Source organism: Equus przewalskii, chromosome 9, assembly GCF_037783145.1.
Source record: "Equus przewalskii isolate Varuska chromosome 9, EquPr2, whole genome shotgun sequence".
In the NCBI taxonomy this organism is placed as follows: Eukaryota; Metazoa; Chordata; class Mammalia; order Perissodactyla; family Equidae; genus Equus; species Equus przewalskii.
This window is the reverse complement of record NC_091839.1, coordinates 24,268,638-24,340,726: the sequence shown is the minus strand read 5'-3', so window position 1 is coordinate 24,340,726 and position 72,089 is coordinate 24,268,638. Positions and strand designations below refer to the sequence as shown.

Below are 72,089 nucleotides of genomic sequence, written 5' to 3'. Positions count from 1 at the left end.
GCAGATACCGAAGGTCAAATCCTGTATGATTCCACTTATATGAAGTAGCAAGATCAGACAAATTTACAGAGGCAGAAAGTAGAATAGAGGATGTTTGGGCTTGGAGGAGAGAGGAAGGGGGACTCTTTTACGGGGCACCAAGTTTTTGTTGGGGATGATGAAAAAGTCTTGGGTGAAGATAGAGGTGATCATTCCACAACATTGAATGTGCTTAATGCCGCTGGATTGTACACTGACAAATGGTTAACATCATAGATGATGTTCTGTATATCTTATAACAAAAAGCTTTATGAAAATGCATAACTAGTAAATGATTACTAAATATTATAATCCTGGATGGTATAAAAGCTGATTTCTATATATTTACCCTTTCAACAGTGATTTCAATAATTCAAGAGCAGAAACTGGGAGCTCTAGAATCCCCAAAGATCAGCAGTAATGGGCTTAAAGTGAGGAAACATAAAGCCAAAATATAAGAAATCCACATCAACCATATAAAAGGTAATCATGTATAAAGAAAAAAGGGAATGCAGCATGTAAGGGATGACAAAAGTGACCACCAGCATCAGGATGGTGTGGGCAGCTCTCAGCTCTGGTAGGAATTTGTGGCAGCCACTGGGGGTGTGCATATGCTGCACTCTCTGCTGGTGTCTGTGCAGGAAAAACACCACAGAACCACTGGCCCAGCCCATGAGGCCAATAAACATGGCATCGGAGATAGACAACAAGGTGAACATGCGTGAAGTGAGATTTGAGGATGGACAGAACCACTTCCCTTGGAAGTCAGTTTCATTTTCCATGTTCTGTGAACTAGTGACTTTCACAGGAATGAAGATATGCATGAAGAAACTGAATATCCGGCAGCTACAACAGGAAAAACCAATGACCTTGAGTGCTCTTGCTCTGAGCATCCATTCTCCCAGCGATCAAAGTGAAGAACTGATAGGTGCTCAGGACGCATGTGCATCACAGGCTGCCGTGGCAAGCCACTCTGTGTATATAATAAGAAAATTTACACCCGAGAGTGGACAGGGGTTTCCTCAAAGCAAAAGCTACCATTGTGTGAGGAATCCCACTTGAGAGAAGAATCAAGACATTGGTGACAGACATATGGGTGAGAATCATGTGTGTGGGCCTCTGCCTCTGGTCAAGCAAGATTGTAGAGACATTATAGAAGAAGAGAATGACATTGACCAGAGTCCCAACCCAAATTTGTAAAAGAAAGGTGATTTTCACAGTCACTTCCCACGTGGTTCTTAGGACATCTTTCTGAAAAAACATGGAGATGGCTTCAGAGTGGCCTGGAGCAACAGGTGGTTATGCAGATAATGACAGCAGCCTTCTTACATACTCAATGTTACAAAGAGTTCTCACACTTTCTTCTTAGAAGGGAAACACTGCCCTACTCAGTGGGAGGGGCTCAACCTAGAGAACATATGCCTGATACCAGTTACACTTTTCACGTTTATTATTTTGTGTTTCTTGCCTTTGACTTTTATATTCTGATTCTCCACCAGAACATAAGGCCAATGAACTTAGGAACCATGTCTGTCTTCTTCCAAAATAAGTTTGAACAGAATCACAGAATAAGCGATAAATAATACATACTGAATATACGAGTAAGTGACAGGAGACAAAGATAGGAAAGCAATGTCTCCCCCTTAGAATTCATCGCCCTCCTGTCTATTATAAGAAAGTGTTAACTTAAGAAAATGAAATGGAAAATGCAAAAATACTGTTCCGGTTATAATTTTATTTAACTAATTTTAATAGAGTTTCAAGATAATAAACTGTCCACCTTTGAAGACTCATAATTCATCAGAGATACAGGTTTAAAAATCCAGCTTTGGATTTCTGGTTTCTGAGTTTTCAAGTAAGGGGCTTGGAAGTCACCACTCCATCCTGACAACAAGAAAAACCGAATATACTGAAAATTCTTGGATTTGTAATGGAGGTGAGGCCACAGGCGACATTGCTGCCTCTGAGGCTGGAGAGAGTGACAGATGAGTAGAGTGAGTCCAGGCTTACTGGAGCAGAAAATCGTGAGCTGAAATCAGGTGGGAATGAGGCCTGAGGTGGGAAACCTGCCCTATAGTTGACAGATTGCTGGAGGTCAGTGTGGACAAGCCTGAGAGTCAGAAACTCCAGGTAAACCAAGTGATAGGGTGATCCCCAAATGCTTGTGAGTTTTACGTCTAGGAGCTCCACCAGATCCTCTCAGTACATATCAGAGAAATACCTTGTGCTTGTGGCAGAGGAAGAGGAAAAGAAACCATTTTGAAACCCACCAGAGCTTCTTCTTAACAAGGTCACCACTCAGGAGAAAGGAGTTAACTGGAGCCTCCCCTGCTGGGTTATTATCAGAACCTAACTGACCTGGGGAAGGGAAATGCCCAACTCCAGCCCACTCCAGTCACCCTGTCCCACATAGGGGAGGATGAAAAAACCTGAGAAACACTTTCAAAGTTCGAAGTCCAGAGGCACAGGTTCAGAAAAAGACTCAACTCTAATCCTAGGACCGTAGAAAGCTTACCTCTCCCCAAACCTCACCACCACATTACTAAAGGCCTATTTATAGCAATTCCTTTTACCCAGTATACAATCTTAGGTAGTTGATAAAAAAATACAAGACATACTAAAAGGCAAAAAATTCAATTTGAAGAGACAGAGCAAGTATCAGAACCGGACATGGCAGGGATGTTGGAATTATCAAACTGGAAATTTAAAATGACTATGATTAATCTGCTCATGGCTCTAATGGGCAAGTCAGACAGCATGCAAGAACAGATGGCAATGTGAGCAGAGAGGTGGAAACCCTAAAAAGAACCAAAAGGGAATGCTAGAGATGAAAATCACTGTAAAGAAATGAGTAAGGCCTTTGATGAGCTTGTCAGTAGATTGGACATGGCTGAGGAAAGGATCTCTGACCTTGAGGATCCATCATTAGAAACCTCCAGAAACAGAAGAGCAAACAGAAAAAAGACTGAAAAAACAGAACAGGGTAGACGAGGACTGTGGGACACCACAAACTCTGTAACTTACGGATAAGGGGAATAAGAGAAGGAGAAAGGAACCAAAGACACAGAGGAAACAACTGAGAATTTTCCCAAATTAATTCAGACGCCCAGCCACAGATCCAGGAAACTCAGAGAACACCAAGCAGGATAAATGCCAAAAAACTATAATAAAAAAATGGCATGTAATTTTCAAACCACAGATAATCAAATATAAAGAAAAAATCCTGAAAGAAAGCCACTTTCCTTATGGAGGAATAAATTTCAGAATCACTTGCAAATACTCCTCAGAATCCAGACAAGCAAGATGAGAGTGGAGAAAAATAAAATGTTGAGATGAAAAGCTAACCGACCTAGAATTACATAGCCTGTGAAATTATCCTTCAAAAGTGAAGGAGAAATAAAGATTTTCTGAAACAATGAAAAATTGAGAGAATCTATTTCCAGTAAACCTGCCTTGCAAGAAAAGTTAAAAGAAATTCTTTGAAGAGAAGGAAAAATGGTGTACATCATACACTTGGATTTAAGAAGAGAAGGGAAGAGCTTCAAAGCAGAAAAAAATGAAGCTAAAACAATAACATTTATTTTTCTTATTTTTAATCTTAGAGATAAGTTTTTCAAGCTAATGGTAGAAACCATGTATTTTTATGTATATATATGTATGTTTTTGTATGCTTGTATATATGCCCCACACTACCCTTGATTGACTCCACACAGCTATCCCTGTCTGTAGTTCCTGTGATAAACGTGTGCTATACAAGTCTCTAATCAGAAATTGTCATTATCCAGATATGTCCTTCGAGCTACAATTACCTATACAAGTCCATGGTTCTCCTGTGTGTTTAATTTTACTCTACTCCAGTGAATCCCACAGAACTTTGTTTATTGGCAAAAGAACTGACCTGACTCTCATGCCTGTCAATCCTCATATGATGCCCCTGGAGCCCCACTCAGTGCTCCCTAAATCACACCTGCAGTGGCTCCAAGAGCAGATAGGTCCCCTCATCCCCATGCACCACTCCTCCCACAAACATAGCCCATGGCCTCCTTCAAACGGGGCGGAGGGGCTATTCAGGTGGGTGATGTGGGCAGACCTGCTGGTCGTACATTCTGAGGGGCACACAGAGATTTACCCCATAAGTGATGCCTCTCCCTTATACCAACAATCACCAGGCAGAATTCAGAAGGACACAATTGTCCCCACACAGAGGATGGCCACCAGCCCCCTACAGTCACACATCAGGGGACCACCACAGCCAGAGTCGGAAATCAAACCACAGAGGGTACCCAGTGCTTTCACAGGTACACACATCCCAGTGCCTGCCTCCGCGCAGGAAACTATCCCCACCCACAGGCATGGAGGGACCAGCAAGGACAGGTCACTTTCTATGCATTTGGATAAGCTGGTGCAAACCATTCTAGGAAAAAACTCGAGAGGAGACCCTGAAGCCCTGTTTTCCAACTAGTCCTGATGACCCAGCTCTGCTTTCATTAAACAAAACTGACAGGCATTGTGTCTCTCTCGTGCCTGAACTGTTTTTGCTCCACCTGCTTCCTAAGACCTTCCAGAGTTTTGTAAGTGCTGTGATGGAGAATGCAAAAGTTTCATGGGAAGAAGCTAGAATTAATTCTGCTGCTGAATCAGCAGAGGAATGTGTCACTCAGCACAGGGGAGCACAGACTTCAGAGCTAGTTTGTACACGTCCTAGGAGTGAAGGAGAAAGCTCATCTAACAGAGTTCATCCTGTTCCAAGGGCAAAGGACAAAGGAGTGGGGAATAGGCCCTGGATGCAGGGGGACAGTAGGAGTTGGGGAAGGTGGAAGGACTTTGCTTCCAGTGTAGAATCACTAACACTTTTTGCAGAAATTGCCTCTGATGGCATCTTGGTCTTAGCCATCAGTACCACTTTTGCAGTCTGTCTCCGTATTGGCTTGTCTTAGCCTGTCATGACTGCTATAAAAATATCACCAGTATAGCTTAGAAACAGAAGAAGTTTATTGTTCACTGTTCTGGAGGTTCAGAAGTCCAAGACTAAGGCTGCAGCGTGGCCACCTTCTGGGGAGGGCCCTTTTCCTGGCTCAACGCTGTTGGCATCTGACTCTCTCCTCCCCTGGTGAAAGAGGCCAGGGATCTCTCTGAGGTCTCCTTTTTACAGACTAATCCCATTCAGGGAGGCTCCACCTCATGACCTCAACACCTTCCAAAAGGCCACTTTCTAATACTATTATCTTTGGGCTTATAATTTCAACATACAAGTTTTGGAGGGACACAAACTTTTAGACCATAGCATGGCCCAAGGTACATTGCACCACACCTCCAGATATAAAATGCGCTTTTGAATACCACAGAGAGTATTGTTCTAATTCCTTACTTCCCAACATTCGCATAATTTTGGCAGACTTGAAATTTACCTGGACTTCATCTCACTGCCAATTCTTTTTTTTCTCTCCTCTGCGGCCTCAAGTTAAGGAAGGACAGAGGGGTGTGTTCCCATTCAATTATGGAGACAAGAATCTGAGCCACTTACAAGCACAACACAAATAACACACAGAAGAGTGACACAGAACATCCTGGCAGAAATTGCTGAGGTGACTGCATCCTACTGAAGTGGGATTTGAGAAATTAAAGACGTGCGTGTAATTCGAGGGCAGACTATTTCTCTGTGTGTGTTTCTATTTGTACGTGTGTGTGTGTGCCATTGGATCTTATTTCCTGTTTCAGGATTTTTAAGTCATAACCCAAACTCTGCACACCAATTTGTCCTCCAATATTCACACCCAACCCCAATCTGTTAGGTTTGAGAAAATGAGTAGACTCTTCTCCACATGGTTGAGGAGTTTAGTGGCTCTTGGCCATACAAGCTGTGGCACAGACTCCCGGAGGAACTGTCCCTCTTTCTCTCATTCTTGGGGACTCCAGGGCACAGGGATTTGCAGTGAGCCTCATGACTCTGATCCCACTCTGAAACACACTCCAATAGATTCCCATCTTCTACCTGCCAACCAGGGCATGAGTGGGGCAGCTCTGGACCAGGCCGGGTTAGCACCTTTCCTGCGCAATATTAGCGCACAACCACAGCTCTGAGTTCCTCTCCTGCTAGAGACCCCTCCCCTCCTCTTTTCTATCCTGAAATTGAACAGGAAGAAGTGCTCACCTTCCTACTCTTTGTTCCAGAGCTCTGTGCAGGGAAGTGTCAATCAAGATGGGCTATTGTTATAGGAAGAAGCTTCTGGACTTGACCTCCCCACAGAGGTGCCCTTTTCATACCGTTTGCAGTATCAGTGATGCTGCCTTCATGGAGAGACTGGGGCAGCTCAAATGAGGAGCTAATCTTATCTCCTATGCAAATCACCCTCAGCCACTTCTGGTGATTAGTGACAACTCTGCAATTATTGAGAAGATCTACACAAGCAGCTAAGCAGAAGGCAGGGCAAGTTTTCTATGTTCCCTGTGGGAGAATAAGTTGAGAATGGAAGTCTTGCTTGGAGGTAGAAGAGATGCTCCAAAGAGCATCAGGAGCTGCCTTCACTCTGTTCCCATTGGGCGTTTTCCTTCACGCGCTTTCACTTTTCCAAAACCATCCCAAAGTTTGTTCACACTCAGCAGCAGCATGTTATCTGAAGGCTGATCAGTCACACAAGTTTAAGTTCCACAACACTTGCCATTTATGGACTCAGGTCCGTTTAACCTGGAAAATACCCCATTTGAAGCCAGTGTTTCCCCATCAGAACCTTGGGGTCATCCTCATGTCCATGTGACTCTGCAAGGAGATTGTAATTTGATCACAGTCACCCATGGAGTCCTGCTCCTTGTGTTTCTCATTTAACTGCCACCCTGTCCCTGGGTTCTGGATGATGAGCACCAAAAAGAAGCACTTCTGGTACCTCAAAAAGGGATTAGGAAAAAATATTCATTAGGAAATATAAAGATATACTATTTAATTCTTTAAAACTGATCATTTGATTTATCAATAATAGTTGGAAATTATTATTGATAATTGGATCTTGGAAACAAATGCCCTCTGCTGGCCAGTGGGCCTGATGTTTCCATTCTGAGAGACCGTGGAGCAGAAGGGGCACAATCAACCCTCTCCATGAGGCTCCTTATGCAGTGAACTGATGCGCTGGAGGCAGCAGACACATCCATGTTTCAGGCATACCAGGTGCTCAAGATGAGGCAGCAGATGGGATGTCCACTGCTTCTTTAAAGGGTCCAACGATGGCCCTGGCCCCTGTCTGGGCAACAAAGTGCATGATAATGGTTTTAATGTGTATAGTGGTTATTCATCTCAGGGATTTGTCATCTGTAAACACATAGAGATACTGTGGACCTACTATGTGCCATCACTATGTCAAGGAAATGAAGATCCAAGCAGAAATACTCATGGTTCTGGTTCTGATATTTGAAATGCTGGTTGGAATGAAAGACAGGATTCATCCTAAGCTTTCAGCTGAGGTGCTGCAAGGGTGTAGGTCTGGGCTGTCCAATGTGGTAGCCCCCAGTCACATGTGGCTGCTGAGCACCTGGCATGGGCTTATCTGAAATGAGAGGAGCTGTGGGTGTAAAATGCACACCATATTTCAAACATGTAATAAGATAGAGGGAATGTAAACTATATTGCCAAAACATTGCAGAATTGATTACAGCTTGAAATGACAATATTTAGGGTTTTAAAATGTTTCTTTTCACTTTAATGCAGCTACTAGAAAATTTATGAAATTATAATTAGATCTGTGGGTCATGATCTTTTTCCATTGGACATTGCTGCTCTAGACTCAGAAACCCTTCAGTCTCCACAGCTGAGCCCATCTAGCTTTGGCAAAATGCCTAGGAGAACCTGAGAGCTTGAATAAATCAGTGGCACAATCACAATTCACCATCGTATGGAGTTTGTCAAGCTATGATAACTAAAGAAAAGGAAGAACTCTCACTTCTTTAGCCTGTATATAAAAATTGAAGTCTGCCTACTGCTCCTCGGTAAGAGTATTCAGTCCAGGGTCCATAAGTGCACACACTGTGCCTGACATTGAGTTGACCTCAGCAGGATTTGCTGAATTAATAAATTATTCTATTCCTAGGACCTTACTGTGTCATATCTGTTGTTAGTAGAACTCTGAGAAGTGAACAAGAAATTCCATCAGATTGGACTCAGAGTCCCACGGCCTCCACTTGCTTCCACTGGCAGCTCAGTTCTGGATGAGAAGCCAGCGCTACGGGTTTTATTGGACATGGTCCCTCCTCCCTCTCTATTCACATCCCTCTTCTGCTCTTTAATCCAAACAGATTTTGATGCAATTCTGTCATATGAGATTTTTCCTGAGGACCTCAAGCATTTGCCACTTAAAAAGGAGAACAATTCATCTTCAGAATTCCTTTATTTTTCTTAATATGAATGAAACATTGCTTTATTATCATTCCAAATTAGATCCGGAACCTTATGATTCTTGATGACTGTTGATTGGAATAAGGGCAGAAATTCTTAAAACCAAATTTTGGGCATCCATTTTAATCCTCATTAAATGAACGCAGCTTGTCTCAAATTCTTCTTGCTCACAAATGTAGAAGTTCCCGATATTTAGGTCAGGAAATTAGTAAACCTACATGGAAGCATTTCCTCATATAACTCTCACTGGATCACAATTGCGTCTTCCAAATGGCATTTTACCCATGGCTGTAAGTCCTTGTTAGAAGTTTGGCAAATAAGCCCCCAAAACCACTTTCCACCATTTGCAATCCCCATGTGATCTCTTGCTCTCACACACACCGTCCCTCTCACATACCACTTCTAGAGTGTTCTCTCACATGCAGCTGCACACACGTGTGCCTTCTCATGTGCGTGTATGCAACTGTAGCTCACTGTCCCTAGCCGCACATGCTCACAGGATTTCACTCTCACCGTCTCTCCATTGTTCTCACACAGAAATTCTACCTCAGACACACACATCCTCAGCCAGCGCCAACTCTGCTTCACATTTCCCTTAAAGCAGAAATGCTTTCTTTCCTTCAAACGCATCTGCTCTCTCTTTGCGGATGCCTATCATCTCCTGGTGGGTCCCTAGCACTATCCTTACTCCCAAGTGGCACCAGGCACCCCCTTCATGCCAGTTTGTGTAACATGCCCTTTGCTGTGTGGAAGGGACACCCACCCACACATCACTTGATGTCCCAATTCAGGGGTCTGCTAACAAAGGCCCCAGGTTTGCTGCTTGTTTTTGTAAATGCAGTTTTATTGGAAATCAGCCACTCTCATTTTATACTTTCTAAGGCAGCTTCCACCTACAAAGGCTTAAATAGCCCTGACAGAGACTATATGCCCTGTGAGCCTAGAATATTTCCTTTCTGACCCTTTAAGAAACAGTTTGTTCCCTGAAACTCCTTGTACTTTCCAGGACTTCTAGTATCTACCCCCCACGTCTGCAAGCCCGTAGTGCCCCCAACCCCTGGGAAACCCACACACTCCCTGTGGGCTTCCAACAGGCTTTTCACTGAAAAATTATTCTTTTTACTGTCTTTTGTTTCCTATTGAGTACGTCTTCATGTTTTTACTCTAATTTTAGGGCTAATTCTTTAACTTTATGATTCATCCATATAATGTCAATTCAGTTTGCATATTTATAATTTCAAAGAGACTATTTAACATATGCCCCTTAAAATACAACTCTAATGGAGATTTTCAATCACACCAAATTATAGTATAGTACCATCACCCCACTCCCACACTCAAGAACAACCTTGTCTACTTTCAACCATCATTTACCTTGAGCAGATCTAGTTTTGTCTACGCTCGCTCACAGTCCCTTCCCCTGGAGAACCTTAAAGCGATCGTTACACTCTGGCTAGGAACAGTGGAGTGTTACTGTTACGAGATATACTATGATGCATTTCTGGGGGAAAATCCTTGTAGTAATTAACCCAATGCCTTCAAAGGGGAATGAAAAATAGAAGCGGAGCTCATGGTATGACTACTGCAGAATTGCTTCTGTGTTGCCTTAAAGAATGTTCCAACCGACCATTTCAAATTTCCTCCCTCCAATTGCACACCTCAACTTAATGAAGCATCATAAACTCCCAGCATTATAAAGAAAATAGTGATCATTTGATAGTATGAACAAAACAGGAATGTTAAAAACGGCACTGTGGTGGATGTGGTTGGACCTCCACTCAGATTCCCTACACCCGGGTGAGGTTCTCAGATCCATCTGCAGTGATAAGCTCACCAGTTTCTAAAGAACTGCCCCAGTCTGACAGCAACATTCTGACAAACTACGGAATGGCAGAAGATCTTTGTGAATCTTATACTGATGAAAGATAAATATCCAGAATGTATAAAGTACTCCTAAGCCTAACAAAAAAAGACAACTCAATACAAAATTGGACAAATGACTTGAATAGGCATTTTCCCAAAGATATATAAACTGCCAATAAGTGTATGAAAAGATGCTAAACATTATAGGTCATTTGAAAAATGAAGTCACACCACAATGAGATCCCACTTCACACCTGCTAAGATGGATATAAAGTAATCCAAAAATGGAAATGAACAAGTGTTGGCAAGGATATGGAGAATTCGGAACCCTTTTGCATTTCTGGTGGGAAAGTAAAAGAATGCAGCCGCTGTGGAAAACTTTTGGTGATTTCTCAAAATGCTGAACATAGAACTAACCTATGGCACAGCAATGAACTCGTAGGCAAATATCCACAAGAATTGGAAGCAGGGACTTGAAAGATATTTGTATATCCATGAACATAGCAGTGTTATTCACAAAAGCCGAAAAGTAGCAACAACCCAAGTGTCCATGAACAGATGAATGAAGAAATAAAACGTTGTATATATAAAGAATAGAACGGATTTCAGTCATAAAAATGAATTAAATTTTTATATAAGCTACAACATGGAATGACCTTGAAAACATGCTTAGTGAGATGAGGCAGACATAGAAGGACAAATACTAAATGGCTTCACATGTAAGAGGTACTGAGAACAGGCAAATCCACAGAGACAGAAAGTAGATTAGAGAATCTCTTGGACTGGGAGGAGAGAGGAAAGGGGTTTATGTATTTATTGGCCACTGAGCGTTTGTTGGGTATGATGAAAAAGTCTTGATACAGATAGTGGTGATGGTTACACAACATTATGAATGTTTTTGATGCCACTGTATTGAACACTTACCAATGGTTAAAATAATTGATGATGTTATGTATATGTATAACAATAAAAAAGGTTATGAAAATGGGTAACGTAAATGATTACTAAATATAGTAATCATGGATGTTATAGAAACTAACTTCTAAATATTTACATTTTCAACAGTGATTTCAACAATTCAACAGCAGAAATTAGGAGCTCTAGGATCCCTAAGGATCAGCAGTAAAGGGCTAAAAGTAGGGAAAAATAAAACCAAAATATGAGAGATCAGCAGCAACCATAGACGAGTATCTAAAAAGGCAGTGATGTAAAAAGTAAAAATGGAATTCAGCATGTAAGGGATGATAAAGGTGACCATCAGCATCAGGATGGAGTGGGCAGCTCTGATCTCTGGGGGGCGCTCATAGTTATCATTGGAGGTGTGAATATGCGGCACTCTCTTGTGGTGTCTGTGCAGGAGAAGGACCATGGAACCACTGGACCAGATGATGAGGCCAATAAACATGGCATCAGAGATGGACCACAAGATGACAATCGTGCAGTGGAACTTGAGGATGGACAGAGCCACTTCCCTTGGAAGTCAGTATAATTTTCTGTGTCTTGTGGACCAGTGACTATCACAGGAGCATAGATATGCATTAAGAAACTGAACATCCAGCAAGTACAACAGAGTGGACCAATGACCTTGAGAGCTCTTCCTCTGGGCATCATCCACGCCACTCTCCCTGGGTTGAAAGTACAGACCTGATAGGTGCTTAGCACACAGGTGAAGCACACATTGGTGTTCCAAGCCACTCTGCATAGATAATATGCAAATTTACACCCAAGGCTGGACAGAGGGTTTCTGAAAAGAAAAACTGCCATTGTGTGGGGAACCCCACTGGAGAGAACAGTCAAGATATTGGCCACTGCCATGTGGGTAAGAACTGCATGTGTGGGCTTCTGCCTTTGGCCAAGCAAGATTGAAGAAGAATTATGGAGGCATCACACTTCCAGATTTCAAATTATATTACAAAGCTATAGTAACCAAAACACTGTGGTATTGGCATAAAACCAGACACGTACTCTAATGAAACAGAAAAGAGAACATATAAATACACCCACACATCTAGGGTCAATTAATTTTTGATCAAGTCACCAAGAATACACAATGGGGAAAGAATAGTCTCTGCAACAAACAGTGTTTGGAGAACTGTATATCCACATGCAAATAAACAAAATTGAATCTCTATCTTACATCATACACACAAATAAACTCAAACAGATAGAGACTTGAATGTAAGACCTGAAACTGTAAAATTCTTAGAAGAGGGCCAGCCCAGTGTCATAGTAGTTAAGTTTGCATGCTCTGCTTCAGCAGCCCGGGGTTCATGGGTTCAGATCCTGTGCACAGACCAACACACAGTTTGTCAAGCCATGCTGTGGTAGCATCCCACATACAAAAAATAGAGGAACATTGGCATGGATGTTAGCTCAGGCACAATCTTCCTCATCAAAAAAAAAAATTCTTAGAAGAAAATGTAGGTAGTAAGCTCCTTGACATAAATTTGCAACGATTTTTTGGATATGGTACCAAAAACAAGCTAGACTTCTGGTGGTGATCATTTCATAATGTATATAAATATTGAATCACTATTATGCAAAACTCATGCGAATAAGATATTGTATGTAAATTATATTTCAATTTTAAAAAGCAACAAAAATAAAAATAAATATGTGGGACTACATCAAATTAAAAGGCTCTGTTCAGCAAAGGAAACCATCAACAAAATGAAAATGCAAACTATGGAATAGGAGAAATATTTGAAAACCATATATCTGATAAGGGAATAATATCCAAAATATCTAAGGAACTCATACAATTCAATAGCAAAATAACAAATAACTCAATTTTAAAATGGGCTGAGGACCTGAACAGACATTTTTCCAAAGAAGACATAGAAATAGCCAAGAGGTACATGAAAAAGGGGCTCAACATCACCAATCATCATGGAAATGCAAATCAACACCACAGTGAGATATCACCTCATGCCCGTTCGAATGGCTATGACCAAAAAGGCAGGAGCTAGCAAGTGCTGGAGAGAATGGGAAGAAAGGGAACTCTTGGGCATTATTGGTGCAATGCAGACAGGTATGGCCACTATGGAAAACGGTATGGATGCTCCTTGAGAGATTAAAAATAAAACTACCCTATGACCCAGCAATCTCAGTTTTGTCTCCCTCCATAAGACATGAAATCATGAACTTGAGGAGATACCTGAACTCCTGTGTTCATTGCTGTATCATTCACAGTCGCCAAGGTACTGAAAACAAACTAAGTGTCTGTGGACAGATGAATGGATCAAGTAAATGTGTTGTATATATACACTGGAATATTATTCAGCAGTAGAAATAAAGGAAATTCTGCCATATGTAACAACATGGATGAACTTGGAGGGAATTAGGCTAGGTGAAATTAGCCAGACAGAAAAAGTTAAATACTGCATGGTATCACTTATATGTGGAATCTTACAAAGAAATTCAGTCTCACTGAAACAGATGGTAGAATGGTGGTTGCCTGAGGATTGGGCAAAGGGCACAAATTTCTTGTTATGTGATCAATAAGGTCTGAAGATCTAATGCAGAGCATGGTGACTACGGTTGATAACCCTGTACTGACTCATTGAAATTTGATAAGAGGGTAGAACTTAAGTGTTCTTGCCACAAAAAAAAATAATGGTAAATATGTGAGTTTATGGAGGTGTTAATTAAGTCAGTTATGGGAATCCTTTCACAATATATACATAAATGAAATCATCATGTTCTACACTTTAAATATATTCAAATTTTGGCAGTCAACTATACGTCAATAAAGCTGAAGAAAAGAGTGTATTAACTTAAGAAAATTAAAAAGAAAATGTAAAAATACTGTTGAAATTATAACCTCCTAACTAATTTTAGATAATTAAAGTTGACAGAGAATCAGTTGTCCAAGTGAAGAACTTGTAATTCATCAGAGTTGTTGGATACAAAAAAAAAAAAAAATCAGCCACACTCTGAATACATAAGTTGAATGTAAAATGCACTGTCTTCTACTCTTTACAGAAAAGATCCTCTGTGGGCAATGTAATCTAATTCTCAATAATTCCCTAGATCCTAACTCATAAGTCTTTGAGGTCAGGCCCTGGACAGCTTCTCCTGAGTGGGCTCCCACCCTCAGTCAACACCAAAAATTAAACATCTGCATCGTTAGACTGAATGCTCAGACAGATTGTTTTCATTCCTCATTATTTCTGAGAGCCTACATTTGTCTGCCTCTTTTCTTCTTTCTGAATTTTACAAAAGAGCACCATACTAGTTCCCCCAGCTCAAAATAACCCATAGTCCGTGTGGGGGTCCCATCACAATAAAATGTGATCAGGCCCTTAAGAGTGAAGAAGGTTTTGTGGAAGACAAGCAAATATCGACTTAATCTAGTGAAAAGTCTGAATTTGTTCCAGAAGAAATAATTCTTAATTAAATCATAGAGTGCGGAAGTCATTGTTGGGTAAAAAAGAGAGAAAGGCGTTGGAAACCAAAGTGCAAAGTTACAAACACAACCAATTCTTCAGGATTAATAGTACCCAGCTTTTGAAAATACTAAGTGAAAAACACAGGAGGCAGTACAGTGAAGTGCTTAATAGCTTTGGGCCCCCATGTCTGCACCCTGGTCCCACTCTCCACTTCTGGTGCTGAGATATGAGAATCCACCCATGACCTCTCACCACCTTGCCCCCTCGTTTGGAATGCGGAGACAATAAGAGAACCTCCAGTTAGAGGCAGGAGAGCAGAGAGTCAAGAGTCCAGGCTCAGGATCAGAAAGCTCTTCTTCTGTGCCAAGATCATCCACTTATTAACTTAGTGCAAACTCACAAATGTTATTCAGCTCTCTGCATCACTATTTCCTACTTAAAAAGTAAAGTAAAACTAAAAGTTAACAAGCATCATAAGGTAGGTGTGAACATTCAGTGTGGATTGCAAGTTAACTGTTGACCAGGATTTCTGGAACAAAGGAAGTTGTCATTTCCTATTAGTAGAAACCATTCTTATTGTAAATATTGATCCCGTTTTGTTTTCAGTAGTTGCCACTGGCAGGAAGGTGAAGAAGACAGTGGAAAGCATAGTCAGGGACCCAATCGCATTCCCACCTCACTAGAATCCTCTCTGGCTTTACTCACTAGATGAGCCACCCTGATTTATTTCCAGTGAAAGCACAAGAAACACATTTCTGCTTCACACAGAAATACACATTCTTCTTTCTTCACGGAATTCCATCTTCCTTCCACCTCACATGCTTGCTCCTTGTCAAAATCCAGCTCCACTTAGGGCTGGCCCAGTGGTGCAGCAGTTAAATTTGCACGTTCTGCTTTGGTGGCCCGGGGTTCACTGGTTCCACTCCTGGGTGTGGACATGGCAGAGCTTGGCAAGCCATGCTGTGGTAGGCGTCCCACATATAAAGTAGAGGAAGATGGGCACGGATGTTAGCTCAGGGCCAGTCTCTCTTGGCAAAAGGTGGAGGATTGGCAGCAGATGTTAGCTCAGGGTTAATCTTCCTCAAAAATAAATAAATAAAATCCAGCTCCAATTGAGTGTCAGCTGATCATAGACACCTTAAAATCATCCTCATTCACCATACTTCATTCCCTTCCTTGCTCTCAAAATGAAAATCTTGCCCTTTGTTTGTTTGTTCCTTTTTGTATTCTCTCTTCCTAATACCTTGAAAGCCACATGAGGAAAATGAAGTGATCTCATCATCTACCAATAGGTCCTTAGTCCATAATCATGTCTGGTCACAATGAACTCCTGTGAGCATCACCGTCTGCTGCATCTTCACCATCCCCAACAACAGCAGAGGGAAATCTATGTGGTTTTTGGTAGAGCTGAGGATGGTACCCTTCCCTCTCTTTCTATGTGTTCCTGGAGTCCAACACACTCACTCACCAATATTCACGTTAATGGTTCCACACTCAAAGTCAATAAAATTATGGAAAAAGTGTAACCGGTGCCAACGTGTGTTTGTGTGAATGTACCAGTGTGTGTGCCTGTCTGTGTGGGTGAGTGTGTATGCACACATGCTGCTGGGATCACGTCCCTGCATACTTTGACACTGAGACTCACATACCACAATGTGTGTTTATTCTTCTGAAACGGTCCACTCTGGAGTCCTGTTTCATGCCCCAACCTATTCTTGGTCCATTCCCCGCAGCAATCCCTGCCTGCAGGCCCTTTGCTATCCCTGCACCACACAAGATCTAATCAGAAATTGTAACTATTCGGGTCCGCCCTTTGAGTTACAATAATGTGTACAACTCCATGGTTCTGCAGTTTGTTAACTTTAACTCTAGCCCCAGTGAATCCCGCAGAACCTTGTTTATTGGTGAAAGAGCTGATGTGATTTTCATGCCCCATAGTTTCTCATATGATCCCCTGGGTCCCCACCCAGTGCTCCCTAAATCACACCTGCAGTGGTTCCTAGTGCGTGCAGGTCCCCTCGTCCCCTTGCACCACTCCTCCCACAAACATGGCCTATGGCCTCCTTTGTATGGGCCTGAGACTTACTGACATGGGTGATGTGGTCAGACCTGCTGGTTGACCATTCTCTGGGGCACACAGACATTGACCCCACAGCTGAGGTGCCTCCCTTATACTAACAATCACCAGGCAGAATGCAGAAGACACACTTGCTCCCCAACGGACAATGACCATCATCCCCATACAGTCAAACATGGGGGCATGACCACGGCCACAGTCAGAAACCAAACCAAAGACGATGACCTGTACCGTCAGAGGAACACCCATCCCTGTACCTGCCGCCCCTCTGGAACCTCCCTTCACCCACAGGCTTGGAAGGACCAGCAAGGGCAGGTCACTTTTCATGTACTTAGACAAGCAAGTACAAAGCATTCTAGAAAATAAAGAGAGACCCTGAAGCCTTGTTTTGTAATCACTCATCTGAAGACACAGCTCTGTTTTCACTAAATAAAACTGAGAGGCAGTTGGGTGTTCCTTGTGCCTGAGCACTTTATGCTCCACTGGCTTCCTCACGCTTTCTTGGGTGTTGTAACTGCTGAGACAGAGAATGCACAAAATACAGGGGAAGCAGCCAGAATTAATTCTGATGCTGAATCAGCAGAGGAGTGCGTCACTCAGCACAGTGAGCACTGAAATCAGAGCTGGCTTGTAGACCTCCTAGGAGAGAAGGAGGAAGCCAGCTAACAGAGCTCATCGTGTGCGGAGGGCAGTGGACAAAAGAGTCAGAATAGGACCTGGATGGAGGGATAGAGTGAGAGTTGGGAAAGGTGGAACATTTCCGTTTTGCTTCCAGTGTAGAATCTCTAAACCTTTTCTCAGAAATTGCCTCTGATCTGTTCTTGGTCTTAGTCATCAACATCGCTTTCATAGTCTATCAATATTGTTCTGGGTGCCAAAACAAGATATTACTGACTTGGTGACTTATAAACAACACAAATTTATTGCTTACGATTTTGGAGGCTGGGGTCCAAGATTGAGGCTGCAGCCTGGTTGCCTTCTGGTGAGGACCCTCTTCCTGGTTCGTAGCTGGAGACTTCTCGCTGGTGGAAAGGGTCTAGGGAACTCTTGAAGCCTCTTTTATACACACTAATCCCTTTCATAAAGGCACCATCCTCACGACCTAAGCATCACCCAAAGGTCCACCTCCTAATACCATCATCTTTTGGGGTTAAAATTTCAACATACGAATTTTGGAGGGACACAAACATTCAGACCGCAGCATGGTGCAAGGTACTTTCCATCATATTTCCAAATATAAAATACACTGTTGAATTATCACACATAGTATTGCTCTAATTCATAGTTCTTATTAAAATATAAAGTGTACATTGCTTATTTTCCAGCATTCATGCTGTTATGGCTGACTTGAAAACTAACTGGACTTCATATTACTACAAATTCTTCCCCCACCCCCACCCCACTGTCTTGGGCTGAGGAAAGACAGATGGGAATTTTCCCATTCAATTAGAGAGAGAAAAATCTGAGCCACACTTACACACACAACACAAATAACATATAGAAGAGTGACACAGAAATCACTGAGATGACTGCATCCTCCTGAAGTGGGATTTGAAAAAGGAAAAATGTGTATATCATTAGAGGGGCGACTATTTCTCTCTTTGTTTTCCTGTTTGTATTTGTTATGTGGGTCTCTCATTGGATCTTATTTCAGGTTTCAGGATTTTTAAGTCATAACCTAAACTCTGCACACCGATTCTATATTGCACCCAACGCAATCTGTTAGGTCTGAGACAATAAGTAAACTTTTGTACATGGTTGAGGAGCTCAGTGGCTCTGGCCATACAAGGCTTGGCACAGATGTCAAGGGGAATGACCCCTCTTTCTCTCATTGTCAGGGACTCTGGGGCACAGGGATTTGCAATCAAAGTCATGACTCTGGTCCCACTCTGAAACACACCCCAATGCATTCCCACCTTCTACCTGGCAGCCAGGGCATGAGTGGGGCAGCTCTGGACAAGGCAGCGTTAGCACCTGTCCTGTGCAATATTAGTGCACAACCACAGGTCTGAGTTCCTCTCCTGCTGGAGACCCCTTCCCTCCTGGCCTCTGTCCTGAGATTGAACAACAGGAGGCACTCACCTGACTGGTCTTTGCTCCAGAGCTCTGTGCAGGCGGGTGTCGATCAGGATGGCCCAGAGTTATAGAGACAGAGTTCCTGGACTCGATCTCCCCACAGAGGTGTCATTATCATGTCATCTGCAGTATCGGTGACACTGTCTGCATGGAGAATCTGGGGCATCTCCAGTGAGGACTGAATTTTACTCCCAGTGCAATCATCATCATCGTCAGCAAGTGATTAAGGACGACTTCATCAATTAATGAAAAGATCCTAATGGGCACCAAAGAGCTGGCAGGAAAAGCTTTCTGTGTTCCCTGTGGACAACCATAGTTCAGAATGAAGTTGGACTCAGGCACTAAAGTGACACTGGAAGGTGCATCATGGGCTCCCTTCACTCATTTCTAACTGGGCACGTTCCTCGATGCTTTTTCATCTTCCCCAAGTACTGAGCATCATCATTGGGCCAGGATCCTCATCTCCCCATGACTTTAAATTTCATGATTCTTCTATGGCCCTGGATTCTTTCAGGGTGGAAAATACCCTATTTTGAGACATCTTTCCTACCTCAAAATATTACATCACCCTGTGGCCCACGTGACTCCACAGGAGGAGAAGTTGCCTTCCAAGTGTCCATCAGCCCTGCCTCCTGTGCTTCTCATTGGGCAACCAGACTTCCCCTTCTTCTGCATCATTTGCACTGAGATGAAGCATCTCCAAACCTGCAGGCCGGGCTCAGGGCAAAGCCAGACAGAGAATACAGAGTGACAACATCAGAATTCTATCAATCGATGAACGGAGTGGTGTCACTGAATATTGCAATGTAGGGAAAGTGAAAATTTCTTTCCACTCACATAAAACCCCAACTTACGGGTAGGCAACAGTGGCTGTAGGATGGGAAGGGGTACTTATTTTTGGTTTTTGTTTATTCTTTGTTTTGTTTTTTGAGGAAGATCAGCTCTGAGCTAACATCTGCCACTAATCTTCCTCTTCTTGCTGAGGCAGATTGTCCCTGAGCTAACATCCATGCCCATCTTCCTTTGCTTTATTTGTGGGACACCTGCCATAGCATGGCTTGATAAATGATGCGTAGGTCCAACTCTGGGCATCCGAACTGGCAAACCCGGGCTGCCGGAGCAGAGTGCACCAACTTAATGCAACAACACCGGGCTGGCCCCTTATTTTTATTTTACTGGAACACAGCCACACCTGTTCTCATATTGTTTGTAGCAGCTTCCACCTACAGAGCCAGCATTAAGTAGCTGTGACACAGACCATAAGGTCCATGAGCCTGAAGTATTTACTATCTGACTGTTTAAGAAAGAGTTTGCCCCCTGCGACTCCTTGTGCTCCGCGGGACTTCTAGTGCTTCTGACCCCATCTGTAAGCCCATAGGACCCCAACTCCTCGAACAACCACATACTCCAATGGGTTTCCAACAGGCTTTTCACTGAGAAATCTTTCTTTTTTGCTGCCTTTTTTTTCCAACTTGCTATGTCCTCATGTTTGTATTCTATTTTTAGGGCTTTTATGTTTCATCCACATTATTTTAACTCTCTTTGAATATTTATAATTTCCTAGAGCGCTATTAACGACTGCCGCGTTTTTAACTGAGCTCACATAGGGTTATGCATTATATAAACTTCAGGTGTACCTCGTTATATTCCAACTTCCCTGTAGACTACATGGTGTTCACCACCAAAAATCTAGTTTTATCTGTCCCTGTACACATGTGCCCCTTACCCCTTCACCCTCCCCCATCCCATTCCTCTCAGGTAATCACCAATCTGCTGTCCATATCTGTGTGTGTGTGTTTGTTATCTTCCACATAGGAGTGAAATCAGAAGGCCAACGGGTCCATGGAAAGGTGTTCAACGTCACTAATTATTAGGGACATGCAAATCCAAACCAAAATGAGATATCAACTCATACCTATCAGAATGGTTACTGTTAAAAAGACAAGAAATACCAAGTTCTGGAAAGTATGTGGAGAAAAAGGAGTGCTCATACACTGCTGGTGGGAATGTAAATTTGTGCAGTCACTATGGGCAAGAAAATGGAGATTTTTCAAAAAATTAAAAATAGTACTACCATGTGAGATAAATAAATATATATGTATACATATATATGAAGACTACTCAGGCATAAAAAGACAAAACCTTGCCATTTGTGACAACAAGGATGGACTTTGAGGGTATGATGTTAAGTGAAATAGAGAAAGACTATTGCTCCTAAAATAAAATTTTTATGAACATTTTCAAGCACACAAAATTATAGACAATAATATCATAATTCCAGCGACACACCTTGATGACAAATTGTCTACTTTCAACATCATTTACCTAGAGCAGATCTAGTTTTGTCTATACCCCTGCACAATCCATTCCCCTGGAGAATTTTTAAATGATACTATACTGTGGTGAGGAGCAGTTTAGTGTTACTGTTAAGAGATGTATAGTATGCATAGTATGACGCATTTGTGGGGGGAAATTCTGCAGCAATTAACCCAACACATTGACAGGGGAATGAATGACAGGGGAGAGGCTGATGGTGCGACTGCTGCAGAATTGCTCTGTGTTGCCTTGAGGAATGTTCCGATTGACCACATTTCCTCATTCCAATTGCACGCTTAAACCTGATTAAGCATCGTTTACTCTGGGCATTACAAAGAAAACAATGATTGAGAGTGTGGACAAAAATGAAATGTTAAAAACGGCACCTGGGTAGATGTGGTGCGATCTCTACTCTGATTCATGCAATCAAGCCACAGTTACTCTATTCTTTCTTTTTTCACTGTTTTAATGGCATACGTAGGCCCTGCATCTTCACATCCTGGAATGGACAGCTCTGGGCCAGATCTAGATGGAGAAGATGGAGGTGCACATATGTGTCTGTATTTCTGCCCTGCACATCTTTGTTCTGAGGGACTCATGTGGAAAAGATGCTCCCAACCCATGGGTTTCCAGCACTGGTGCTGATGCTGGAGGTTACTAGGGCTCTTGTGCTGAAGTGTGTGTGTCCAGGGCACAGTTGGGTTACTCATTTTTTTTTTTTTTTTTTTTTTTTTTTTTTTACAGAGAATACATTGTCTCTATAAGGACATCCAATAGAACTTTCTGAGCCGATGGAAGTGTTTTCTGGGCTGTACAAAAGGGATGCTACTAGCCACATGTTGCTATTGAGCACTTGAAATTCAGCTATTGCAAATAAGGAACAGAATTTTTAATCTCACTCAGTTTTAATTAACTGAAATTTCAGCAGCTCCATGTGGCTATTTCCTACCATATTGGACAGGAATTGGAAGAAGCTGAAAAGATTTTCCCCTGAGTTTTGGCTTTCTGGTCCCGGATATGGTACCAGAGATCGTGGACCGTGACCCAGGCCTGGCATGTTGGCACGGCAGGAGCAGGTGGGGTTTGAGGGAAATGAGTGGGATCCCTTCATGTGCACATACTCTTTGTAGGTGGCATGGAGACTATGAAACAAAGGAATTCAGTTTCTCAAAAACACATTTCCTTGTTCTCCAACTTTGTCTCCCTCAGACAGAGACACACAACCTCCCTGTCACTCTCTCACACACTCTCTCACGCTTTTACTCATGTTGAAGACCTGAAGCCCAGTTCTTCAGAACGTGACTGTATTTGGAGACAGAGCCTTTAAAGATGCGATTAAGTTAAAATGAGACCATTATAGTTTGCTCTAATTAAATCTGATTGGAGTCCTTATAAGAAGTTAAGGAACTCAGAGAGACCCCAGGGGTGCACACACAGAGGGGAGACCCTGTGAGGACACCATGAAAAGGTGGCCGTCTGCAAGACAAAGAGAGAGGCCTCAGGAGAAACCGACCCTGGCAACACCTTGATCTTGGTCCTCTGGCCTCCACAACTGTGAGAAATAAATCTACTTTTACTCCATTCAGTCTGTTTTATTTCTTAAGGCAGCCCTAGCAAATTAAAACTGTCACCGACACAGTCTGTCGAATTGCATCCTCTATCTCTCTCTCTCCCTCCCACAGGCACACACACACACACTCACACATACTCACTAGCAACACTCTTGCTCTGTCTTGCCCTCCATTTCACAAGCTCATACTTTTTCTTCTCTCAAGTCCTGCAGGGCCAGCGGCCTACATTTCTCCACTTGGCGTGAGGCCTGACCTGCTGCCATTTTGCTCCTGATCCCCCCGGTCGCCTCACTAACCCCTTCTTCCTATCCTCTGGAGGACAGGGAGAGGAGAGGTGGCCTGGCCTTCCTTCCCCACTTCTGCTCCCTGGGAGGTCAGTGTTGTGAGTGAGCAACAAAAGGGCTGAAATAGGGAACTTTCCAAGCGTCTCTGGTTGGCCACTATACTAGAGTGCATGTGGGAGACCCCGCAAAAATGCAGAGTCTGAGCATACTCGCAAATGTGACCCACCTTGAATGTGCTCCTCAAGGCACACACAGCCCAAGTGGCTGAGGCTGGAAGCCTTACTCGCTTGAGATCAGTGAGCATTACTTTTGACCAAATCACTGGCTGACTATTCAACTTCACAGGTGCATGGGAGCCTCCTGGGGAATCGTCTCTGAAAGACTCAGGGTAGCCACAGGTGGCTCACCGCAGGGAGATTTGTTTTGAAGTTTGAATCCAAGCCATTGTTTTTCTTTCCAAAACAAGCAAACAAATAAAAATTAAAACAAACAATGGAAAATACTCTCAGAAAACAAACTGGAATCCAGAGTGACTAAAATGCGTTTCCTACACTGTCCTGTCTTCAACCAAAATTACTGGACAAGGTGGGACACACTTGGATGTTGGACTGTTACTCAACCGGAGAACCAATCAACAGAAACTGATACCACGTGGGCACAGGTGTTCCATTTAACAGACACAAACTTCAAAGCAGATGGTATCCACGTGTTTAATGACAAAGAAATGCACATTAAAAGATGAAGGAAGAGTCTGAAAAGAACAAGCAAAGTAATTCTTCTCAACAAAGAAATGGAAGGTGTAAAGAAAGGCCAAACGGAAAAGCAAAGGCTGACAAGGACAACTGACATGAGAATTTCAGCAGATGGGCTCACTGTCATACTTATCTGGCAGAAAAAGTGTCAGTGAACTAGAAGATAGAGTATTAATAGTCGTGTAACTGAAGAACAGTTTAAGAAGACTAAACCAAAATTAAGAGTGGTTGTGAGACAATATCACGCATTACAACATACATGTAATTGGAGACAGGGCTGGAGCAGAGAGAAGAAAAGGGATAGAAAATTAATTGAAACAATACGGGCTGAAAACTTCCCAAACTTGGTGAAAACCATCAACCTGCTGATCCAGACACCTCAGCAAAGGCTGAGAAGTAGAAATGGCACTTCGTGTCCAACACCAGACCTGGGAATTCCATATGAATAAATCTCAAAGTGAACCTAGTGGAGAATTTTTTGGATTTAAATGTTGGAAATCTTTCTTTTTTGAACATTATCACTGAATTTCACATCTTCATATTTACCCTCATTTTGACTTCTGAGCCAGTGTGCCCAGTCTTTGCTTTTTCAAACCAACTTGTGGTAACGAAATCTTCTTCAATAATTGTTCCTGAAGAATCCAGGCATTGCAATTCCTCCAAAAAAATCCTTGGCACCCAGCATGACTTTCTGTCTGCAAAAATGAACATGTGAGTAAATTGTGGGTCCTTGTGGCTAATGAGATTTCTCTTTTGTTCACATGTTTTAAAATGCTAGAGTAGAAAAATATGAATCTTCTTGTAGACCATAAATCAGAATTAATAATACAAAACTAATTTTTAAACTATTACATGATGAGTATCAAATATTAGAATTGACGCCTTCTTTGAGACTTTGGTCAACTTTGGTTACCTAGATGTCTTTCCTGAACTTTCACTATTCTTTTTCTTTTCTCTCTTTTTCTCTTTTTTTGGTCTTATTCTATGTCTTGAGATCTTGGCTTTGTGACCTCTCTGGTCTCTGCCATCTCAAGAACACAGGTACCAGTATAGATCTTGGTGGCCAGTTAAATAGACTGCAGTTCCAAGATGCAATCTCTTTGCCTGGCTGAGTCAGCTCTCGGGGGAGTTTGTCATAAGAGGTCCCAGTCCACAGGGGACCTTTGTCATCTCAACCTTCAGGACTTGTTAATGCTGGAAAAATCCCATTCCAGTAGCATCTGCCCAGGATCACGGATTAGTGGGTTTGTGACTGGAGGCATGCCAAGTTCCCATGGGAGACCAAAAACATCGTTTTCATTACACCATCCTTACCCCCTGTGCAAGGAAGGCCTTTGATTTCTTAGATCATTTTTGGGAATAAACTTTCTGGATTTTGTGAAGGCCACTTCTTTTGTACCCTCTTTTGGGGAAACCTCTTATGTCGACGTTTAAGCCATAAAAGGCTTCTTGGTTTGAGTCACTACTAAGATCCTACTTTCAATGGTCAGATGATGGATCCCTTAAGTTGGAAAAACTTCTAAATTGAAAGAACTTTTAGAGGCCTCTCATCATAAACAACTTTTTATTTAATTTATTTTTTTTCTCTTTTGAGGAAGATTAGCACTGAGCTAACTACTGCCAGTCCTCCTCTTTTTGCTGAGGAAGCCTGGCCCTGAGCTAACATCTGTGCCCATCTTCCTCTACTTTATATGTTGGATGCCTGCCACAGTATGGCTTGCCAAGAGGTGCCATGTCCGCACCCGGGATCCGAGCTAGCAAACCCCAGGATGCAGAAGCGGAACGTGCGCACTTAACTGCTGCGCCACCAGGCCAGCCCCATAAACAACTTTTTAATTGTTACCTATGAAAAGAACAAATTAAAAGGAAATACAAAGAAATAACAACTAGCCTTAAGAATTTAATCAAATTTGGGGTCTCAGTGTCCTCTCATGGTCTTACAGATGCTGATAAAAGCATTAAGTTAATTAAAAAGGAATAAAAACAGCTTAGGAGAGGATCCAGGAATTCCTCAACAAGTTGGAATTTTTTAAAAGGGTTTTCAGGAAGTAAGGTAAATAAAGCAAATATTAAACGAGAGGGAAAAAGAGGGATCAGAGAGGAAAGAGCCATGTGACGAATGCCGGCAGCATGGCAATCCTTAGGTGATTATTAAAAAATGGGATTAATAAAATGGACATTAATGGGATTAACAGAAAAGTTTTAATACAGCACTGACTAAGGTTGGGTGGGCCAAAGGGACCCCCGTCTGGCCCCTCACCGTTAAAGGGCCCCAAACTAGTCTTCTCTATTTAACCTGTCAGTAGAAGTTTAAAAAGCTGGAAGGCAGAGATAACAATGAGAAACTTGAGCAACAAGCGCTGGAGGCAACAGAGAGGCCTGTCAATCAACTGAAAGATTAACAGGAGGACCAGGGTCCCTGGGCTCAACCTCTCTCTGAGGACTCAAATTCTGTTGCACAGAAATGGGTAAAATAAGCAGGAGATGGAGAAGAGAAGTTTCTGGGCCTCTTGACACAGGAATCCCACAAGCTGTGGTACCAAACCTACTGGTGGGACCCTGACTCAGGCTACATTTAGATTGAGAAAAGGTAAAAGTGTAAATGTTGATAAGATTATAAAAGCTTAAATGTTTATTTTTAAATTTTTGTGATTGATGTCCCATTGGCTTATAACTGTGTAAATTTAGGGCATACATTGTTATATTTCAGTTTCTGTATAGACAGTGTGTTCACTACCAATAGACAGTATTTCACCCGTCACCGTACATATGCGCCCCTTTATCTTTTACCTGCCCCCACCACCTTCCCCTCTGGTAACCATTCATCTGTTCTCTTTACTTGTATGTTTGTTTATATTCCACATGAGTGAAATCATATGCTATTTGTCTTTCTCTGTCGGACTTATTTTACTTGACATAAGACCCTCAAGGTCCATCCATGTTGTCACAAATGGTACAATTTTGTCTTTTTAATAGCTGCATAGTATTCCATGGTACACACACACACACATCTCACATCTTTTTTATCCCTTCATCCATTGATGGGCATTTGTTTTGCTTCCCAGTCATGGCTATTGTGAATAATGCTGCAATGAACACAGCAGTACATAAACCTCTTTGAATTGTTGATTTCGTGACATTGGATAAATACCCAGTAGTGGAATAGCTGGATTACATTGTATTTCTATTTTAAATTTTTTGACAAATCTCCATACTATTTACCATAGTGGCTGCACCAGTTTGCTCCCCAAGCAGCAGTGTATGAGGGTTCCCTTTTCTCCACGTCCTCTTCAACACTTGTTATTTCTTGTCTTTCTAGTTGCAGCCATTCTGAAGGGAGTGAGGTGGTATCTCATTGGAGTTTTGATTTACATTTCCGTAGTAATTAGTGACGTTGAACATCTTTTCATGTGCCTGTTGGCCATCTTTCATATCTTCCTTGGAAAAATGTCTGTTCATATTCTCTGTCCAATTTTTGATCTGTTGTTCATTTTATTTATGGTTGAGTCATATGAGTTCTTTATATATTTTGGAAAGGAATTGCTTGTCAGATACATGATTTGCAAATATTTTCTCCCAGTTGGTGGGCTGTCTTTGCATTTTGTTCTTTATTTCCATTGTTGTCCACAAGGTTTTTACTCTGATGTAGAGCATTTGTTTATTTTTTCTTTTGTTTCCCTTGCTTGAGGAGCCATGGTATTCAAAAAAGATACTGCGAAGACTGGTGTCAAAAAATGTGCTGGCTATATTTTCTTCTAAGAGTTTCATGGTTCCAGGTCTTACATTCAAGTCTTTAATCCATTTTCAGTTAACTTTTGCATATGGTGTAAGATAATGGTCTCCTTTCATTCTTTTGCATGTGGCTCTCTAATTTTCCCGACACCATTTATTGAAGAGACTTTTGTTTCTCCATTGTAGGTCCTTAGCTCTTTTGTCAGAGATTAGCTGTCCGTAGACGTGTTGTTTTATTTCTGGGCTCTCAATTCTGTCCCATTGATCTGTGTGTCTGTTTTACTGCCAGTAAAATGCGATTTTGGTAACTATAGCTTTGTAGTATATTTTCATTTCAGGGAGATGTGATACACACGTTTTCACTCTATACAGGTCTTGTTTCTACTGTTTATCAAATCAATATATCTATTGGGTCACATTCAAATTTTTACATAATTGCTAACTTCCATTACACACTAAGTTGATCTTACAGAAAATAAAAAGGAAAACATTTAGAAATTGATCTGATAGTTCAGAATGTATTAATTGGGGCAGAAATATAGACAAGTTCCAAAGGAAATGATCATGACAATATTAAATATTAGAAATGTGATTTGCTCTTGTAAATGTTCTTAATTTGTTTTCATAATTCATGAACTGTTCCGTATTTTTCTGCTACACTTCTGTACCACACTGGTAACAAACAGAAATGCTCCTAGCTACGGCAATGAACAGAGTTTTCTCTGAGTGTGTCTGCAGCCAGAGCTTCATCTGACTTGCCCTGGCCTCACTGGAGGACTAGCAGAGCCCAGATTCATCACAAGACAGATTCTCAGGAACCTCTGATCAGCCAAAACTGGATCTGAGGAGCAAAAAGTGAACCTAGATGCTCCGCAGCAGAAATTTTAATGACTGTAAAAATAGGGCATCCATCGCTAATGTGTTAAAAGGAAATGATCCCAATATCCATATCCAGCAAATCCCTTCCATGTAACCTAGGGCCCCCCAAGGGGACAGTCCAAGGCACAGCTGGCTGAGCAGAGATCTCCATTTCTCAAACCCACAGGGCAGAAGCTAAGTTTGCAGAGAGTAGGATGACCCCTTGTTGATTAACAGATTCCCTGAAAATGCCCACATCCCATTCTTTGCTTGTCCCCACGTCCACCTCCCGGTACTGTTGGTCACAGGTGAACTGAGCGGAGCTCAGGACATAAATGGCATGGATGAATCTCCCCACATAGGTCCTCCAATTCTGTTTGAGATACCCACCGTGGACACTCCTCAGGTGCTCAGAAATGATGAGGTGGCTGTTGGCTGCGGCAACATCCAAGGTCATATCCACTGTGGGCAGAAACTTATGCAAATCAGCAAGTACATACGCTATATACCACTCTTCATGTCTGCTGCAAAGGCCCAAATATGTCACTCACTTTCCTTCTTTAACTCGACACTTCTTCCCTAATCAGAGTTTTCCTGGAAAAACCTCCCTGGTGCCTTGATTAGACCAACTTTTATATGTAGAATAAATGATTTTACCTGAAAATCGTCCCTCTTAGCATCATAGGTATTCTCTGTGCATTAACGTTATTTAGTTATTTGATTAAAGATTTTTCTTCTCTTTAGTACATAACAAACCTGGGAAAAAGTACATAACAAACCTGGGAAAAGAATGAGAATGTTGTTCATTCTCAGATTATACAAAGTAACAGAGATTCTGTCAAAATATAGGCAGCAAATAAATATTTGGAATGATGGAAAATATTGTACTTATTACAGAATAACATTGAAATATTAACGGTTTTCTTTCCTTGTTTTTCTCTTGCAGTTATCTTCCTCATCTACTGTTGTCGGATAGACAATTGCATTCCAGGCCTCTTCTTTCCTAGAGCTGTAACAGAGTACTAAACAGAAATGCTAGGAGTCTTGAGATGACATTTATTAACTCTGGACAGTCAAGATAGGGGAAGGGATTCCCAAGGACGTGAGTAGGGATGAGCTGGGATCATGGCAGCAACTTAAAGTGGTAGTGCTCAGAGGGCCAAGTAAATTAAAGAATGACCGTGTCTATTGGCTACATCTCCAGGTAACCCTCACTATGAGGATGGGGACGTAGAGTTGCCTGTCCTGACATGACTACGTGCATGGAGCCAAAGGAGCCTCTGAAATCAACCCTCTGGATCAAAGACCAATTGCTTTAGTTGCCTCCTTTATAATACAGCTCTTGGAGAGATGCTCAGACTTTCTGACTATCAGAGAGGAACTGTCAAGTCTTAGAGTTTCTGGGACAGGTTTCACCATCCCTAATTCAGATTTGCATGGAATAAGAAGTAAACTTGCTTAGAAAACAAACCAATTTGTTTCCTTCACAATGAGCCTGGGCGGCCTGTTCTGGCTTCCTGACTAGCTCATCAGACCTGCAGCTGAGCCGTGATGATTCGCCTTACCTCAGAGCTGTGAGCCTGAATCATGCATGATTCTCTGAGTTCCGGGTCAGGGAGGAAGCACAGGCTGCAGTGCTCAGGGGCAGAGTCTGCAGCAGGATTTAAATCTACAGTCACGACCACATGCGCTTTACTGCCCTTTGCCTGGGGCTTGAGGTGGGGAGCATTCACTGCCCACACTCACTGTGGATTAAAATCACTTGGGAGCTTTCAAACTTTCCGATTCTTGGATCGCACCATTAGAGGGAGTCAGAATCAGTGGCTGCAGGGCCTTGGTACCCAAAGTGTGACCCATAAACTAGCACCCTCACCACCACCAGGGCTCTCATGTGAAAACCAGATCCACAGGCCAGCTCAGAGCAGTGAATCAGAATCTGCTTTGAAACAAGATTCTCAAGGGATTTAAATACGCTAAAGTTTGAGAATCATTTTTCGAGGCCAGTGTCACCCAAAGAAACACAATGTGAGCCCATTTTTAAATTTTCATTTTGTTCTACACATAGCAAAAAAAGTAGTAATATGAATTGGGTATAATAGATCTTAATAATGCATTTTAATTTAATCCAGCATATCCAAAATCTGATTTCTATTTGTGTCAATAGTGAAGTTTCAAGTGATCAATAGCTGTCAGTGGCTATCTGAAACATTGCCTAGCATAGTTCTAGGGCATGACCTAAACATTATATTTTCTTAGATCTTACAGATGGTTCTAATCTATACTTACAGGGGAGAATAACTTTTTTTTGCAAGAATAAAAGCTTTACATGTTAGAATTTAGCAAATGCCTTGTTTAATGCAGAGCTTTTGAAAAGTTGCTTTTTCCAGGGGCCTTTGTGGGTTGGGGCAGGGTGTACGGATGCCTCACCATGAAACCTCCACATCCTTGGGTTCATCTGGAGAACGACTCTCAGCTGAGGCTCTAACTCTTTCATCTTTGACACCAGTGCCCCCAGCTGGATACCAGGCCTGATGTCCTTCTTCTGAGACCACAGAGCAGAACGGGCACAATAAACCCTCCCCATTGGGCTCCTTTTGCAGTGAATTGATGCATTGGAGGCATCCAGACAAGCCCACATTTCAGGTACGTGGTTTTTTCAAGATAAGTCATGTAGCCAAGACATCTGCTTGTTTCACTGAAGTGTGTAGCCATGCACACTGCCTGGAGAAAAATGTGCATGGTGGAGGAATTTCAGTGAGTTGCCTGGATATTAGTCCTTGGGACACTTTCGTCTTTACATGCACAGTGATTTGCAATCTCTTCTACTAGGTAAAGAAGATACCGAACACCTGGTTTAAAATGCTGGTTGGAATGAAGGACATGATTCATCCTTGGGCTTTAAGTTAGGTGGTGAGAGGGTCTATAGTATAGCTGAGCTGTCAATCTGGCGGCCTCCAGCCACAAGTGGCTACTGAGCCCAAGAGGTGGGCTTATGCACATTGAAATACCTTGAGTATCAGAGGCAGACTCAATTTTGAAGACATATTGAGAAAAGAGAATAGACTTTCACTGAGAAATTCTATTTCCCGGAGAACTTCCATAAATTGATTACATTTTGAAATGATTACATTTTGCCTATAAAATTAGATTTGTTTGAGTATATTTTGTTTGTTTGGCTACTAGAAAATAAATTTGGAATTGCATATATTGGTCTCCTTTTATTCTACTGCACAGCACTGGTGTAGACCCAGAACCTCTCCCCCTCTCCCACTTGTCCAACTGACATGTAGCAAAAGCCCATAGGAGGACTTTAGAGGTAGAATAAGCCCATGGCTGAGACTCCATTCACCATCTCACAGAGTTTACAAAGCTCTGATTTGACTGAGGATAAGGAAAGTCATAGTATTTCTCCAACTTGGGTATTGAACATCTAAGTTCTGCCTACTGCTCCCATCAGAGGTTCCCAGGAGCCCAGGTGCAGACACTGCACCTGGCACTGAATTGGCCTCAGAGAGCACTTGCTGTATTAATTCTTTACTCCAGGCTGAGACCTTGCTTTCTTATGTCTGCCTTTTGAGGAAATTTCAGAAGTAAAAATGAAAACCCATAAGAGTTCAATCTCTCCTCCACTAGGTCCTCCTCTGGCCTCCAGCTGTGGGTCCTGACAGCTCATTTCTGCAATGAGGTCAACTTACAAGGGGCTTTTATTAGACAGGATCCCTTCTCCCACCTCACTCATATCCCACTCTCCTTTTTAATCCAATCAGATTTTTATTTTATTTTGGCATTAGTAAGATATTCCTCCAGTCATAGAGAGCTTCCATGGGGGTGAGCTGTTAGGAGCCAGCCAGCCAGAAAAATCAGGTTTCAGGGGGCCCACTGGTGAGCTCATGAGGTTCACGGATGCAGAGACTTCAGACAGATGCTGTGTCAGGTGGACACCTAGTCCAGGTCAGGTTTTGTCCGGGGTTCATTGAGATACCCATGAGGATGATGATAAGAGTTACTGCTGACAGATGACAAGGACTCAACTCATGTGGCACCACTGTCATCACCTATGCCCCCTGCAGGGGCCCTGTTCCACCCACTCCCACTGTAGGCAGCACTGGTCCACCCAGCATTCTTTGAAATCCTCACTCAGCCTCTGCTAGTGGAGCTGAGGGGACCACCAGGGACCACCTGTTTGCTGTCTGTGTTCTTCTCTGTGCTGAACCCCACAGAATCCAAGGACCATTCTACAAGGTGGGTGCTGCTGTCACACGCACAAACAGATGTATGTCAGCTTGTTCCAGGCTCTGCATCCCTGGGCCTTGGTGATGGGGACCCCCCTCCATGTGGGGACCTCTTCCCACATGCCTGGGACATGACATTCCCATTCTCACTGACGGATTCATTCCTCAGTGACTCTTTTTACAACTCAGGCTTCAAGGCCCTCGGGGGAAGGTAACGGTAGGGTCAGGCATTCTGGGTCAGCCAGCCTTTGCTCTCACCCAGGAACGGCTGTGGGCATGGGGAGAGCATCAGGCAGGTGTAGATCCCCACGTCACAGGGGCTCAGAGGGAGCACCAAGGGCCAGATCAAGGGGCACCCTCCCAAGGTGTTCAGGGCTGACCATGTCTCCTGCGGAGGTGACCGACCTCAGTGGTGTGGCCATGAGTATACCAGTCCCCAGACCAATCACGGAGCAAGAGCAAGTGTGTGTGGGCAAAGGCATCAGTCAGCTTTCCTGTCCTAGCTGAGGGGTGGATGGGTCTGGATGGGCCCCTTCCTGCACACCAGGGTGATGGAGTCATGGGTAGATGGACGGATGTAGAGTGGGTAACTTGTCCTTCTGCCCAGTGAAGGACAGGGTCCCAGAGATGCTGGAAGCACATGGGGTCAGTTTAGGATTCAAGGTCCAGAGAGAGTGTCTCAAGTGCTTAGGGGATGGATGGTGGCCTCTTGGTTGCCCCCTGCCTGGTGTCTCGACTGGCATGTGGGAATGAGGAGACTGCCAGGGAGGAAGTATGGCTTTGCCAGGGTCAAGGGTACCATTCCTGGGGCCGAAGGCAGCCCTGCTCCTGATGCTGGGGTGTTCTGGACACAAGGCTTGGCCCCAGGATGGTTCTGGGTGGGGCTGCAGGGAAAGGGGCTCCTTTGCACTCAAGATAGGGGACCCTCCCCATTACAGACTTTAAGGGAGACCCCCATTCACCGAATTAAGCACATGCTTCACATTTCATGCCTTGGAGCCTTCCTTCCACTTCTTTCAATAGTAGCCGAGGAGGGCAATAACGTAAAATGTCCTACTTTGGTTTACTCTAGTGGAGATTTAAAGGCTAGAGACTTTAATTCTCTCCTCAACTTACTTATTTGTCACAATGGAGAAAACAACAGAAAACAACAAATCCCTGACCTGCATAAATTATGGGCTTAATCTCAGCTTTCTCTCGTAGGCATCTTCCTCTTCATTCCTTACAGTATGAAATACAGAACTGCTCCAAAAATCGTGACTCCTCATATATTCTTCTTTCCAGAATATTCAGGCCACCACTTCTCAATAGGGAGCTGCCATCTATGGGGTTTCCTCCCCATTAGGCCTCAGCACCTCAGTTTGTGGTGACCCATCCATCGCTGAATGTTGAATGAATGCAGTCGTTCATTCCTGTGTCATTGGTTCACTCTTGCTATTTACACTTCAGTCTTTTCTTTCAATGACAAATATATCTCCAGGGCTCTGTGAGTCAGATGTTGGGCAGTGGGCTGGGCTGCTTGGGCCCTTTGTGGGTGCTGGGAAGGCATTGTGGGTGCCATTCTGCCAGGAGACTCTCTCTCATGGAAGATCAATTGGATAAGCGTCCACCAAGGAGTTTTCTGCTGGAGGACTGGGTGGGAGGAACTTGAGTTCTGAAGGGGTTTAGGGTCTGAGGAACTGAGAAGCAAGGGGACGTGAGGGTCTGGGACCAGCAGGTGGCACCAGAGACTAACGCCTGACCCAGTCACCCTGGTTGTGTGGACTTGGCTGTTGCTCAGGAAATCTCAGCCACCAGCACTGGACACACTTCCTCAGTGCCTCACTCGTGCAGGACACACTGACACACATGAGCCCACTCACCCCACCCACACTCTTCCACAGGTTCTCATGCTCTACATGCACCTTCCCTCTCACATACCTGTTGTGGAGTGTTCTATCACACACAGCTGCACAAACACACACACACCTTCTCTTGTGAGTGTGGATGCTTGTAGTGACTGCCCCTAGCTGCACACACTCGCTCCTTTTAGTCTCACACTGTCTCTCCACTTTTGTCGGGCAGAAACTCCACCTCAGACACACACACCCTCTCTCACCAGCCCCTCATCTGCCTCATCTTTCCCTTGAAACAGAAATTCTTTCTCTCCTTCAGATGCCTCTGCAGATGCCTATCAGCTCCTGGTTGGTCCCTGAGTGGTGTCCTTCCTGTCAGGTAGGACCCTGCACTCCCTTCCTGACAGTTTTTGCAACATGTTCTTTATTGTTTGAAAGGGAAACCCACCCACACATCACATGATGCCCCAAATCAGGGATCAGCAAACTAAGGCCTGTGGGCCTGCCACTTTTTTTGTACATAAAGTTTGATGGAACGCAGCCACTCTCATTTTTATAAAGTCTGTGGCAGCTTCCATGTACAAGGACAGGTCTGAGTAGCTGTGACAGACACCTTATGGCCCATGAGCCTAAAATATTTCCTATCTGGCTCTTTAAGAAAAAGTTTGCTCCCTGAAACCCCTTGTCCTCTGCAGGACGTCTAGTGCCCACCACCCACCCTTTCAGCAATCCCGTAGGGCCCCCAGTGCCTGGGACATCCACACACTCCCCACAGATTTCCAACAGAGTTTTAATGAGAAATTGGTCTTTTTGTTTCCTATTGAGTATGTCTTCATTTTTAAATTCTATTTCTAGGGATAATTCTTTAACTTTATGTTTCATCCACATTATTTAAATTTAGTTCATATATTTATCATTTCAAAGAGCAATATTTAACATTTGTTCCTTAAAACACAACTTTAATGGACATTTTCTAGCGCACACAATTATAGGCAATAGTATCATCACCTGACCCACGTTCCTCAGGAACCCTTTGTCTACTTACGACCATCATTTACCTTGAGCAGACCTCGTTTGGTCTCAACCGCCTCACTGTCTGTTCCTCTGGAGAATTTTAAAGCGATAATTATACTCTGGCTAGGAACACTGGGCTATTATTGTTACAAGATAGACTGTAGTGCATTTCTAGGGGGGAAATCCTGCAACAATTAAGCCAATTCATTCAAAGGGGAGTGAACGATAGGGGCAGAGCTCACGGTGTGACTGCTGCAGAAACGCTTCTGTGTTGCCTTGAGGAATGTTCCCATACACCACTTCAAATTTCCTCACTTTAGTTGCACACTTAAGCCTAATTGAGCATGTTTAACTCCAAGCATTGTAGAGAAAATAGTGATCATTTGAGAATGTGAACAAAACAGAAATGTTAAAAATGGCACCATGATGGGGTTAGGTCTCCACTCAGATCCCCTCTACTTGGGTGGTGCACTCAGCCCCACTTGCAGTGACAGACTCACCAGTCTCTAAAGAACTGCCTTGGGCTGACAGCAACATTCTGACAAACTAGAGAATGGGAGAAAATCTTCGTGTATTTTATACTGATAAGGGATCAATAGTCAGAATATATCAAGCATCTCTAAAACTAACAACAAAAGGCAACCCAATAGAAAAATGGGCAAAGCACTTGAAGAGACATGTTGTCAAAGATAAACAAACTACCAATAAGTCTATGAAAAGATGATCAACATCATATGGTGAAATGCAAATGCAAATCAATGCCACAATGAGATCCCAATTCATACCTGCTAAGAAGGATATACAATAATCCAAAATTGGGAAATAATGAATGTAGGCAAAGATGTGGATAAACTGGAACACTTGTGCATTGCTGGTGGGAAGGTAAAATGACGCAGCAGCTTTGAAAGTACAGTTTGGTGATTGCTCAAATGGGCATTCATAGAACTAACATATGGTACAGCAATTAACTCCTAGGTAAATATCCAAAAGAATTGAAGCAGGGCCCTGACAGATAGCTGTACACCAAAGTTCCTAGCAGCGTTATTCACAATAGCCAAAAGGTGGAAAGAACGCAAATATCCATCAACAGATGAAGGAATAAACAAAATGTTGGATATACACAGAATGGGATAGTTTTCAGCCTTAAAAATGAATGAAATATTGATATATGCTACATGGGTGACCTTGAAAATATTATGTTACTGGATAGGGTAGATATAAAAAGAAAAATGCTGTGTGATTCCACTTATATGAAATGCCAAAATCAGGCAAATTTACAGAGACAGAAAGTAGAAGAGGATGTCTTGGGCTAGGAGGAGAGTGGAAGTGGTGTTATTATTCTACTGGGCACTGAGTTTTTCTTGGGAATGATGATGAGAAAGTCTTGGGTGCAGGTAGAGGTGACGGTTGAACAGCATTGGGAATGTGTTTAATGCCACTGGATTGTACAATCACAAAGGGTTAAAATCATAAATCATGTTATGTATACGTTATAACAATAAAAGTTTATGAAAATGGATAACTGGTAAATGATCACTAAATATAGTAATCGTGGATGGTATAGAAGCTGACTTCTACGTATTTCCACATTCAACAGTGATTTCAACAATTCAAGAGCAGAAACTGGGAGCTCTAGGATCCCTAAGGATCAACAGTAAGGGGCTAAAAGTGGGGAAACATGAAGCCAAAATATGAGAGATCTGAATCAACCATAAACGAGTATCTAAGAAGTAAGTGATGTAAAAAGTAAAAATGGAATTCAGCATGTAAGGGATGACAAAAGTGACCACCAGCCTCAGGAGGGTATAGGCAGCTCTGATCTCTGATAGGAATTTGTGGGAGCCATCAGGGCTGTGAATATGCCACACTCTCTGGTGGTGTCTGTGCAGGAGAAGCACCCTGAAACCACTGGCCCAACCCATGAGGCCAATAAACATGGCATCGGAGATGGAGAACAAGATGTACATGCATGAAGTAAAATGTGAGGATGGACAGAACCATGTCCCTTGGAAGTCAGTATCGTTTTCCATGTCCTGTGAAGTAGTGATTGTCATGGGAACAAAGATATATATTAAGAAACTGAAAATCCAGCAGATAAAACAGAAAAGACCAATGACCTTGGGGGCTCTTCCTCTGAGCATCAGGCACTCCACTCTCCCAGGGAAGAGAGTGAAGAATTGATGGGTGCTCAGCATACAGGTGCAGCACAGGGTGGTCTGGCGAGCCACTCTGGATATATAAAATGAAAATTTACACGCAAGAGTGGACAGCGGGTTCCTCAAAAGAAAAACAGCTGTTGTGTGGGGAATTCCACTTGAGAGAAGAACCAAGACATTGACCACGGACATATGGGTGAGAATCGTGTGTGAGGGCCTCTGTCTGTGTTCAAGCAAGATTGGAGAGACATTATAGAAGAAGAGAATGACATTGGCCAGAGTCCCCACTCCAATCTGTAAAAGAAAGATGATTTTCACAGCCACTTCCCATATGGTTCTCAGGACATTTTTCTGAAAATACATGGAAATGGCTTCAGAGTGGCCCAGAGCAAAAGGTGGTTATGCCACTGATGACATCAGCAGTCCTCTTACATAACCAACGTTGGAACAAAGGTCTGGCTCTTTCTTCTGAGAAGGGAGATGCTGTCATACTCAATGGTAGGGGCTCAACCTAGAGAACATACACTTGTCAGCAGTTATACTTTTAACCATTATTATTTTGTGTTTATTTCTACGGACTTTTCTATTCTGATTCTCCAACAGATGGAAGGGCCAGGAACCTAGGAACCACGTCTGAGTTGGTCAAAAATACAGTTGATACAGAATAGGTGATAAATAATATGTAATGAGTACATGGGTAAGTGACAGGAGATAAAGACAAGAAAGCACTGTCCCCTTCTTAGAAGTTATAGTCATCTTGTGATTATAAGAGTGTATTAATTAAGAAAATGAAATGAAAATGCAAAGTACTGTTCAGAGTAAAAGATTCTCTAACAAATTTTAATAGAGTTGCAGGAGAATCAGTTATCCACAGTCGAGGACTCATAATCCCTCAGTTACAGAGGTCCCAAGTCAGACAGAGAATTCTGGGTTCTTACTTTCTTTTAAGGATCTTGGAATCCACCACTCCCTCCCCACAAGAAAAACGGAAAAGACTGAAAATTCTTGGAGTTGAAAGAGAGGTGAGTCCACAGGGCACAGACATGGCCTTCTCGGAGACTGGAGAGAGGGACAGGGAACAGAGGGAATCCAGGCTTACTCGAGCAGAGACTGATGAGCAGGAACCAGGTGGGGATGTGGCCTCAGGTGGGAAACCTGCCCTATAGTTGATGGGTTGCTGGAGGTCAGTGTGGACGTAGCTGAGAGTCAGAAACTTTAGCTAAACCAAGTTATATGGGTATTTCCACACATCTGTGCGTTTTATATCTCGAAGCTCCAGAAGGTTCTCTCAGTAAATATCACATAAAAATCTCTTTGTCTTTGTGGCTGGGGGAAGGAAAAGAAACCATTTTGAAACAAGCCCGAGCACGGTGTTCTTCTTAACAATGTCAGCTCTCAGGAGAAAGGGATTAACTGGAGCCCACCCTGCTGGGGTATTATCAGAGCCTAACTGACCTGGGGAGGGGAAATACCCAACTGCAGCCTTCTCTAGTCATCCTGTTCCACCTAACGGGGGATGAAAAGACCTGAGAAACTCTTGCAAAGATCACAGTCCAGAGTCACAGACTCAGTACAAGACTACGCCATAATCTGAGTACTACAGGATGTTCCTCTCTCCCCAAACCTGACCACATGATTAAAGGTCTATTTATCACAGTTGCTTTTACCTAGTTTATCATGTCTATTGAGAAAAATACAGGACATACTAAAGCACAAAAAACACAATTTGAAGAGACAGAGCAATCATCGGAACAAGGCATGGCAGGGATGTTGGAATTATCAGACCACGATTTTAAAACAATGGTGATTAATATGGTCATGGATTATTGGATAAATTAGACAGCGTACAAGAATAGATGTGCAATGGAAGCAGAGAGGTGGAAACCCTAAAAAGAACCAAAAGAAAATGCTGAGATCAAAAACACTGAAAGGGTTATGAAGAATTCCTTTGATGGGCTTGTTAAGAGATTGGAAATGGCTGAGGAAAGAATCTCTGAGCTTGAGGATTCATCAATAGAAACCTCTACAAACCGAAAAGCATACAGGAAAAAGAGTGAAAAACCAGAACAGAGTAGACAAGGACTGTGGGACATCTGCAAAATATGTAACATATGCATAATTGCAATAATGTAAGAAGAAGAGAGAAAGGGACCAAAGACGTATATGAAATAATGACTGAGAATTTTTCCAAATTAATATCGGACACCAAACCACAGATCCAGGAAGCTCAGAGAACACTAAGCAGTATAAAAGCCAAAAAACTACAACCACAACAAAATTATAGCTAGGCATGTAATTTTCAAACTATGGAGGAAAAAGTCCTTAAGAAAATGAGAAGAAAAACCCCACTTTTCTTAAGAAAGAAGAAATTTCAGAATCACTTCCAACTACTCCTCAGAATCCGTGCAAGGAGTGGAGTGAAACAAACCGTTGTGAGAAAAAACTCACCAATCTACAATGTCATACCCTGTGTGTTTACCCTCCAAAAAGGAAGGAGGAATAAAGAGTTTCTCATACAAAGAAAAATGGAGGCAATCTTTTGTCAGTAGAGCTGCCTTGCAAGAAATTTTAAAAGAAATTCTCTAGAGGTAAGGAAAATGACATAGATCAGAAACTTGGATCTATCCAGAGAAAGGAGGTGCTTTGGATAAGGAGTTATTGAAGGTGAAATAATAACATTATTTCTTAAAATTTTAAATCTTATAGATAGGTTTGTTCAAGATAATAGTAGCAACAATGTATTTGTACATATATGTCTTCGTATGCTTATATATATAAGTCCCACCCTATCCTTGATCCATTCCACATAGCTATCCCTCCCTGCAGTTCCTTTGACAAACCTGTTCTATACGAGATTCTAATCAGAAATTGTGATTATTCAGATCTCTCCTTTGAGTTACGATTACCTGTCCAAGTCCATGGTTCTCCTGCATGTTAAGCTTCCGTCTCACTGCAGTGAGCCCCACAGAACCTTGTCTATTTGCAAAAGAGCTGATGTGACTCTCATGCCCGTCAATCCTCACATGATCCCCTTGGGTCCCCACCAAATGCTCCCTAAATAGCACCTGCAGTGACTCTTAGTGCGTGCAGGTCCCCTCGTGCCCTTATACCCTCATCACACACACATGGCCCATGACTTCCTTCAAATGGGGCTGAGGGTTTACTGCGGTGGGTGATGTGGTCAGACACACTCGTTGTACATTCTGTGGGGCACACAGAGATTGACCCCAGAGATGAGGTGCCTCCCTTATACCAACAGTCACCAGGCAGAATGCAGAAGGATGCACTTGCCCCTACAGAAATGATGACCACTAGCCTCACAGTCACACTCAGGGCACCACCACAGCCAGAGTCAGAAAGAAAACCACAGAGGGTTCCCTGTGCTGTCACAGGAATGCACATCCCAGTGCCTGCCCCCAACTTAGGAACCTCTCTTTGCCCACAGGCATGGAGGGACAAGCAAGGACACGTTACTTCCTGCATTTGGACAAGCTGGTGGAAACCATGCTTTTAAAAAGTTAGAGAGATGACACTGAAGCCCTATTTTCCAATCACTCTTCTGACGACTCGGCTCTGCTTTGGCTAAACAAAATGAAGAGGCATCGTGTCTTTCTTGTGCCTGAGCACTTATAGCTTCACCAGCTTCTTCACGCCTTCTGGGGTTTTGTAACTGCTGTGAATGAGAATGCATACAATACAGGAGAAGCAGCCAAAAATAATCCTGATGCTGAATCAGCAGAAGAGTGTGTCATGCATCATAGGTGAGCACAGAAGTCAGAGCTGGTTTGTAGACCGCCTAGGACAGAAGGAGAAAGCCCACCTAACAGTGTATCGAGGGCAACGAGCAAAGGAGTTGAATAGGCCCTGAATGGAAGGATTCATGGGAGTTGGGAAAGGAGAAAGGAATTTGCTTCCATTGTAGAATCAATTACCTTTCTGTTGGAAATTGCCTCTGCAGATGTCTTGGTCTTAGCCACACACAAAAAAAGTGGATCTTATTTTCATCGATCTTTTATACTGTGGTCTTAGTTTCCATTTTATTTATTTTTCCTCTGATCATTTCTGTTTCCTTCATCTAGTACCTTTGGGCTTAGATTGTTCTTCCCTTTCTAGTTCCCTGAAATGTAAAGTCAATTTATTTATTTGAGATCTTTCTTTTTTGTTAATGTTTCTGCTTATTGCTATAAACTTCCCTCTTAGAACCTTCTGCTGAATCCCGTAAATATTGGTATGCTCTGCTTCCATGTTCTTTTGTCTCAAGATATTTTTATTTCCCATTTGATTTTTCCTTGACCCGTTGGTTGTTCAAGAGCATGTCATTTAGGGGCTGCCCCGTGGCCAAGTGGTTGAGTTCGCATACTCCGCTGCAGGCGGCCCAGTGTTTCATTGGTTCGAATCCTGGGCGAGGACATGGGACTGCTCTTCAAACCACGCTGAGGCAGCGTCCCACATGCCACAACTAAAAGGACCCACAAAGAAGAATATACAACTATGTACCGGGGGGCTTTGGGGAGAAAAAGGAAAAAATAAAATCTTTAAAAAAAAAAAAAAGAGCATGTCATTTAATCTTTATATATTAGTGAATTTTCCAGTTTTTCTCTTATAGTTGATTTCCAGTTTCCGATCATTGTTGTCAGAACAGATGATTGATACGGGTTCAATCTTCTTAAATGTGTTAAGACTTCTTTTGTGGCCTAAAATATGATCTATCCCGGAGAACAGTTCATGTGCCCTGGAGAAGAATGTGTATTCTGCTGCTGTTGGATGGAATGTTCTGTGTAAGTCCACTAGATCAATCTGGTCGAAGACGTAGTCTAAGTCCATTGATTCTCTCTTGATTTTCTGTCTGATCTATCCATTGTTGAAATTGTGGTATTGAGATCCTTTATTATTGTTGTATTTTTTGTTGTATAATTGTTGTGTTATTGCTGTCTATTTCTCCCTTGAGATGTTAATATTTGCTTAATATATTGAGGTGCTCCAAAGTTGGGTTTATTAATATTTAAAATTATTCTATCCTCTTGATGAATTGACCCCTTTATCATTATATAATGACCTTCTTTGTCTCTTGTTACAGTTTTTGGTTTAAAGTCAATGTTTTATGACATAATTATAGTTACTCCAGCTTTTTTTGTTTTCATTTGCATGTAATATATTTTTTCATCTCTTCAAATTTAATCTATGTGTGACTGTGTAAACGGCCTTTTTCATATGGTCCTGTGGGACTCATGAATTCTGATTATCACTGGCTCTTGGGGCTATGTGATTTGAGGCATCTTCCCTTGGGTAGATGCTGCAAATGTTGGGGCATCATATGTGTGGACAACTTCCTTCCAGGGAGAAGCTGGAGATGATTTTATTTTTGGAGTAAGCCAGAGGCAGAATGTGGGGGAACTGTCCACTTGCTGCTTTAGGCTCCTGGGAGCATCTCAGCCAGCTGCTTGATGTGGCTGATTAGAAGCCACATCCTTGGTCAGAGCCTGCAAAGTATGCAGTCAAACTCCTTCCAGTGAGAAACTGGACAATGGGTGTTTTCCCCTGTTCCCTCTCCACTGAACCTGGAGGTATAGCCATGGGGAGTATTAGGAGGCCCCTTTGACGACTACTTTTTTTTATTTCTTATAGTCCTGTGGGACTCATGAATGAAAAGACCCATTGACTATCAGAGCTAGCCAATTGGAGGGCCTCTTCCTCTAGTGGCAGCCCTAAAATATGAGGTGCTCCATGTGTGGTTCAAACCCTCACTTCTCTGGGAGAAGCAGAGAGCTGGAGCTTTCATCCTGATTGTAGGGTTCTGTGCCATGGGCTGGGATGATGATGAGAGTGTGTCTCAGCCTTTCCTACCCATTTCAACATGGACATTTTCTCAGTCACCTAATTGATGAAAGTTAATAAACTAGCTTCCAGATTTCTCTCAGAGGAAATTGATTAATGTGTAGGTAAATTCATTGCATCTGTGAGAGGAAGGAAAGTCCTGTCTCCATCTTGGTGATGTCACTCAACACCTATTACAATAGGCGGGATGATCATGAATTTTAAGGGGGTACAGTGCTTTCATGTCTTTGTCTCCTGTCAATTACTCATATACTCAGTACATATTATTTACCACCTATTATGTGTCAACCATATTTTTTTAAAAGACAGGAATAGTTTCTAAAATCATCGACCTTACATTCTGGTGGAGAATCAAAATATAAAAGTAAATAGAAATAAATACAAAATAGGAATGGTGAAAAGTATAACTGGTATCAGGTCTATGTTCTCTAGGTTGGGCCCCTCCTTTGGAGTATGACACATCTCCCTTCTCAGAAGAAAAGAGCAAGAATCCTTTTCCAATGTTGGCTATTAAGAAGACAGTTCACGTCATCACTGGCATAACCACATTTTGCTCCAGGCCACTCTGAAGTCATTTCCATGTCTTTTCAGGAAGAGGTCCTAAGAACCACAGGGGAAGTTGCTGTGAAAACTATCTTTCTTTTACAGTCGGGGTTTGGAACTATGGCCAATAGCTTTCTCTTTTTCCGTAATGTTTCTTCAATCTTGCTTGGCCAAAGGCAGAAGCCTACACATACAATTCTTACCCACATGGCAGTGGCCAATATCTTCGTTCTCCTCTCCAGTGGGGTTCCCCATACAATGGCAGTTTCTCTCTTCAGAAACCCTCTATCAAGCCTTGGGTGCAAATTTGGATGTTATCTATACAGAGTGGCTCGCAACACCAATGTGTGCTTCCCCTGTGTACTGAGCACCTATCAGGTCTTTATTCTCAACCCTGGCAGAGTGGCGTGGATGATGCTCAGAGGAAGAGCTCTCAAGATCATTGATCCACTCTGTTGTACTTGCTGGATGCTCAGTTTCGTAATGCATATCTATGCTCCTGTAATGGTCACTGGTCTACAAGACACAGAAAATGATACTGACTTCCAAGGGAAGTGGTTCTGTCCATCCTCAAGTTTCACTGCACAGATTGTCATCTTGTGGTCCATCTCTGATGCCATGTTTATTGGCCTCATCATCTGGTCCAGTGGTTCCATGGTCCTTCTCCTGCACAGACACCACAAGAGAGTGCAGCATATTCACACCTCCAATGATAACTACGAGCGCCCCCCAGAGATCAGAGCTGCCCACTCCATCCTGATGCTGATGGTCACTTTTATCATCCCTTACATGCTGAATTCCATTTTTACTTTTTGCATCAATAACTTTTTAGATACTCATCTATGGTTGATGCTGATCTCTCATATTTTGGCTTTATTTTTCCCTACTTCTAGCCCCTTACTGCTGATCCTTAGGGATCCTAGAGCTCCTAATTTCTGCTCTTGAATTGTTGAAATCACTGTTGAAGGTGTAAATATTTAGAAGTTAGTTTCTATAACATCCTTATAGTAATCATTTACGTTACCCATTTTCATAACCTTTTTTATTGTTATACATATACATAGCATCATTCATTATTTTAACCATTGATAAGTGTACAATCCAGTGGCATTATAAACATTCACAATGTTGTGTAGTCATCACCACTATTTGTATCAAGAGTTTTTCGTCTTACCCAACAAAATCTCATGCCCAATAAATGAATAAACCCCCTTCCTCTCTCCTCCCAGCGCAAGATATTCTCTAATCTACTTTCGGTCTCTATGGATTTGCCTGTTCCCAGTATCTTTTACATGTGAAGCCATTTAGTATTTGTCCTTCTGTGTCTCCCTTATCCCACTAAGCATGTTTTCAAGGCCAATCCATGTTGTAGCATATGTAAAAATCTCGTTCATTTTTATGGCTGAAATCTATTCTATTGTCTATATATACAACATTTTATTTATTCATTCATCTGCTGATGGACACTTGAGTTGCTGCTATTTTTTGGCTTTTGTGAATAACATGGCTATGATCACGGATGTACAAATATCTCTCAAGTCCCTGCTTCCAGTTCTTGTGGATGTTTACCTACGAGTTCATTGCTGTGCCATAGGTTAGTTCTATGTTCAACATTTTAAGAAATCACCAAAAGTTTTCCACAGCTGCTGCATCATTTTGCATCCCCACCACAAATGTACAAGTGTTGCTGTTTCTCCACATCCTTGCCAACACTTGTTCTTTTCCATTTTTGGATCACTGTATATCCATCTTTCAGGTGTGAAGTGGGATCTCATTGTGGTGTGATTTGCATTTCCCCAATGACCTACGATGGTTAACATCTTTTCATACACTTATTGACAGTTTGTATATCTTTGGGGAAGTGCCTATTCAAATCATTTGCCCAATTTCGTATTGAGTTATCTTTTGTTGTTAGTCTTGGGAGTACTTTATACATTCTGGATATTTATCTTTTCTCAGTATAAGATTCACAAAGATTTTCTCCCGTTCCATAGTTGGTCAGAATGTTGCTGTTAGACCGGGGCAGTTCTTTATAGACTGGTGAGTCTATCATTGCAGATGGAGCTGAGTGCACCACCCAGGTAGAGGGAATCTGAGTGGAGATCCAACTGCGTCCACCACAGTGCCATTTTTAATATTTCTGTATTGTTCACATTCTCAAATGATCACTATTTTCTTTATAACGTCTGGATTTATGATGCTTAATGAAGTTTAGGTGTGCAAGTGGAGGGAGGAAATTTGAAGTCGTCAGTCAGAATATTCCTCAAGGAAACACGGAAGCGATGCCCTGGCAGTCATACCATGAGCTGTACTTCTACTTTTCATTCCTTCTTGAAGGCATTGGGTTAATTGCTGCAAGAATTTCCCTCCAGAAATGCATCCTAGTATACCTCATAACAGTAACACTCCACTCTTCCTAGCCAGAGTGTAATGATCACTTTAAAATTCTCCAGGGGAAAGGACTGTGAGCGAGCGTAGACAAAACTAGATCTGTTCAAGGTAAACGATGGTTGAAAGTAGACAATGTTGTTCTCAAGGTGTGTGGGTGAGGTGATGATACTATTGTCTCTAATTTTGTTGAGTGAAAATGTCCGTTAGAGTTGTGTTTTAGGCAGCATATGTTAAATAGTGCTCTTTGAAATTATAAATATGCAAACTGAATTAAACTTATGTGGATGAATCATAAAGTTAAAGAATTAGCCATAAAAACAGAATAGAAACATGAAGACATGTTCAATAGGAAACAGAAGACAGCAAAAAGAACAATTTCTCAGTGAAAAGCCTGTGGGAAGCTCACAGCGGGTTTGTGGCTTTCCCGGGTTAGGGGCACTATGGGCTTGCAGATGGGATGGGTAGTGGGCACTAGATGTCCTTCAGAGGACAAGGAGATGCAGGGAGCAGAGTTTTCCTTAAAGGGTCAGAAAGTAAATATTTTAGGCTCACGGGCCATGTGGTCTCTGTTACAGCTACTTAAAACTTTGTAGGTGGAAGCTGCCATAGATAGTATGGAAACAAGAGTGGCTGAGTTCTGATAAAACTGTATTTACAAAAACAAGCCACGTACTCTGGCCCTTAGTTTGCAGACCCCTGATCTGGGGCATCATGTGATGTGTGAGTGGGTTTCCCTTTAACACAGTAAAGAACGTGCCCAACAAACTGGCAGGAAGTGGGTGCTGGATCCCACTTGGGAGCAAGGACAATCCTAGGGACGCACCAAGAGATGATAGGCATCTGCAAAGAGAGAACAGATGAGTTTGAAGAAGAGAGAGCATTTCTGCTTGAAGGGAAACATGAGGCAGAGTTGGGGCTGGCTGAGAGAGGATGTATGTATCTAAGGTAGACTTTCTGTGTGAGGAAAATGGAGAAACAGGGTGAGACTGAAATCCTGTGGGCATGTGCAGCTAGGTGCGGTCAACTACTGTTGAGCACATTCACATGAGAAGGCACATGTGTGTGCAGCTGCATGTGAGAGAACACTCCAGAACCGGTATGTGAGAAGGAAGGTGTGTGTGAGAGCAAGAGATCACGTGGGGATTGCAGAAGGTGGAAAGTGGGTTTGGGGGCTTATTTGCCAAACTTCTAACAAGGACTTACAGCCATGGGTAAAATGGAAGACACAATTGTGATACAGTGAGTGTTGTGTTAGGAAATGCTTCCATGTAGGTTTACTAATTTCCTGACCTAAATATCGGGAGCTTTTACATTTGTGAGCAAGAAGAATTTGAAACAAGCTGTGTTCATTTGTTGAGGATTAAAATGGATGCCCAAAATTTGGTTTTAAGAATTTCTGTCCTTATCCCAAATGAACAGTCATCAAGAGTAATAAAATTCCAGATCTAATTTGGAATGATAATATAGCAATGTGTCACTCATATTAATAAAAATAAAGGAATTCTCAAGATAAATTGTTCTCCTTTTTAAGTGGTAAAGTTAAGTGGTAGGTTGAGGTCCTCAGGAAAAATCTCATATGGCAGAATTGCATCAAAATCTGTTTGAATTAGAGAAAAGAGGTGGGATGTGAATAGTGGGGGAGGAGGGACCAGGTCAAATAAAACCTCTCGTGCAGGATTCTCATCCAGAACTGAGCTGCCAGTGGAAGCAAGTGGAGGCCACAGGAGAAGCCAGTGCACTTGAAGTGAGTCCAATTTGATAGAATTTCTTATTCACTTCTCAGAGTTCCACTAAGAGCGGATATGACACAGCAAGGTCCTAGGAATAGAATAGTTTATTAATTCAGCAAATCTCACCTGAGGTCAACTCAATATCAGGCACAGTGTGTCCATTTAGGGACATTGGACTGAATCCTCTTCCCAAGGAACAGTAGGCAGACTACGCTTTTATATACAGGCTGGAGAAGTGACAGTGTCTTCCTTTTCTTTAGTTATCATAGCTTGACAAACTACATGAGATGACGAATTGTGTTTCTCCCACTGATTTACTCATTCTCTCAGCTTCTCCTAGGCATTTTACCAAAGCTAGATAGGTCCAGCTGAGGTGACCGAAGGGTTTCTGAGTCTAGAGCAGCAATGTCCAATAGAAAGGGATCATGACCCACAGATCTAATTATAATTTCATAAATTTTCTAGTAGCTGCATTAAAGAAAGTGAAAAGAAACATTTTAAATTATTCTAATACACTAAATATTGTCATTTCAAGCTGTAATCAATTCTTAAATGTTTTGACAAATAGATTACATTCTCTCTGTCTTATTACATGTTTGAAATATGGTGTGTATTCAACACCCACAGCACCTCTCAGTTCAGGGGAGTCTGTGTCAGGTGCTGAGCAGCCACATGTGACTGGGGCCTACACGCTGGACAGCCCAGACCTACACCCTTTCAGCACCTCAGCTGAAAGCTTAGGATGAATCCTGTCTTTCATTCCAACCAGCATTTCAAGTATCCCAACCAGGGCCATGAGTAATTCTGCTTAGATCTTCATTTCCTTGACATAGCGATGGCACATAGTAGGTCCACAGTATCTCTATGTGTTTACAGATGACAAATCCCTGTGATGAATAACCACTATACACATTAAAACCATTATCATGCACTTTATTGCCCAGACGGGGGCCAGGGCCATCGTTGGAGCCTTTAAAGAAGCAGTGGACGTCCCATCTGCTGGCTCATCTTGAGCACCCGGTTTGCCTGAAACGTGGATGTGTCTGCTGCCTCCAGCGCATCAGTTCACTGCATAAGGAGCCTCATGGAGAGGGTTGATTGTGCCCCTTCTGCTCCACGGTCTCTCAGAATGGAAACATCAGGCCCACTGGCCAGCAGAGGGCATTTGTTTCCAAGATCCAATTATCAATAATAATTTCCAACTATTATTGATAAATCAAATGATCAGTTTTAAAGAATTAAATACTGTCTCTACAAATTTCCTAGTTAATGTTTTTTCCTAATCCCTCCTGTGTCCAGGAATGCTTCTTTCCAGTGCTCATCATCCAGAACCCAGGGACAGGCTGGCAGTTCAGTGAGAGTCTCAAGGAGCAGGACTCCATGGGTGACTTTGATCAAATTGCAATCTCCTTGCAGAGTCACAAGGACATGAGGGTGACCCCAAGGTTCTGATGGGGAAACTGCTTCAAATGGGGTATTTTCCAGGTTAAACGGACCTGAGTCCATAAATGGCAAGTGTTGTGGAACTTAAACTCATGTGAATGATCAGCCTTCAGATAACGTGCTGCTGCTGAGTGTGAGCAAACTTTGGGATGGTTTTGGAAAAGTGAAAGCGTGTGAAAGAAAATGCCCAATGGGAGCAGAGTGAAGGCAGCTCCTGATGCTCTTTGGAGCGTCTCTTCTACCTCCAGGCAAGACTTCCATTCTCAACTTATTCTCCCACAGGGAACATAGAAAACTTGCCCTGCCTTCTGCTTAGCTGCTCGTGTAGATCTCAATAATTGCCAAGAGTTGTCACTAATCACCAGCAGCTGCTGAAGGTGATTTACAAGGAGGGTAAGATTAGCTCCAAATTAAAGAGAGCCCAGACTGTCCGTGGAGACAGCATCACTGACACTGCAGATGGTATGAGTCCAGAAAATTGTCCCTATAACTATGGCCCATCCTGATTGACACTTCTCTGCACAGGGCTCTGGAGCAAGGACCAGCCAGGTGAGTGCTTCCTCCTGTTCAATCTCAGGACAGAGAAGAGGAGGGAAGGGGTCTCTAGCAGGAAAGGAACTCAGGGCTGTGATTGGAGCGGACGCTGGGCAGGACAGGTGCTAACCCTGCCTTGTCCAGAGCTGCCCCACTCATGCCCTGGCTGGCAGGTAGAAGGTGGAAATGCATTGGAGTGTGTTTCAAAATGGGACCAGAATCATGAGGTTCACTGCACATCCCTGCGCCCCAGAGTCCCGGACAATGAGAGAAAGAGGGACAGTTCCTCTTGGAGTCTGTGCCATACCTTGTATGGCCAGAGCCTCTGAACTCCTCAACCATGTGCAAAAGAGTCTACTCATTTTCTCAGACCCAAGAGATTGGGGTTGGGTGTGAATATTGGCAGACAAATCGGTATGCAGAGTTTGGGTTATGACTTAAAAATCTTGAAACAGGAAATAGGATCCAGTGGCAGATACACACACACATGTACAAATAGAAATAGACACAGAGAAATAGTCTGCCCTCGAATTACACGCACGTCTTTAATTTCTCAAATCCCACTTCAGTAGGATGCAGTCACCTCAACAATTTCTTCCAGGATGTTCTGTGTCACTCTTCTGTGTGTTATTTGTGTTGTGCTTGTAAGTGGCTCAGATTCTTGTCTCCACATTTGAATGGGAACACACCCCTCTGTCCTTCCTTAACTTGAGGCCGCAGAGGAGAGAAAAAAAAGAATTGGCAGTGAGACGAAGTCCAGGTAAATTTCAAGTCTGCCAAAATTATGCGAATGTTGGGAAGTAAGGAATTGGAACAATACTCTCTGTGGTATTCAAAAGCGCACTTTATATTTGGAGATATGGTGCAATGTACCTTGGGCCATGCGATAGTCTAAATGTTTGTGTCGCCCCAAAATTTGTATGTCGCAATTATAACCCCAAAGATAATAGTATTAGAAGGTGGCCTTTTGGAAGGTGTGGAGGTCACGAGGTGGAGCCTTCATGAATGGGATTAGTGTGTAAAAAGGAGACCTCAGAGAGATCCTTGCCTCTTGCACCAGGGGAGGACAGAGTCAGATGCCAACAGCGTTGAGCCAGGAAGAGGGCCCTCCCCAGAAGGCGGCCACGCTGCAGCCTGTCTTGAACTTCTGAATCTCCAGAACAGTGAGAAATAAATTTCTTTTATTTCTAAGCCACATTGGTGATATTTTTTTATAGCAGTCAGGACAGGCTAAGACAGGCCAATACTGAAAAAGGCTGCAAAAGTGGTAGTCACAGCTAAGACCAAGATGCCATCAGTGGCGATTTCTGAGAAAAGGTTTAGTGATTACACACTGTAAGCAAAGTCCTTCCACCTTCCCCGACTCTCATGTGTCCCTCCATCCAGGGCCTATTCCAGGCTCGTTTGCCCATTGCCCTCAACACACCACGAGCTCTGTTAGGTGGGCTTTCTCCTTCTCTCCTAGGAGGTCCACAAACCAGCTCTAATCTATGTTCTCACCTGTGCTGAGTGACACAGTCCTCAGCTGGTTCAGCATCAGAATTAAATCCTGCTGCTTCCCCTCTATTGTTTGCATTCTCAGTCACAGCACTTACAAAACTCCAGAAGGAATGAGAAAGCCAGTGGAGCAAAAAGTGCTCAGGCACAAGAGAGCCACAACTGCCTCTCAGTTTTGTTTAGTGAAGCAGAGCTGTGTCATCAGAAGACTGGTTAGAAAATAGGGCTTCAGGGCCTTTTTGTTTTCAAGAATGATTTGCACCAGCTTGTCCAAATACACGGAAAGCAACCTTCCTTTTCTGGTTCCTCCATACCTGTGGGTGAAGGGATGTTCCTGAGGGCAGGCAGACACTGAGATGTGTGTTCCTGTGACATCACAGGGCACTTTCTGGATGTTTGGGTTCTACTCTGGCTGTGGTGGTGCCCCCATATGTGACTCTGTGGAGCTCGTGGTCACGGTCTACGCCAAGCAGGTATGTCCTTCTGCATTCTACCTGGTGATTATTGGTATAAGGGAGACACTTCACCTGTGGGATCAATCTCTGTGTCCCACAGAATGTACAACCAGCAGGTCTGACCACATCACCCACCTCAGTAAACCCTCAGCCCCATAGAAAGAAGACGGTGGGCCATGTTTGTGGGAGGAGGGTGCAGAGGCATGAGAGCACCTCATGCACTGGGATGCTCTGCAGCTGTGGTTTAGGGAGCACTGTGAGGGCATCCCAGGGAGGTCATGTGAGGATCGATGGGACATGAAAGTCAGGTCAGCTCTTTGGCCAATAAACAACTTTCTGTGGAATTCACTGGGACTAAAGTAAAACTTAACAAACCAGAGAGCCACGGACTCATACAAGTAATTGTAACTTTAAGGAGAGACCAGAACATTACAATTTCTCATAGTACCTGTCTTGTAGTACAGATTTATTAACGGCACTGCATGGAGGAATTGCTGCATAAAGCGATTGAGGATAGGGTGGGACTTCTGAAGAGGTTACCAGGTGACACCATTTCAGGAGAAAAAACCCACGTTGTGATATGGGGGCTTGGATGTCAAATCATGTGACAGCATGTCCCAAGCACCCGGAGACACACAGTTACACATACAGGCAGATTCACACAAACACGGGGCACCAGATACACTTTTTTCATATTTTTTTTTTACTTTGGATATGGAACGATCACAGTGAATGTTGGTGAATGAGTGTGTTGGACTCCAGGCTCACACAGAAATGGAAGGAAGGCCACCACATTCAACTTTACCAGTAACAACATGGATATTCCTCTGCTATTGTTGAGTGTGGTGAAGGTATAGCAGGAGGCAATGCTCACGGGAGCTCATTGTGACCACACATGATGATGGACTGAGGCTCTATCAGTGGGTAATGAGATCTCTCCACAGTCCTCACGAAGCTTTCAAGGTATTAGGAAGGGAAACAATAAAGAGGAACGAGCAACGGGTATGAATTCCATTTTGAGAGGAAGGAAGGGAATGATGTATGGTCAATTTTTAGGGTGATTGATGGTGTCTATGAGCAGCTGACATTCAACTGGACATTGAGTTTGAGAAGGAGCAAGTACATGAAATGGTGGGAAGATGGGAATTCCATTAAGAAAGAAGAATCCATATTGCTGTGTGATGCAGAAATGTATTCCTTGTGCTTTCAATGGAAAGAGTGTCAGCATGGCTCATCTAGTGGGTAAAGCGAGAGAGGATCCTAGTGAGGTGGGAATGCAACTGGGTGCCTGGCTCTGCATTCTATTTCCTTCCACACCTTCCTGCCAGGGGTAAGTATGGAAAACAAAACATGAACAGTATTTACAATAACAATGGTTTCTACTAATGGTAAAGGACAACTTCCTTTGTCCCAGACATCCTGATCAACAATTAACTTGAAATCCACACTGAATGCTCACAGCAAACTTATGATGCGTGTTCTTTTTTTAGTTTTTACTTTACTTTTTAAGTGTGAAAAAGTGATGCAGAGTGGTGAATAAAATTTCTGAGGTTGCGCTAACCTGCTAAGTGGGTGATCCAGAGAGAGGAGAGCTTTCTGACCCCAGAGCCTGGACTCTTTACTCCCTGCTCTCCTGCCTCTAACCTGAGGTCTTATTATTTTCCCCACATTACGATTCAGGGGGCAAGGTTGTGAGAGATCAAGAGTGGGTTCTAAGAGGAAGATGGGCACGGATGTTAGCTCAGGGCCAGTCTTCCTCAGCAAAAGGAGGAGGCTTGGCAGCAGATGTTAGCTCAGGGCTAATCTTCCTCAAAAAAAAAAAAAAGAGTGGGTTCTAATATCACAGCACTAGTGACTGAGGAGTCAGGACCCAGGACCCAGATTGTTGGATCCAAAGCTACTTAGCACTTCAGTGTACTGCTTCCTGTGTTTTTTACTTAATATTTTGTGAAGATGGGCACTGTTTTCCTGAAGAATAAGTTATGTTTGTAACTTTGGACATTCATTTCCAATTCATTTATCCCTCTGGAACCTAACAATGGCCTCTGAATCTTACGATTTAATTAAGGTGTATTTCTTCGAGAAGGATAAACTTAAGGATGGATACATGTAGCTATATGTGTAGCACAATCAATAAGGATGCCAGACCTACCAAACTCCCAGCTCAGGCTCACTGGATGCACCAAGTCTTTCTCATTCTCTCTCTCTTCCCTGTGCCCCTTGTAATTGGTAATAGAATCGGTGGTGGCCATGCTGAGTGGGAATACAATGCATGTGTTTTGGTACATATCCCAATCCAGAATATCAACTCTGAAATTTGCTTTTGCTCTGCGCAAACTTGTTTTTTGGATGGTAAAAGATGATCTAGATATTTTTGTTCTCAATGACTCTTCTCAGAGTGTCAGACATGAACCAGAATCTTCTACTGAGCCAACTTATGGGGCAGCTTAGTGAAGTACGTGGTTGTTGATCCAGAGGTTTCCCTTCTGAGGCTCATGTTGGCGCCATCCTCAATGTCATGTTAGAAGAAGCAGCTTGTGTACATGACCTGATAATCCAAGACTAGTGGGAGATGGTGACATCCACAAAGCCATTCATATCCATGACTCACCTTTCCTTGAGCACTATCCCATGAAAGTCCAGGGTCTAAGTTGCTGCCAATAGGCATTCATGTCTGGTTCCCACATCCACCTCTCAGTACTGGCAAACAGAGGGAAGCCCAGGACACAGAATACAAAGCTGAATCTCTCAGCATGCGTTTTCTGCATCTGTTTGATACACCCACATCTCACCCTCTTCAGGTCATTGGAAATGATCAGGTGAGTGTTGGCTGTGCCACGTCTGGGGTCATATCCACTGTGGAGAGAAAGGAAGTACTTTCACAATAGACAGACCACACAACCCAGATAGCCCTGTTTCATTTTAGCTGGTTTATTACTGCTCTTCCCTCAGCTGATAAATCTTTTTTCACACAAATCTTGCCTGAACTCCCAACTAGGACTAAATTCATGACACCTGAAACACAGATCCTGCGTCGCCGTAGTTAACTAGTTAATTAGTAAACATTTTGGGATAAAGGAAGGAAGCTATAGAACATATTAAACAGAATCAGTTTGGAAATATTGAACTTTGGTTTTTTCCCTCTGTACTGCTCAATTGTCCTCTCCCAAATCAACCTCTTTGCCACAAATTGGAATTACAGAGATTTTATTTGTTTGCCCACAATTCTAAAAAAGGCAAGATTATGTCAGGTGTCATGTAAGAAAATCAAGAACAGATTCGGAGGTTCTCACCTCAGTCTGCAAGGGATGCCCTTCAGCTTGGGCTTGGGGAAGAGAACATTTGAGGCTGCTGGTTCCTGGAATCTTTCAGGTTGGCAATGCAAAGAGTTAATGTGCCCTAGTTACATGCTGTTCCTATTTCAGAGCAACACACAAATATAAAGGCGACATGGTGTAAATCTAAAGAACTTTCTAAAGAAGTTTGAAAAACAAGTTGGAATAGAAGACTGAATTCATCCCTGGCCCTGAGCTGAGGTGAAGAAGGGTCCAGACTCAAGAGTGTGTTCAGTCCCCCTGCTGAGCCTGCCTGGCTGGAATGTCAATCTGGAGCAGAGCTGAGGAATGGAAGATGCCAGAGGGGGACACAATTTTCCATCTTCTTCGTGAAAAGAAGGTAGATATAGAAGAGAGAACACACAAGTAATTTTGATTATCTAAGACACATTAGAAACAGGAAAATGAAAAAAGTGAAATAAATTTTCACCTGTGTATCAGCAGCCACATTTCAAATGTTCAATGGCCTCATAGAGCTAGTGAATGCCATATTGGATACCACAGAAATGGATCATCATTTCCATCACAGAAATTTGGATTGGGCAGTGCCATCCAGAACACCCTAGGCTGTAATTTGACTTTTGAAAATAATGAAAGAATCCGCTTCTTCAATCTGGGTATTAAAACTTTAATTATGCTCACACATCCTACAAGACATAGTCAAAATTGCACTTGCATAGTTGCTATTCTGTCAGTAACAGTTTATTATGAATGTCAAAATTCTCTATCTAGATATCTCCCAGCTGGTTTTTAGACTCTGAGAACATTTTTTTAAACAAGGTTATTTAGAACTCTCCTCTCCTCGTTTTGAGTCATCTCTGCCCTCCACATGTTTGCACAATGAGTTTGGTTCTGGTATGAGGGGCTCATAATGGAGAGTTCCTCTTCTCTAACATTATTCACACATGCCATGCCATTTTAATCCAATATTAATTTAATTCTGGTGCAAAGTATAATGTTAAATCCTGAAAAGATATTTTCTAGTTGACAGAAATACATTATATTGGTTTCCAGTGGTTCTCGTTTGAAGAATGATTTTGTTCCTATCAGGGAACACTTGGAAATATCTGGAGACATTTTTGGCTTTTACAACTCAGAGTAATGGAGATGCTACCAGGATCTAATGGGTAGAGACTGCAGATGCCACTAAACATCCTGCAACTCATAAGACAGCTCCTACGACAAAGAATTTTCCACCTGAAAAAGTCAGTAGTGTCAAGGTTGGCAGATCCTGGCTTAGAACATGACTATTAGGTCTGTGTAGAACTGGGGTTTTTTGGGGAGTCTTTAATCCTATATGAAGGGATTAACATCTTTCCATAGGAAATATAGTCACAGATCCAGTTGCTGACAAAGGAAGTAAAAACTTCTCATATCTAGATCAAGAAAAAGAATAACAACTGCTCAGAAATGTTCTCAAAAGCCTCTCTGAGTGGGCAGGATCATTTCTACCAAAGATTTTCCTCCGTGATTGCAAAGTTTATTTCCAGAAGTTTGTTTACTTCTTGAGAAAATACTAGAAACTGTCCTAAGATGACCTGGAAGCAGGCAGGACAATAACTTTCCTCTGTGTAACTGTATTAGTTTGCTAGGGCCGCCTTAATAAATACATCAGGATGTCAGCAACATGGCAGAGTGAGCTGTTCCCTTCGTCTCTACCTCTTTTGAACTACAGCTAAATGGACACTCACGGATCAACAGAGGAATCCCACGCAGCACTACAGGATGCCTGAGAGATATACGCAGCTATACATCTAAGGGTGGATGGTCTGGCCCCTCAGGAAGTGTCAGAGATAGATGTGCACACCCTACTCTCCCCAAGTAGCCCCATGCATGCACACAAATGCTTTCCAACCTGGTGCAAGTGCCCGGAAAGTAGGAACATGCAGCAGGGCGACCATAAGAGGAGGAGGCAGTAACCCTTAGTCTGTGCTCGTGGTCACTCTCCCATGAAGAGAGGGAGCCCACCACATCCCTGTGCCCTAAAGGAGCAGCCATAGCCTGGATCCCAGCAGGGAAGCCCCACCCTCCAGCTCAGTGGCCCCACAGATTGCAGATCATAAACAGGGACCTCAGCAGATTTCCCTGCTGGAGCAAACACTTCCCAAGCACGCACAAGCACTCAAAGTGCAGCCGCGCTCCCAAAGAGGGAATGTGTCCCGGGGGGCTGCAGGAATAAGTGTGGTGGCCTTGAGCCCACTGATGATCACTTTCTAGTGGGGATGGGGAACCCAAAGCACCCCTGAGGGGCCAAAGAGTGGCCCTAGTCTAGCGAGGAAGCTCCACCCGACAAGAACAGTCCACACATGTGCCTGAACACATCCCAGGCTGGGGCAAGCACCCATAATACCCCTACAGCTTCCAGCAGATGAGGTGGGGCCAGAAACAGTTCTCCTGCTCCCCCCTAGCAGTAACAGGGGGAATCTGCGTCCTAAGAATACCACAAATGCCCCGACGAAAGATTAGTTCATCAAACACCATGAGAAACTGCAGCAACAATTCAGACCAGAAGGAAAATGACAATTCTCCAGAAAGCAACACTGAAGACACAGAAATATACAACCTAAATGACAGAGAATTCAAGATAGCCATCATAAGGAAACTCTACAACTTATAAGAGAACACAGAAGGACAATTCAAGGAGCTCAGCAATAAAATGAATCTCTTCACCAAAGAGATTGAAACTATAAAAAGAAATCAAGCAGAAATTCTGGATGTGAAAAGCACAATTAATGAAATAAATAATAATGTAGAATCACTAAGAAATATAATTCATCTTATGGAGGAAAGAATTAGTCTTCTTGAGGACAAAAGTGTAGAAATTCTACAGGTGGAGGAGGAGATAGAACTAAAATTATTTAAAAATGAAGAAATTCTTTGAGAAGTATCTGACTCAACTAGGAAAAGCAAGATAAGGATTATAGGTATCTCAGAGGGAGAAGAGAGGAAGAAAGGAGCAGAGAGCTTGTTCAAAGAAATAATTGCTGAGAACTTCCCAAACATATGGTTTGAGACTTACAGATAAATGAAGTTAATTGAACGCCCAACTTTATCAATGTGAAAAGACCCTCCCCAAGGCATATAATAGTAAAAACGGCAAAAGTTTGGGATAAAGAGAGATTATTAGGAGCATCAAGGAAGAAGAAAATAACCTAAAAAAGAAACTCTATCAGACATTCAGGAGATTTCTTGGCAGAAACCCTACAGGCCAGGAGAGAATGGAATGATATATTCAAAAATACTGAAAGACAAAAACTTCCAGCCAAGAATACTCTATCCAGCAAAACTTTCCTTCAGATACAAAAGAGAAATAAAAGCTTTCCCAGATAAACAAAAGCTGAGGGAGTGCATCACCACTAGACCTCCCCTACAAGAAATAATTAAAGATGCCCTCACACTGGCAACAAAAAGGCAAAGGTCTACAAAGCTCTGAGCAAGGAGGTAAATAGACAGACATGAGCAGGAACCTGCAGCTGTCTACCAGAACAAGGAAGCAAAGGCTCAGTTACAAGTTAAAAGAGAGAGAGAAAGAAAGCATCAAAAGTAATGATAAACACTTCAACTCAGCCACAAACTCACAAAATTAAAAACAGAACAATACATAACAGCAATTACTCAGAAGGGGAGAGGAAAATGAAGGAACCTGCTTAGATTAATGGAGATAAGAGGCTATAAGAAAATGGACTATCTCATCTCCAATATCTTTCATGCAGTCCTCACGATAACCACTAACCAAAAAATCAGAGCAGAGCTACAATTCACAAAAAGAGAGAGAACTGAGAAATCCCTCTCAGAAAACCAAGAAAATGAAAGGGCAGTCAGAAATACAAAGGAAGAGAAACAGTGGAAACAGAACAACCAGAAAACAAGAGATAAAATGTCAGCATTAAGCCCTCATATAAACATAATCACTCTAAATGTAAATGGACTGAACTATCCAATCAAAAGACACAGAGTAGCTGGATGGATTAAAAAAAAAAATACCCAACAAGATGCTGCCTCCAAGAAATGCACCTCAGCTACAAAGACAAACATCGGCTTAGAGTGAAGGGATGGAAGACGATATTCCAAGCTAATGGCCAACAAAAGAAAGCAGGTGTTACCATACTTTTATCAGACAAAGAAGACTTCAAGTTAAAAAAGACAATGAGAGACAAAGAGGGGCAGTATTTAATGATAAAAGAGACATTCTACCAAGAGGACGTAACACTTATTAATATATATGCACCTAACAGGGGCACAAAAATACATAAAACAATTATTAACAGACCTAAAGGGAGAAATTGACAGAACACAATAAAGTAGGGGACTTCAACACCCTACTTACTCCAATAGACAGATCATCCAGATAAAAAGTCCACAAAGAAATAATAGATCTAAATGAAACACTTGACCAGATGGACTTAATAGACATATATAGGGCAATCCATCCAAAAACAGCAGAATAAACATTCTTCTCAAGTGCACATGGAACATTCTCAAAGATAGACCATATGTTGGGTAACAAGACAAGCCTCAATAAATTCAAGAAGATTGAAATCATCCCAACCATCTTTTCTTTCCACAATGGTATGAAGCTAGAAATCAACCACAAGAACAAAACTGGGAAAGTCAGAAATATTTGGAGACTAAACATCATGCCATTGAACAACCATTGGATCATTGAAAAAATCAAAGAGGAAATTAAAAAATACCTGGAGACAAACGAAAATGAAACTATATCATACCAATTCTTATGGGATGCAGTAAAAGCAGTCATAAGAGGGAAATTCATAGCAATACAAGCCAACCTCAACAAGTAAGAAAAATCTCAAATAAGTGATCTTAAAATGCACCTAACAGAGCCAGAAAAAGAACAGACAAAGCCCAAAGTCAGCAGAAGAAGGGAAATAACTAAAATCATAGCAGAAATAAATGAAATAGAGACTAAAAAGAGCAGTAAAAAGGATCAATGAAACTAAGAGCTGGTTCTTTGAGAAGATAAATAAAATTGGCAAAACTTTAGCCAGATTCACCAAGAAAAGAAGAGAGAAGGCTCAAGTAAATAAAATTAGAAATGAAAGAGGAGAAATTACAACAGATATTGCAGAAATACAAAGGATTATAAGAGAATACTAGGAAAAATTATATGTCCACAAATTTGATAACCTAGAAGAAATGGCTGAATTCCTAGACTCATACAACCTCCAAAAACTGAATCAAAAAGAAACAGAGAATCTGAACAGACCAATCACAAGTACAGTGATTGAAACAGTAATCAAAAACCTTCCAAAAAACAAAAGTCCAGGACCTCATGGCTTCTCTGGAGAGTTCTACCAAAGATTCAAAGATTTAGTACCTATTCTTCTCAAACTATTCTGAAAAATTGAAGAACATGGAACACTTCCTAACACATTCTATGAAGCCAACATTACCCTGATACCAAGACCAGACAAAGACAACATGAAGAAGGAAAACTACAGGCCAATATCACAGATGAACTTAAATGCAAAAATCCTCAACAAAATATTGGCAAACTGAATACAGCAATACATTAAAAGGATCGTACACCACAATCAAGTGGGATTCATTCCAGAGACGCAGGGATGGTTCAACATCCACAAATCAATCAGTGTGATACACCACATTAACAAAATGAGGAACAAAAATCACATGATCATCTCAACAGGTGCAGAGAAAGCATTTCACAAGATCCAACATCCATTTATGATAAAAAAAAAAAACTCTCAATACACTGAGTATTGAAGGAAAGTACCTCAACATAATAAAGGCCATATACAATGAACCCAACAGGCAACATCATACTTAATGGGGAAAAACTAAAAGCCATCCCTCTGAGAACAGGAACAAGACAAGGGTACCCACTCTTGCCACTCCTATTCAACATAGTACTGGAGGCATTGGCCAGAGCAATTAGGCAAGAAAAAGAAATAAAAGGAATCCAGACTGGAAAGGAAGAAGTGAAACTTTTGCTATTTGCAGATGATATGATTCTATATACAGGAAACCCCAAAGAATCCACCAGAAAACTACTACAAATAAACAACTACTACAGCAAAGTTGCAGGGTACAAAATCAACTTTAAAAAATCAGTTGCATTCCTATACACTAACAATGAACTAGCAGAAAAAGAAATCAAGAATACAATCCCATTTATAATTGCAACAAAAAGAATAAAATACCTAGGAATAAACTTAACCAAAGAGGTGAAAGACCTGTGTGCTGAAAACTATAAGACATTACTGAAAGAAATTGAGGAAGACATAAAGAAATGGAAGGATATTCCATGTTCATGGGTTGAAAGAATAAACATAGTCAAAATGTCCATACTACCTAAAGCAATCTACATATTCAAAGCAATCCCAATCAGAATCCCAATGACATTCTTCAAAGAAATAGAACAAAGGATCCTAAAATTTATAAGGAATGACAAAAGACCCCGAATAGCCAAAGCAGTCCTGAGGAAAAAGAACAAAGCAGGAGGCATCACAATCCCTGACTTCAAAACATACTACAAAGCTATAGTAATCAAAACAGCATGGTACTGGTGCAAAAACAGACAAAGAGATCAATGGATCAGAATCAAAAGCCCAGAAATAAAACCACACATCTGTGGACAGTTAATCTTTGACAACGGAGCCAAGAACATACAATAGAGAAAGGAAAGTCTCTTCAATAAATGGTGCTGGGAAAAATGGACAGCCACAAGCAAAAGAATGAAAGTAGACCACTATCTCACACCATACACAAAAATTAACTCCAAGTGGATTAAAGATTTGCATGTAAGAACTGAAACCATAAAAATCCCAGAAGAAAATATTGGCAGTACCCTCTTTCACATTGGTCTTAGCCACATCTTTTTGAATAACATGTCTACTTGGGCAAGGGAAATGAAAGAAACAGTTAACAAATGGGACTACATGAGACTAAAAGTCTTGTACAAAGCAAAGGAAAACATCAACAAAATGGAAAGACAACCCACCAACTGGGAGAAAATATTTGCAAATCATTTATCAGACAAGGGGTTGATATCCAAAGTATACAAAGAACTCACACAACTCAATAAAAAAAAAGCAAACAGCTCGATCAAAAACTGGGCAGAGGATATGAACAGACATTTTTTAAAGGAAGATATGTAGATGGCCAAGAGGCACATGAAAAGATGCTCATCACTAATCATCAGGGAAATGCAAATCAAAACTACAATGAGGTATCACCTTACACCACTCAGAATGGCTCTAATTACCAACACAAAAAACAACGAATGTGGGAGAGGGTATGGAGAAAAGGGAACCCTCATACACTGCTGATGGGAATGCAAACTGGTGCAGCCACTATGGAAAGCAGTATGGAGATTCCTCAAAAAACTAAAACTAGAACTACCATATGACCCAGCTATCCCACTAATGGGTATCCAGCCAAACAATTTGAAATCAACAATCCAAAGTAACATATGCACCCCTATGTTCATGGCAGCGCTATTCATGATAGCCAAGATGTGGAAACAATCCAAGTGCCCATTGACTGATGATTAGATAAAGAAGTTGTGGTATACATATACAATGGAATACTACTCAGCCATTAAAAAAGACAAAATCATCCTATTTGCAGCAATGTGGATGGACCTAGAGGGTATGATGCTAAGCAAAATAAGCCAGACTGAGAAAGACAAACACCAGATGATTTCACTTATTTGCAAAATATAAACAAACACAAGGACAAAGAAAATAGTTCAGTGGCTAACAGGGGAAGGGGGGTGGAGGGTGGGCACACAGGGTGAAGGGGAGCACCTCTGTGGTGACAGACAAGAAATAATGTACAACTGAAATTTCACAATGACATAAACTATTATGAATCTCAATTTAAAAAAATAAATAAAAACAAAAATAAATATAATACATAGAAATTTTAAATAAATAAACACATCAGACTGAGTGGCATAAAAGAAGATTTATTTTCTTTTTTTTTTTTAAGATTGGCACCTGGGCTAACAACTGTTGCCAATCTTCCTTTTTTTTTTTTATTAAGGATTGGCACCTGGGCTAACAACTGTTGCCTATCTTTTTTTTTTTTCCTGCTTTATCTCCCCAAATCCCCCCGTACACAGTTGTATATCATAGTTGCAGGTACTTCTAGTTGTGGGATGTGGGATGCCGCCTCAACGTGGCCTGACGAGCAGTGCCATGTCCGCGTCCAGGATCCGAACCCTGGGCCGCCGCAGCGGAGCACGCAAACTTAAACCCCCGGCCATGGAGCCAGACCCAAAAGATTTATTTCTCACAGTTGTGAAGGACAGAAGATCAAGGTCAAGGTGTTGGCAGGGTGGGTTTCTCCCGTGGCCTCTCTCCTTGGCTTGCCAATGGTCACATTTTCACTGTGCCCTCCCCTCTGTGTGCACATCCCTGGTGTCTCTCTGAGTTTCTAACTTCTTCTTAGAGGGACTCCAGTCAGGTTGGATTAGAGAAAATCCTAATGACGTCATTTTAACTTAACGGCTTCAATAAAGACGCTGTGTCCAAATGAACTCACATTCCAAAGTAACAGGACTTCGAGCTTCAATGTGACTAAGATTGTGAGTGAGTGTATGAGAGAGTGAGAGGGAGTGCATGTGTCTCTCTCTGAGGGAGAGAAGGCTGGAGACCAAGGAAATGTGGTTTTGAGAAACTGAAGTCCTGAAATTCATAGTCTCTGTGTCACCTAGAAAGAGTGGGTGCACCTGAAGGGATCCCAGCCATTTCCATCAACTCTGACCTGTTCCTGCCCTGACACAAATGCCAGCCCTGGATCACTGTCCACAATCTCAGGTGCTATCTCCTGAACCAGAAACCCAAATCTCTAGGGAAAATCTTTTCACCTTCCTCCAAACTCTGTCCAATATGGTAGGAACTAGCTACATGGAGCCGCTGAAATGTAAGTTAATTAAAACTGAGTAAGATTAAAACTTCTGTTCCTCATTGGCAATAGCTGCATTTCAAGTGCTCAATACTGACATCTGACTCGTGTCATCCCTTGTGTACAACACAGAGAACATTTCCATCATCTCAGAAAGTTCTATTGGATGCCCTGCAAGAGATGGTTAATTCTCTGTAAAAAAATGAGGATACCCAACTGTGCCCTGGACACACACGCTTCAACACAGGAGCCCTGGAAAATTTCAGCATCAGCAAATGCACTGGAATCCCATTGGTGGTGGGCATCTTTGCCACTTCAGCCCCTCAGGACAAAGAGGTCCAGGGCAGAAACTCACAGACATGTTTTCATCCCTCCTCTCCATATAGATGTGGTCCAGAGCTGTCCACTTAAGTATGTGTAGATAGGCTATTAACACAGTGAAAGAAAGAAAGACTGGAACAGATATGGCTTGGATGTACGAATCATATTGGAAGTCCAACCACATCCACCAAGCTGCCATTTTTTTTTTTAATAAGATCTTTTTTTTTTATTTTTTTATTTTTTAAAGATTTTATTTTTTTCCTTTTTCTCCCCAAAGCCCCCTGGTACATAGTTGTATATTCTTCGTTGTGGGTCCTTCTAGTTGTGGCATGTGGGATGCTGCCTCAGCGTGGCCTGATGAGCAGTGCCATGTCCGCGCCCAGGATTCGAACCAACGAAACACTGGGCCGCCTGCAGCGGAGCGCACGAACTTAACCACTCGGCCACCGGGCCAGCCCCCACCAAGCTGCCATTTTTAACATTTTTGTTTTGTTCACGCTCTCAAATAATCATTATTTTCTTTATAATTCTTGGAGTTAATGATGACTAGTTAGGTTTAGGTGTGCAACAGGAGAGAGGAAATTTGAAGTGGTCAAGTGGAACATTCCTGAAGGCAACACAGAAGCAGTTCTACAGCAGTCATTCTGTGAGCTCTGCGCCTTTTGGTTCATTCCCCTTTGAACACATTGGGTTAGTTGCTGCAAGGTTATCCTCCATAAATGCATCATAGTATATCTCTAGACAATAATACCCCACTGTTCCTAGCCTGAGTATAATTATAACTTTATTTATATTTTTTTTTTGAGGAAGATTAGCCCTGAGCTAACTACTGCCAGTCCTCCTCTTTTTGCTGAGGAAGCCTGGCCCTAAGCTAATATCCATGCCCATCTTCCTCTACTTTATACATGGGACGTCTACCACAGTATGGCATGTCAAGCAGTGCCATGTCCACACCCGGGATCCGAACCAGAGAACCCCAGGCCGCTGAGAAGTGGAATGTGTGAACTTAACCGCTGTGCCACTGGGACGGCCCTAATTATAACTTTGAAATTCTCCTGGGGAAGGACTGTAAGGGGCTTTGGACTCAACTCAATCTGCCCAAGGTAAATGATGGTTGAAAGTAGACAAGTTTGTTCCTGAGATGTGTGGGTGGGGTGATGATACTATTCTCAATAACTTTGTGTTCTTGGAAATGTCCTTCAAGTTATATTTTAAGGGGCAAACAATAAATACTGTTCTTTGAAGTTATAAATATGCAAACTGAATTAAAATAGTGTGGATGAAACAAAATTTAAAGAACAAGCCCTAGAAATAGAATAAAAATACGAAGAGCTACTTCATAGGGAACAAAAGACAGAAATATAACAATTTCTCAGTGAAAAGCTTATTGGAAACCCATGGGGAGTGTGTGGTTGTCCCAGGGGTTGGGTGTCCTATGGGTTTGTAGACAGGGTGGGTGGTGGGCACCAGAAACCCCACAGAGTACAAGGAGTTGCAGGAAGCAAACTTTTTCTTGAAAAGACTTCATTTCACTTCTACTGCCATGTAGACCTGCCATGGATAAATCATCTCACTTGTATTTATCTTAAAATATCTTAATTACAGTTGCATTTTTCCACCATATTGGGCAAATTCTTTGTTTTATAAAATGATAATTAACTGTTATAAAGATAACAACACCCCAGTGAAAGTTGGATGACTATCATAAGAAAGTAATTCAAGTTGATTTAGGGAAAGCCAATAGTAAAGGTATATTTAGGAGTATAGAACCTTTTTTACAAATAAAAATGTAGTGGTAATGCATCATTATTGATTTTTAATAATTGGCTTAAAATACTTTTAAATACACAGAAATGTGGCAAGAAGAGTATAAAGCCCCATGTTCCTTACACAGACTTACTATTAACATTTTAGTTCACTCACTCCATCACCTGTTTTCTCTATATTTAATCTCATCATCAACAGTTTTCTTTTGAAGCACCTGAGAGCAACCTGCCTGACAGGTTTCACGCTATCCCTGAATCCTCTAGTGTGATTTTCCTGCAACAAAGACACTCCTACAACAGCCACACTGCCCTTCATCTCAGGAAATCAAAGTTGATACAACACTACTGCTCAATCCACAGACCCCATTCAAATTTTCCAGCTGACCTTATAATGATTCATTTTCCTTTCTGATTAAGGATTTTCACTGATATGGGATCATCACTGATCCTGGACCCAGTGATTCTAATCCACCATCACCCACAGGTGATTTTCATCCACTGAATGTGGTCAGCCATGAGGATGAATGATTTATCCCAGTGCTCAGGTCCCCAGGTGAAGGATGGTAAAAGTACATGTGGTTGTCGTTGTAAGTTTGGGTCCAGTTGTAGAATCTGGACCTGAGCACTGCAGCATGTGCTTCCCTCCCTGACTGACCCTGTAGTACTGGGAATAATGCCTGACTCAATATCGCATGTAAACTCTGTGTTAAGTTTGTGATGTCGTTTAAAGAAAGGTATATGATTAATGTGGATTATGTGAGCTTAGCGTCATGTGTTACGCACTAAAATTGGGATGCCAGACAAGACCCACCAGACACCCAGCCCAGCCTCACTGCATACACCAAGTCCTCCTCACTCTCTCTGTCTTCCCTGTGCCTCTTACAATGGGTCACAGAATCAGTGATGTCTGCATTGGGTGGGAATACAATGCATTTGTTTTGGTACATATACCAATCCACAATATCAACTGTGAAATCTTGTTCTGTTCCATATAAATTTTCTTTTGTGTTGGTGAAATCTGATTTAGATATTTTTGTTCTCGACAATCCTTCTCAGAGTGTCATATACAAGCCAGCACCTTCTATTCTGCCAAGTCATGAGGGAGCTTACGGAAGTCATTTGTTGTTGGTCCATAGGGTTCCCTTCTGAGGCTCATGTTGGTTCTATCCCTGAAGTCATGTTAGAACAAGCAGCCTGTGCCCTGACCTGATAAACCAGGACCAGGTGGAGATGGACATCTGAAAGGCCATTCATATCCATGATTCACGCTTCTTCTGAGCACTATCACATGCAAGTGCTCAATGCTGCCAATGGGCATTCATGGCTGGTTCCCACATCCACCTATCAGTACTTGTGAACCAAGGGGATCCAAGGACACAGAATACAAAGCTGAATCTCTCTGTATGCTTTTTTCTGCATCTCTTTGATACGTGCACATCTCACCCTGCTCAGGTCACAAGAAATGATGTGAGTGTTGACTGTACCACATCCGAAGTTATATCCACTGTGGAGAGAAAGCAAGTACTTTCGCAAAGGGACAGAGAACATGGCCCAAATAGCCTTGTTTCAATTTAGCCCATTTATTACTGCTCTTTCTTCAAGGGGTAAAACTTTCCCATAGAATTCTTTCCTGAAAATTCCAATAAAACTAAATTAATGATCCACATTAATACAGACCCTGCTTCACCATAGTTAACTAGTTAATTAGTAAACATTTATTGAAAGAAGGGAGGAAGCAATGTAGAACATATGAGACAGAATCATTTTTGAAATATTGAACTTTGTTTTTTCCATCTGTACTGCCCAATTGTCCTTTCCCAAATCAACAACTCAGCCACAAAATTGGAATTACAGAGTTTTTTGTTTTCCCATGAGTCTAAGAAAAAAGACATGATTGTGTCAGGTATCTTGTGAGAAAATCAAGAACAGACTCAGAGGTTCTTCCCCAATGTGTAAGGGATGCCCTTCAGCTTGGGCATGGGGAGGAGAACATTTGAGGGTGTTGTTTCCTGAAAATCATTCACGCTTACCAATACAGAGAGTTAATGTGCCCTGATTACATACCATTCCCACTGCAGAGCAACGAGCACACAAATATGAAGGCGACTTAGTCGAAACCCAAATGCATTTGCAAAGCTAGCTGGACAAAAGACTGAAATCATCATTCACCCTGAGCTGAGGTGGAAGAAGTGTCCACACTCATGAGGGTGCTGTCTCCTCCTGGGCCTGCCTACTGGAACACTAATCTGGAGCAGATTAGTCTGCTGTCTGGAGAAACAAGACATCAGAAAGCACACAATTTCCCATCTTCTTCATCAAGAGAAGGTAGAAATAGAATAGAGGGCACATAAGTAATTTCAAATTTTGAAAGACACATTAGAAACAGGAAAGGAAAATTTTGAAATAAATTTAAATAATATATTTTATTTAAGTTAATATATCCAAAATATTATCCTTTCTACATATGTCAGCAGCCATATTTCAAATGTTCAATAGCCTCAGGGAGCTACTGGCTACCATATTGGACACCACAGTTATGGATCAGTTCCATCACAGAAATCTGGATCCGACGATGCCACTCAGAATAGCCCAGGCTGTAATTTGACTTTTGGAAGTAATGAAATAATTCACTTCTTCAATCTGGGTATTAAAATTTTAATCTATGCTCACTCCTCCTACAGGACCTAGTCAGTCTGTGAAAATTGCATATGCATAGTTGCTATTCTGTCGGTAACAGTTTAATTATGGATGTCAACATTCTCCATCTGGATATCTCCTAGCCAGATTTTATACTCTGAGAACATTTTTTTAAACAAGGTTATTAGAGCTCTCCTCTCCTCCTGCTGAGTCCTCCCCTGCCCTCCGTGTACTCGCACAGTGGGTTTGGTTCTGGGGTGCGGGGCTCTTATTTGGAGAGTTCCTCTCCCTTGACATTATTCACACCCTTCCATGCCCTTTTAATCCAATGTTATTTTGATTTAAGTCTGGTACGAAGTAGAAGGTTAAACCCCAAAAAGATACTTTCCAGTTAGCTGAAATACAGTATATTGGCTTCCAGTGGTCCTCATTTCAAGAATGATTATGTCCTCACGAGGTAACACTTGGCAATGTCTGGAGACATTTTTGGTTTTCACAACTTGGAGTGAAGGAGATGCTACTGGCATCTAGTGTGTAGAGACCACAGATGCCATGAAACACCCTACAACTCACAACTACAATTCAAAACAAATCCTACATCCCACAACAAAGAATCTTCCACCCAAAAGTGTCAATTGTGCCAAGGTCAGCAGACCTCGGCTTAGACCATGTCTATTAGATCCGTGTAGGAGAATTAAGGTTTTTTGGTGGGGCCTTAATCACACATTAAGGGATCAACATTTATCCAAAGGAAATAGTCACAGATCCAGTTGCTGACAAAGGAATAAAAATCTTCTCATATTTAGATCAAGAAAAGGAAAAAGAGCTGCTCAGGAATGCTCCCTAAAGCCTCGCTCAGTGAACAGGATCCTTTCTACCACCGCCTTTCCTCTGTGATTGCAAAGATTATTCCCAGGAGTTTGTTTACTTCTTGAGAAAATACCAGAAACTGTGCTAAGACAACCTGGAAGATGGAAGGACCATAACTTTTCTTTTTAAAATTTTTCCCAAAAAGTATAACATTATTCAAACATACATAAAAGTTTCAACAAATCATATCCTCTGTTTTCTCAAAGCCTAAAACTCGTATCTTTTTAGATGTTAAAGAATCTATCATGGTTATAGCAAAATGAGAATTTTCACACCGTTGAGCTGATTAAAGGTCAAAGATGAATGGGCCACAAATATACACAAAGTAATCCTAATGAAGAACAATGCCCAGATATAACACTGTGTGTAAAATAAATGACCTCCCACAGTTGAAAGCAACATTAATAAGTATGGGATATAACAAAGTTTTGTGAGCTAACAAACCACAAAAAAAGAAATTTCTCATAATGGAAATAATTTTTTACTTGGTATAAAATGTTGCATAAAACATAACACGGGGCCAGCTCCGTGGCCGAGTGGTTGAGTTCACGCGATCCGCTGCGGTGGCCCAGGGTTCAGATCCTGGGCACGGACATGACACCGCTCGTGGTGTCCCACATCCCACAACTAGAAGGACCTGCAACTAAGATATGCAACTGTGTACGGGGGGGCGGGGGGGGGGGGAGATAAAGCAGAAAAAAAGTAAAAAATAAAAGATTGGCAACAGTTGTTAGCCCAGGTGCCAATCTTTAAAAAAAAAGAACACAATTTGATATTCTTATTTTTTAAACAACAGTCTTAAAATTATACGTACAGAATAAGAGAGATTTAAAAGGCCAGTTTGGAGCTATTGTTAAAACAAGGTACAATTACACATGACGATTCTTAAATGACGTTACCATCAATATATCAATGATTTGAAAAACTATATTGGCAAATTAGTAAGCAAAATCCAGAAGGATTGGATTTTACTATTGACATAATATTTTTGTCATTTTGATATTCATTTCTCAAGAGAGGACCTTGTGCCAGAGATAGAGTGAAAACAATTTAAGTTTTTCTTCAGAGTTTCCTCGGAGTTTCAGATTCTAAGACCTTTCAAATGTAAAAATTGTAATAGGATTTTGTTTAAAGATAAGATATTATTGAAGACCAAGATATTATATCAGAAGAGTCACATAAAACTGCTGGACACATAAGATACATATTAAGTTACAGAAGGATGCGCTTTCGGTAAAGTCAGGAGTCATGGTGTCCTGACACCTGGAGGAGCTGAATGTCAAGCTAACCCCACAAGTTGCAGATGACGTGACCGTGAGCAGAGCCTGGGATGAGAGCAGAGCAGCCCCAGTGATTGGCGCCTTGGGTTCAATGACATCCCTGCAGAGATAAGAGGGGGAGAATCTGTCCCCACTAGGTGGCATATTGAAATGTGGGGTAGCTCAACCATAGTAGACTCAAGACACTGGGCAGCCAATGACAGCGAGCAAGGAGAGTGTGCCACTGCCCGGGGGAAGTCAGGCAGCTCCTCTCTGTCCAAAGTTCCAATTGAAAAAAATACCACAGGAAACCAACACCCAAGGTCAGCCCCTCTGGTGGGCTGGGAAACCTAACTTGCACTTTTCTTCTCTTTAATGGATGAATTCTTACCCAAGATATTACCATCCATGCCTTTGCAGGTTGAGGATATTTGGGGGGAACCTGATAGAGGTAGATCAAATTACCAAGGTTGGCCTTTTCCACCACAGTGGTCACCTGGTGTTCCCAAAGACAATATAAGCCTTGCTCCTGATCAGCTCAAAATAAACAATGGAAAACTCAATAGAAATCAATCCCTCACAGGCAAGAGTCAGTGACACCACAAACATGAGAATAACATCTTCCAGAAATGTGAAAACATTCTAAAAGGACTTGTAAAATAAATTTAAAGCTTATTGAAATATCAGATAAGAAATAAAAATGTCATATGAATATGTGTGTGGGACTTTCAATTCCCCTTAATGAGACCAAAGGACTTGAGAGCCAGGAATGAGCCTCTGCTTTGGATGTGAAATGACAGGAGCATCAGGGAAATAGCAGCAAATCATTGCTGTGGATTGATGAATTAATGCCTCTTTAACATAATCACCTAAATCTAATCTAACTCCTTTCACTGCATACCAACCGCCACCATTTCCCAATTTTTTATTTCACCCCCTAAACCCTGATCACCTATGAGTCATCTACAACTATGGAGAACATTCTTCGAACACGTGTTAAGAGAAATGTATCTCATTTTATATATG

At 42.1% G+C, this 72,089-nt stretch overlaps 2 protein-coding genes and 2 pseudogenes across 2 annotated transcripts; 1 reads left to right on the top strand and 3 right to left on the bottom strand.

Moving 5' to 3' along the window:
• Positions 1-413: 413 nt before the first annotated feature.
• LOC103555562 (vomeronasal type-1 receptor 1-like) lies at positions 414-1,281 on the bottom strand (annotated as a pseudogene).
• A 10,058-nt stretch (positions 1,282-11,339) lies between these two features.
• LOC103555563 (vomeronasal type-1 receptor 4-like) lies at positions 11,340-12,112 on the bottom strand (annotated as a pseudogene).
• Positions 12,113-37,009: 24,897 nt separating this feature from the next.
• LOC103555544 (vomeronasal type-1 receptor 1-like) lies at positions 37,010-37,918 on the bottom strand. Its single transcript, XM_008527162.2, has one exon. It carries the CDS (start codon positions 37,916-37,918, stop codon positions 37,010-37,012), a length of 909 nt encoding a protein of 302 aa, XP_008525384.2.
• A 6,051-nt stretch (positions 37,919-43,969) lies between these two features.
• LOC103555545 (vomeronasal type-1 receptor 1-like) lies at positions 43,970-44,878 on the top strand. Its single transcript, XM_008527163.1, has one exon. The coding sequence runs from the start codon at positions 43,970-43,972 to the stop codon at positions 44,876-44,878; it is 909 nt and encodes a 302-aa protein (XP_008525385.1).
• The last annotated feature ends 27,211 nt before the right edge of the window (positions 44,879-72,089 follow it).

Excerpts from the sequence above, each read along its gene's own strand:
- LOC103555544 (XM_008527162.2), bottom strand. The coding sequence starts at position 37,918 with ATGTATTTTCAGAAAAATGTCCTGAGAACCATATGGGAAGTGGCTGTG.
- LOC103555545 (XM_008527163.1), top strand. The coding sequence starts at position 43,970 with ATGTCTTTTCAGGAAGAGGTCCTAAGAACCACAGGGGAAGTTGCTGTG.